Genomic DNA, 72,089 nt, shown 5'->3' on the forward strand with positions numbered 1-72,089 from the left:
TTTTTTGTTTCGTCATTTGTTGTCAACAAACAACGGATAGGAGCGTCATATGGATGGGGTGAATTGGTAATTGCAATTAATGAAAAGATTCTGAACAAAACTTCCAATTCTTAAAATGTTGAAATTTGTCGCTTTGGAAAAAGAAATTTGTTTAATATATCGCCCATTTAATTTTAGACAACGAGTTCCCACTTATCTATGCAGTTTTAATAGTTGAATCTAGAAGTTAAATTTATTAGCTGTATAAATGATTATTTTTTATCATACAGCTTCATAACTTGATTATCATAAAATGATGATGTGAGAACAAAGGAACTTGTGGTTGATTTGATACTACACACGTAATGGTTCACATTTGAATCAGAACAAAACGTGGTTGATAAGAAAATTATTTTGAGCTTTTTAGTGGAATGTCTTCACTTGTCATAAGACGAGTTAATACAATCCCATTGAATTCCACCACTTAATTATATCTTGACAGATACGTATTTCGACCTCAACAGTAAGGCCGTCTTACTTAAGTCGAGTCAAGTACGAGACACTGAGTCAAGTACGAGAATTCAATGGGATTGTATTAACTCGTCTTATGACAAGTGAAAACGTGGTTATTTTCGTAAAGAAGAATAGTTTTGTAGAGTAAATATTTAAATCGATGTGTCGTTTTAATTAAATAAACAACCCCAACAGTTTATTTTTACTGCGCGTAATGATTTGCGGTTTTAGCGGGTTTGTTGACTGCAGAAAATCGTCGGTTCATATTCTTAAATTTCCCTCGGTAATAATTTCAACTGCACCATCTTTTTGCGTGAGGGAAGTCGAAAAACTTTCCAACCCAAAATTTTATATTACAATAGCCTCACACCTCGGGAATGTGGTTCGCGATTTTTTTTCGCGTGTTTTACATATTATACGATGTTGGGCACGAACTATTCGAAATTGAGCGCGAATAATTACAATCCCGGCTCCATTCAAAATACACGGGAATGGGGACCAAAATCTGGCAGAAAGTTTTCCCAAGGTGTAAAGTTACTTTTACCTCAAAGAAAGTCCGGCTAATTCAGATTTTTCCAGAATAAAAAGTACAAACACTCATTTAAATATATTATCTTGTATGTTTTCAAACGGCTGTGGGTTTATTTTGGTTCATTTGTATGGATTTGACAATCGGATTACCTAGAGAAATATTTCGCGGGGGTTTACTATAAATTAAAAATAAAAAGGATGAATGATTAATTCTAGTTTGGATTGATTTTTGTCACGGTTTTTAGTACTGGTCATTACTAGAAATACTACAATAAGAGATCGGCGAAGACGCCATCTTGTTTCCAATCGAACCGTCAAAAGCGGTTCCAATTCGACTTGTTTACTTTTTGCATCCATAAGAAGCAAGCAAAAAGTTCAAGTGATGCCGGTATTATTTTCACTATTTCATGCATTTTCATACGTTGCCATTTCGACAGATTTTCACTCCGCCGGTCTCTGGTTATAGGGTGGCTAGTCATTACCTTCCTTTTCGCTTTTTTCATAAAATGATTCAGATAATCACAAGTTTGACAAAACCAATTAAACTTATTAAACCAAAATTTCGGGGTACAGTGGTATCGTACTACAGATGTCAAGTTGTTCTCGGGTTGGTACCCCTATAAATACTTGTTTAGAATAATCCAGCAACAATCCACGTTGTAGTTTTATCTATATTTAAAGCACCCAGCCCCGTAATGCTTGAATATATACGAGCCTATTCCAAAATAACTAATGAATAATGCAATTGTGTTATAATAAAAAATAAAAACAAAATTAGTTTTTTTTAACATTTTACGCCATAATCGAGAAATGCTCGCGATATAAGTAAGTTTGACAGAACCACCTGAACCAATTTTTCGGGGTACACTGACAATGTACTGGAGACGTCAAGTTGCTCACGGGTTGGAAGAAACACACTGTCAATAATTTGTCGATATCTAGAAACCGTAGAGCTTGTGGCTGCCCGAAAACGGAATATAAACGACTGGAACTGTTGAAAATCCAATAAATTGAGATTGTTATAAATATCCTAAATTTCTGAGTTAGAATTGTTTCATTGATAATTGGATTTCATTTCTAGATGGTCAGATAATATATTCAACGGGGAGAAATCAGATTTCGATAAAAACATCGAAAATACAAAGTGTCCTCTTTATAAACTGAACAGTCCTAACTCGAGCAACGTCCAACAATATACCCTTTGTCATCAACAGAGTTTGTTACTGACAAACACACTTCGCAACAAGCCTTTATCAGAACCCGAGCGCAATGTGACAAGAATAATTCCCATTGCATGCTCTGATATTTCCGAAAATACGATGCAATTTTCGTAATCAGAGTTAGATTCTCGAGTATTTGCATGAAAGCAGAAACTACGATAGCATAAAACCGAAATTTGCTGCAGAGCTAGCTAGCAACAAAATTGTCTTCTTTTTTGTTTCTGACAAAAATCTTCAGATCGTTGTCATTATTATCTCCGACAAAAACAAAGCTTTGTCGTTGATTCTCTTTTGTCGCTTGTTTCGCTAGCACATCCAAGAAAAATTGATTCCCTGGCCGTGATATTTTCATTTGACCCCAATGCCGACTTCACGGCCCGAAACCGACCCATCCGTAAACCTGTGTTCGTGGTTATGAAAATCTCTGTTGAGGAGCTCGGCCACCGACCTTCTAAGAGCCATGGAATTGTCACCCCTGCGGAAGTTGCAAGCTATGGAGCTATTTATAATGGCTGATCATGAGTGCCAGCTCCTCGCTCCATGCCAGTGGACTCGCTTTACTGAAGGGTTGGGGGGACAGGTGGGGTACACCAACGCCGGCCGTCGAGCGCAGAATACGGTCCCCTTCAGTGAGGATGGGGATTCTATATTCTCCGAAGGTGGCTGCGGCGAACGCCTGCGCACGGTGGCGAAAAGGCAAGATGCCTGGCTTAGCACAGGCAGAATCGGCTGGCGTTAAGGGTAACAATCCTGAGGCGGCTCGAACGTAGGAATTAAAAGACGGTGTCAGAGTTTCGACGAGGTTACGGTGGGCGATAAATGTCAGTTCAAGGCCGTAAAGTAGGCAGCGTACCCGATCATAAACCGGAGCCTTATGTTGTTGGTTCGATGAGGCTTAGACAAGGTCCGAACTAGGTTGACTAGGGTCAATGGAGACTCCTATGCTCGGCCCGGACAGCTGATACCTCCACCTGCAGACGTGTAGTCGTACGCTTTTGCAGGTTGTCTTTAGTAAAGCCTACCGATTTGGCGCAACGCACTGTGTTGCTTTTTAACGATTTCGTGCCCTTTTTTAATAGCATCGTTTCTGATGATTTTTTCGCTTTAGTTTGTTTGGAGAAGACGTTAGATATGAAAGGGCTTTTTTTTTAGAAAATCTGTAAATCTATAATCCACCTAAAAGTGAGATAAAAATTTTGCTTACCCTTCGAAACCAGATATGAGCCTAGTGTCTTCAGGAAGCGGATTGTAGCGGATGGTATTTCAAGCCACTTTGCCAAAGGCACCCCATACCTATGACTTATATAGTACGAGATATGTGACATTTTCTGTGGAAGGTCCCTGAAATAGTATATTCCTATGTTTCAGGCATTTTTACCATCTACAAAGTTGTTTGCCTATTTGGCGATTTAGTGTTTTTGGGCTGTTTTCAATTTTGAAAAAAATCTAACAATAGATATAAACTTCGGAAATAATCGCAACAACCCCTAATCGGATGCTTTCGGTATGCTCTATAAGTCTTGTGAACATTACGATTCGTTCCGTTTACGTTTTTACCACGTTAAAGTGATTTTCAAACTTTTCAGTACATAAAAACACTGTTTCCCCTAAAAGTCGTTGTTCTAAAAACTCTTGAATTTATTACAAATCATTGCTAATCCATCATATAATTTTTTTTTCCTTGGCATTTGAGTCATCATATGCGATTCACCGTTAGATTCTTAAAAATCAGAAGCTGGGGATCATCCAGAAACCACATGGTCATATTTTTTAAGATTTTCGATCATCCTCTCCCCATGTGGTCATTTGGTAGATCCACCCTCCCCCCCATTAATCACGTGGTTTTTTTTCAAGTACAAAAAATTAAAAAAACGTTCTATAACTAAAACATATAGAAAACCCGCTTAATTTTGTAAATGGAAACAAACTATGCAGACTATCAACTGATTCAAAATCAAACCAAACGCACAATGGAAATTATAAATTTTCTTGAATTCGAACATCTTGATGATGTAATCATGTTGTATTGTGTATCAGGATTTTTAGAACTCGCACACCCCTTCGATGCATCAGGATACAAAACATATCGTCTTGCGAATATTTTATAAGAATTTCTAGAAAAAAATTGTCCTTGTTTAGAAATTTTCCAAAATATCCTTATAGATTCCTAAGAGTATTTGGACATTCCGTAGCTCTAAAGTACTGGAAATTCTTAAAATATAGTATCTATGTGAAGCATCTGAGTTGGACGCTGACAGCAAAAAGTTTGTAAAGTAATCTTAGAGATGCAAAAAAAAACTCCTGCTGATGTTTCTTTTGAGTAGCATTCCTGGAATTTTTCAGTATTGTTTTCAGAATCATCAAATTAGTTTACCTTCCAATGTTTATAGGTTTTCCGAAGGGCATACAAGCTTTATTCAGAATGTCAAAACTCTTTTCATTATGCCAAGATTCTGTGATTTTAATCAGAACCGTAACACAATGTCTTTTATATTCCTTTCCTGAAATATACATTTTTTGCTTAAAATGCTAGTTTTCATTTTAAATCTTCAGTCTTTAATATCTTTGGGTTCCTTTTGGTACTCTTGAATTTTTTGGTTTTTAACCCTTTCATGACTACTTTTTTTACATGGATTTAACGTACATATTTGGGTTTTCCACTCATCTTGCCAAAACTAATGAAGAAAGAGCTGAAAAGTAATATTTGTTCATGTATTCTGAAGTACATATTCTCTAATGTTTCAAAAATCATGTCAAGAAACAAAATGTCCTGAGGTTGGTCAAAGGTCAAAAATATCTATGTGATCATGTCTTATGATGAAATTATTGAAATTATTGAGTTTTGAATAAACGCAAACTATTTCAGGGTCTCCAAAATGTCCTGGAATTCAGAACTTGTGATATACCCGATCAATCAAGTCCTGAACGATGTATCCTTGTATCGCCAAGCATCCAATTAGGTCCAATGAGCGGATGCGATTCACACAAATATTCATTTTGCGAAAAATTTAGCAATTGTTTATTGCTAATATTGATTTATTCATAGAGATTTTGTATTTTTCCGTAGAACATTTTGATTTCTTTGTGGAAAGTTCTTAATTTATAATTGCAATTTTTGCTTTTACAAGTGTTAATTTATTGACGTAGGACTTACGTCTCTCTTTACTATACCGGGTGTCATTTCAAAATATTCAAATCGACCGCGTTACGCTGTGTTGAAAGATTTTAAACGTTAATAGCGTTCGTCTCAGTTTCGAATTTCGAATTTCTGCGGTAAGCCCCTCAATCGACAGATTTCAAGTATGCCTTCCATGTCCATGCTTGATAAGACCCGAAAAACTTGTTTCAATAGGCATGAAACTGTTTTCAATGAAAAAGATTGAGATCAAGGGAACCTATAAATATGGGTACCGCATAATTCTTGCATCATTCCATTACCACGTTCTGATTGGTGCAGACACCAGAAAATGAGCAGCCGCTGGGTCTACCGAGAAGCCATAAAATAGCGCAACGCGCTATTTCATTCTGACCGGGACAAGCGAAGCAACCGCATCATCGGCACTCACACCTTTTAGCAGGGAATGAAGTCATCGAAGCCACCATCATCAGCCGAAACCTAGCCAGTACAGCAGCAGTCCACCCTACAGACCCGACAAAGTAGCAATGCTGAGCAGATACCGGCAGCAGCAGCAGAGTCGAGCCGAGACCGGCCGGCATCGGTGATGAGCCGAGACAGGCTGAAGAAAAGCCACATGATGCAGCATGTATGTCCAAAAAACAAACGGTTCTTCAGAGAGCCAATGATAGAGATCAATATCAAAGCTTTCAATTCCCTTCGGGATAGAAATTGCAGGGTTGTTACGGAGATCCCGAAATATTTTCGCGCCAAATCCGCGCCGACTAAAATCAAATCCACGCCATTTCCGGGCGACATGAAAATCCATTCTGCGCCAAATCCGCGCGACCCAAAACTAAATTCTAAGCAATTACACGTTAAATATCAATGATAAATATTACGCTGAACATTACAACAATTTAGTGAACGTCTTTTTTCGAGTTCGTTTTTATAATATTACTGATTTTAAGTATATGTTTTAACTTCAACGTTACACATGTTTGTACAAAATTGAAAATAGGATTAAGATAGAGAGATTAGAGATAAAATTTTATGCGTGATTTTCATAAATAGCGTTAAAACTAACAGTGGATAATTTTTCTGACTTAACCGCGAAGTGGACGAAGGACTTCACTTGACCATGCCTTTAAAGATTCACATAATCTTATTTGGATAAAAAACCACCGATAACAGCTCAAACATTAATAAACTATCAATCGATTTTTCATCAAATGTTGGATTTTTTGGCATTGATGAAAAAATATGTAGAAAAACATTGTTTGATACTGACCGCACACAAAGCGAACGTGACTGAATGATCGTCCCATGTTACCAATTCTAAATCTTATCACCCGAAATCTCATGTCCGGGTGTTTCCTTCCATCTACTACTAACAATGTTGTCTCAGAAAAGAACACGTACTTCTCACCTGAACTGCAATTCTAAGCTCGCTTGCCCGGCTTATTGGCCTGTATCAAGCGAAAAGTCCTGTTAAGAAATAGACGCCAGCAGCGAGCAACAAGCGTAAAAAAGAAGAAGCCCTTCTCGAACGCGTTGATGATGATGACGCTTTGGCTGACAAAGAAGCGGGATACAAGACACTAGCTAATTGGCCCACCAATTGGGAAGCAGAGAAGATTTAAAATTAAGTATAGTATAAAAGAAAAATGCATTCGCTCGCAGAGCATTCAGTCTTTTTTATACCATCACTAGAAATTCGCGGTTATTTGAAAAGATCGTTTTCTTACTTTTTGCACTTAGCCGAAGCAAGCAGCCTTTTACAAGGCTCTAAGAGTTAAAAATAATGTTCTCCTTCAGTCGCTATCGCACGGATTAGAAGACCCTTCAGTGGAAGGGCTGAGATACAGTCTACATCCCCTGCTGAGCCAACTTGTGGTTTATTTCAGGCAGTCCTTCAGTGGGAAGGTTGCCACTGTCGAGGCTAATATTTCGTGACCGGGCAGATACTTCCTGATTTTTTTTGATGATTTTGGTTCGAGGTAGATTTGATTTCTGTGTCGGTTTGATGAAAAAATTTCTTCTTTCGAACAATTTTCCAGTATTATAGACCTTTTTTGAGTTCGAATCATTCGATTTATCCAATGAAACAACTTGTGAGTGATGTATGATTTAATATCCCAGTAGGTCCATTGAGTTGATATGACATCAAACATTGTTTATACATGCTACTACAGATCTTTTAGGGTATACAAAATGTCCTGGAAGTCGTAATGTTTTAACTACTTGATCATTCTAGTCCATTAACCCAGTGCTTCAAAAAAAGTTTGCGAATAAACTTCATTGTCATTGTGCATCTTGATGTTGACTCAAGATCATTTTAGGGACCTGGGATCTTGGATCTCATGTTAATGGAAATTAGGATCATATGCTTATTGCACCGGATTGGGTATATACTGATGATGAGGACTTTGCAAAAGTCTTGATTGAACTGGTAGATATCGTGGGCTGAACTTGGAGTAGCCTGAGCACCTGAATATTGAACACTGGCTTAATATTCAGGATGGTGTGGGGAATAAAGTGAGCCTGAAAAAAGCATTTCCGGTTTTTGGTTTCATTGATAAATAAAATAGTGTTTAAATAAAATAAAATGATAAATAACGAATTTGAAATTCTATCGTAGTAGGCATTTGAAATGCCAGCATACTAAGAAGCGAATGAGAAGAAATTTGAAATTGAATCTCAGTAGGCTGACATACAATTCTAGATTGTTAGAAGGGGAAAAAGAAAATAAATGAAGATCAGTTCGTTTCTTGAGGCGTGAATACGTCATTTGTTTGCAAGTGTCCAACGCTTATTTTCAACAACAAAATAAGTTGGTGAACGGATTTGCTTGGCTACGACAATGACGTGGTCGTTGCTCCCAAGAATGGTAAGATAAGTTAGTAGGAGATTGAAAAGTAAAGAATTTGGGCAAAAAATAATGGTAAGCCTAGGACGCAGGAAAATTTGGCAAAAAAAATATGATAAGCCATGAGGTCTGAAAGGCAAAAAAAATAAAGGTAAACCTCAGCTGGAAAATAAAATGGCAAAAAATAATGGTGAGCCATAATATGTGGAGCGAAAAAAATATGGTAAGCCTCAAACCGGCAACAAAAATGGCAAAAAATTATGGTAAGCCATGTCTGGCAAAGGAAAATGGTAAGCCAGAGAAAAGAAAAATGTATGGCAAAAAATAATGGTAAGCCATGTAGACAAGTTCATAGATGAATCGGCAAAAGAAGGGTATGTCAATTTAGTTGGTAGGCAAAGAAATAAAGACGAGCGATCGCGGGTGAAACAAACAAAAATCAGGCGATTTGCAAAATTAGCGTCTTCTACAAAGTTGTCTAGAATATAAGAATCATCGAGTGGGTGTTCAACATAATTTGCAATTCATTATATTGGCAGAATTTGAAAGGTGAAAACCAACTGGATGTATGAAGTGTTAAGGGCTATTGATCTCAAGATCGTGATCTCTACTTGGAATTGGATGGGATTTGAATTGGATTTTGATTGGATTCGATTTGGATTTGGATTGGATTTGGATTGTATTCGGATTTGATTTGGATTGGAATTGGATTGGATTTGGATGGGACTTGTATTGGATTTGGATTGAATTTGAATTGGATTTGGATTGGATTTGGATTGGATTTGGATTGGATTTGGATTGGATTTGGATTGGATTTGGATTGGATTTGGATTGGATTTGGATTGGATTTGGATTTGGATTGGGATTGGATTCAGATTGTATTTGAATTGGATTCGGATTGGATTTGAATTGAACTTGAATTTGGATTAGAATTGAATTGGATTTGGATTTGATTTGGACTGAATTTGGAAAGGATTTGGATTGGATTTGGATTGGATTTGGATTGGATTTGGATTGGATTTGGATTGGATCTGGATTGCATTTGGATGGATTTGGATTGTATTTGGATTGGATTGGATTTGGATTGGATTTGGATAGGATTTGGATTGCATTTGAATTGGATTTGGATTGGATTTGAATTGGATTTGGATTGGATTTGAATTGAATTGGACTTGGATTTGATTTGGATTGAATTTGGATTGGATTTGGATTGGATTAGGATTGGATTTGTATAGGATTTGGATTGGATTTGGATTGAATTGGACTTGGATTGGATTTGGATTGGATTTGGATTGAATTTAGATTGGATTGGATTTGGATTGAATTTGGTTTGGATTTGGATTGGATTTGGATTGGATTTGGATTTGGATTGGATTTGGATTGGATTTGGTTTGGATTAGGATTGGATTTGGATTGGTTTGGATTGGTTTGGATTGGTTGGATTGGATTTGGATTGGTTTGGATTGGTTTGGATTGGTTTGGATTGGTTTGAACTGGATTTGGATTGGTTTGGATTAGATTTGGATTAGTTTGGATTGGACTTGGATTGGTTTGGATTGGATTGGTTTGAATTGGTTTGGATTGGTTTGGATTGGTTTGGATTGGTTTGGATTGGTTTGGATTGGTTTGGATTGGTTTGGTTGGTTTGGTTTGGATTGGTTTGGATTGGTTTGCGTTGGTTTTGATTGGTTTGGTTGGTTTGGATTGGTTTGGATTGGTTTGGATTGGTTTGGATTGGTTTGGATTGGTTTGGATTGGTTTGGATTGGTTTGGTTGGTTTGGATTGGTTTGGATTGGTTTGGATTGGTTTGGATTGGTTTGGATTGGTTTGGATTGGTTTGGTTGGTTTGGATTGGTTTGGATTGGTTTGGATTGGTTTGGATTGGTTTGGATTGGTTTGGATTGGTTTGGATTGGTTTGGATTGGTTTGGATTGGTTGGTTTGGATTGGTTGGATTGGTTTGGATTGGTTTGGATTGGTTTGGATTGGTTTGGATTGGTTTGGATTGGTTTGGATTGGTTTGGATTGGTTTGGTTGGTTTGGATTGGTTTGGATTGGTTTGGATTGGTTTGGATTGGTTTGGTTGGTTTGGATTGGTTTGGATTGGTTTGGATTGGTTTGGATTGGTTTGGGATTGGTTTGGATTGGTTTGGTTGGTTTGGATTGGTTTGGATTGGTTTGGATTGGTTTGGATTGGTTTGGTTGGTTTGGATTGGTTTGGATTGGTTTGGTTGGTTTGGATTGGTTTGGATTGGTTGGTTGGATTGGTTTGGATTGGTTTGGATTGGTTTGGATTGGTTTGGATTGGTTTGGTTGGTTTGGATTGGTTTGGTTGGTTTGGATTGGTTTGGATTGGTTTGGATTGGTTTGGTTGGTTTGGTTGGTTTGGATTGGTTTGGATTGGTTTGGATTGGTTTGGATTGGTTTGGATTGGTTTGGTTGGTTTGGATTGGTTTGGATTGGTTTGGATTGGTTTGGATTGGTTTGGATTGGTTTGGATTGGTTTGGATTGGTTTGGATTGGTTTGGATTGGTTTGGATTGGATTTGGATTGGTTTGGATTGGTTTGGATTGGTTTGGATTGGTTTGGATTGGTTTGGATTGGTTTGGTTGGATTGGTTTGGATTGGTTTGGATTGGTTTGGATTGGTTTGGTTGGTTTGGATTGGTTTGGATTGGTTTGGATTGGTTTGGATTGGTTTGGATTGGTTTGGTTGGTTTGGATTGGTTTGGATTGGTTTGGTTGGTTTGGATTGGTTTGGATTGGTTTGGATTGGTTTGGATTGGTTTGGATTGGTTTGGATTGGTTTGGATTGGTTTGGATTGGTTTGGATTGGTTTGGATTGGTTTGGATTGGTTTGGATTGGTTTGGATTGGTTTGGATTGGTTTGGATTGGTTTGGATTGGTTTGGTTGGTTTGGATTGGTTTGGATTGGTTTGGATTGGTTTGGATTGGTTTGGTTGGTTTGGATTGGTTTGGATTGGTTTGGTTGGTTTGGATTGGTTTGGATTGGTTTGGATTGGTTTGGATTGGTTTGGATTGGTTTGGATTGGTTTGGATTGGTTTGGATTGGTTTGGATTGGTTTGGATTGGTTTGGATTGGTTTGGATTGGTTTGGATTGGTTTGGATTGGTTTGGATTGGTTTGGATTGGTTTGGTTGGTTTGGATTGGTTTGGATTGGTTTGGATTGGTTTGGATTGGTTTGGATTGGTTTGGATTGGTTTGGTTGGTTGGATTGGTTGGATTGGTTGGATTCGATTTGGATTGGATTTGGATTGGATTTGGATTGGATTTGGATTGGATTTGGATTGGATTTGGATTGGATTTGGATTGGATTTGGCTTGGAATTGGATTGGATTTGGATTTGGATTGGATTTGGATGGATTTGGATTGTATTTGGATTGGATTGGATTTGGATTAGATTTGGATTGTATTCAGATTGTATTTGAATTGGATTTGGATTGGATTTGAATTGGATTTGGATTTGAATTGGATTGGATTTGGATTTGATTGGTTTAGTCAATGGTTTAGTAAACCAATTGTTTCAAACAGAATTAACTGAGCAGTTTTAGGACAGCGTCAATGCTTTATAGCTACAGGCAATCAATGTACAGCTGTTATGGATATTTGAACATCATCTTGTTTGAGTATTCAGTATTCCCAAGGTTTCGGATATATGAGGTTTCAGGGTATAGTCAAACTTGAGCTCCAATATTTTTCTGTAAAGCCAACATGTATAATGTATGATGATGAACAATTTTGCTGAAGAAAATGGTTTCCTAGCTTTCTTTTATAATTTTACAGATAATCTAAAACGCTGGGCATATATGACCCATCCGTCCTGAAAGGGTTGTGATTTGTTTTGGAATTCGATTTCAATCGTTATTATAACACTATTTTTAACATAGATTGCTTTAAAAATTTGAGTGTTTGTTCTGGAACACTGCAACATTTTTTCATATCGCAGGAATATCCAGTCCTTAGTTCCAAGACCCTTTTATGATTTTAAAAAGCATTATTATTATTTAGAATTTCATGTTGATTTTTTAAATACAAGCTTCTCTATGTCATAGCCTTTTTCACACGCACTACCGGAATTTTATGCATTTAGAAAATTTAGGTGCATTATTAAATTTTCCGATCAACTATAGTATTTGGTCATCGGAAATATCATAAAAAACTAGGCTTCTTAAGCCTAAATTATTACCTACATTTATTGCTTGGGTTAGTTTTGAAATCTACAGTTCCTCTGAATTTTCAAGAATAATTATTCTGAAGGTGCAAGGGAAACCCTTCGCAACATTCACAAGAAATTTATCGGAGTCTCCACGGAAAAATCTTTAGAAGTTCGGAAATTCTGTGGAAGAGTTCCGAAATATGTTCGGTAGAAATTTCGAAGAACTAATGGTAGAAGGATCAAAATGACGAAAATTCCAATAAACATCAAATTCCGAGAAAAATCCAGTATAAATTAGAAAGAATTTCCAGCTGATTTTTCTACAATATTCTAGGGAAATTTTTATAAATCTTCAAAGTATATTCTTCTAAATCTCCAATGGAAATTTTTCCATTTTCCAAAAGAAATTCTTAGAATTTTTCAGTAGTTCCATCGGAAACACCAATAAATAATTTCCCGAGGAAATTCTGATGAATTTCCAAGTTAACACAACGAAAGAATTTGCGCTTGTACTTTTTAAGCATTTCCAGTAGGAACTCCTTAAAAAAATAAATGAAAATTTGAAGGAATTGCTGACGAATTTGGTATTTTTTTCTGTGAAAATTCCTGAGTTTTCTGAAATTTCTTAAATTTTGGCATGGTAAATATTTCAAGCAATGTTTAGCTCAACCTACGAAGAAATCAAAATGACTTCCCGAAGAAGAATGAATTCCCGATTAAATCTGGGAAGAATTTGTGATAAAGATTCAAAAAACACAAACCTTGTGAATTCTAAAGATTTTTTCTTCGAAATTTCAAAGAATTTTTTGAAGACTCTTCCGTGGAAATTCTGAATAATGCCCCGAAGAAAAAAAAATCCTTGGAAAATTCGAAAAATTAGTGGTAGAATACCCAATGAACGGAAAACAGGAATTCCGGAAAATTTTCAATTAAAAATTCCTATGCATTTCTGGTTGAAATTCCAAAAACGAAAATCAACGGAGATTCCAAAGTGTTTCATGTGGCATTGCCGTTTAATATCTCTTGGAAATTCAGAAGATTTTTTTTTGGAAATTTAGAACTCTTTTTCTTATTCTATGGCTTCTTACTCCAACTGGATTTTGGCCTGCTTTTTAACTTAATATATTTTATTAGCATTTCCCCAGTTATAAAGTGAAAGCTTTTCTATGCCAGCATTTGCATGAGTATGTATCTTGTGTGGCCAGTACAATGGATACACTATACCTAGGGTGTTGAGAATGTTTCCCACCCGAAAACATTCTAGACAGGAACGAGAATCGAACTTGCCATCTCCGGATTGGTAATCCTACGTCTTTGCTCGCAGGGGAAACTGGAGGCTGAAAATTTAGAAGTGTTCTGTTTTTCGAAAAATATCTCTTGGAAATGAAGAAGAGTTTCTCGTGAAGATTCAGAAGAACTTGGCGAAGAAATTCATTAGAAACTATATACATAAAAATGAATTTCTGTCTGAACTGAACCTTATAGACTCGGAAACTACTGAACCGATCGGTGTGAGCCGGAGATATCCCTCCAAAATTTGCAAAGGGGAGCTCCCAAACACATCAAACATTAATTTCTTCATAACTCGAGAACTAATCAAGCAAATGGAACCAAATCTGGTGGAGGTTTTGGAAGGAAAGATATGCTTCTGTGGTGGTTCGGAGCCCCTCCCTTCTTCTGGAAAGGGGGGCTCCCATGCAAAAAAAAACTCGGGAACTAATCAGAGAATGAATCAATTTTAGGCGAAACGAAGTTCTGCGGGTCTGCTAGTGTCAAATAAAAATAAGAAAACTGGAGGCGGAAAAATTCTCTTGGAAATGAAGAAGAATTTCTCGTGAAGATTCAGAAGAATCAGGATTATATGAAGTTATGTCAAAGTTTTTGCAGGAAATTTCATAACGGGATTCCTCCTGAATATCCACAAGAAATTTATTAGAAGTTTTTTTTTTCTAAAGATTTTTTTATTGGATTATTGTTTAAAAAAAAATTTGTTTCAAAATTATAGCAGCAGTGCGCTGATGCAAAAGTGTCGGCGGCGTGATACCAAAAACCATCTGCGGCGGTGGCGTGGCGCGGCGGATTTTTTTTTAAATATTTTTCCATTTATACATTTCAAAATTTGTTGCGAAAATTAAGACTGTATCGCAACCTGTTTTTCTGTTTATTTTTTATGGATATAGGATCTAAGGCCCGATGCCCACGTAGCGTCTTTTTAACCCAACGTGCACGCAGCGGTCAAATAACGCAGGTATGCATCGGTGCGTCGACGCTGCGTTACCGCTTTTTCTCGATGCACACCTGCGTCTTTTTAACGCTGAGTTGCGTGGGCATCTACCCTACACCAAAACCTCTTCGTGTAAAAAAAACCACGTGGTTCGAGAGCTAGCCCCCATTCCCCCATGTGGCTTATCGTGGTCATTTTCCAACCCCCCTCCCCCTATATATGACCACGTGGTTTCTGGATGGCCCCCTGGACATTTGCCATGAATTTACACGTTAGGATTTCTTCCTATAAAACATGAAAATGGTGCTTAGTTGTATTTTTTACAATTCAGAGATAGCTTTTTGCTTATCCGTAAAGCTCATGTTACGGAAATCTGCGATCTGCGATAAATCTGTTAACAAACCATAATAAATCAATGAAGCCATGAGACTGTTACTTGATATTAGTTTAGTTCACATTTCTACTCTTTTTGTGCATAAAAAACAGTGCCCTCTAATGGGCAGGAAACCCAGCCATAATTGCTTTCGATTCATTACCTATGGAATTACCTTCATAATTACTTATGCTAGAATCCACGAGAGTAAAAATAACCCAAACAACTTGAAACACGCAGAATAAACAAAGCGTCTTCCGACAGCATCGTTGTCACAACGTTCTGTTTGTAAAGCTTCGTCTATGAAAGCGGAGAAACTCGTTTGACCGGTTTCAGTGCATTCCCAATGAAGACAAACGTTGTCCAAGCGTCACTGCAACGAGCTGCGGAGTCTTGAAACTTGTTACTAGCCTCGTAATTAAGGCGCTAATCGATGACACAAACCGACAAGGGATATTTCTCAGTCGCATTGAAACGAATATCGTCGGAAGCCGGTTTAGCTCTGCGCATCTCTTTAGCTGTTGGAATTTAAATTATTCAATGAAAACTTAATCAGACAGTCAAATTTGTTAGTCCAATAGCACATACACGCTAGGTCGCTAGAAAAAATAACGATTTTAATATTTCTTGAAATAAAATAAAATATTAGTACCAACACAAATAGGCATAACTTTTCTCAAGACATTTTCAATATCTCATACAAAAATTACGAAAATATAATTTTGTTTCAAAAATTAATGGTTTCTCATTTCTGATTGCTTAATTTGAAATGAATCCATCGAGAAGAGTTGATTCATACGAGTGGCTGTTTTCGCGTGGAATGACTAACAATCACTAATCAAAAAGTCAAACCAAAAAAGAATCATAAAGCGAAACTCTGTGCCGTTAAGGGATTCCCCGCTACGCAATAATGCTGTGACATGAGCAGCTATCGGAACTTGAGAACACCACGCTCTCATGATACCACAGACTGGGGGCAGAAGCATATCAGTTCGGTTCGCGAATTAGTCAAGACATCTGTGCCGAAGTGAGTGTGCTCAGCGTATTCCGCGCTGCAAGGTTTACTAAATTTTCGCGGAAAAACACAGTCGATCTCAGTTAATTTGAGCTAAAGTGGGTTTTCCGTTGGTCAACCGGTATCGTAAAGGGGGGCTGGTTCGTACATTGTTGATAACTGGTTGAAATGCCAGAATGTGTTAATTTAATTGAGACACGCATGCAAACAGAAGACACAGAAAATAAAACGATAGAAGGAATTTCTGTGCGGCAATGCAAATTCGATACGATGATACAATGTGCAACATGCAAATCCTGCCTTTTGTTTATGAACGTGTGGTTAATGTTAATGGAAATGATCGATGAGTGTTGAACCGAAGCACCGACGCGTAATTGAAAACCTAAAGCAGCATGCAGTGTAGCTATATGAAAATATCAGTTTGTGTCATTTCTATATTCCTTACATCCGTGGATGAAGTGGATGCAAAACGAGTTACTGTCTACACGATGCATCTGTGAAGATCATTACAATGCACTATGGTCCAGGATGCAGATTTACTAAGAAATATGCAATATTGGCATAAAATGTTTTTTTTTTTTTTTTTTTTTTTGTGTCTTTATTAAGGAGACTTTCAGCCCGAGGCTGGCTCGTCTCCGTGCATAAAATGTTCTAAAAAGCTGTGTAGCGAACTCTGCAGTCAACTCTGTTAAAAACATCTTTTCTGTAGCTCGCAAGTTGGCTGTTTCAGAGCAATTTTACCTACTTGGGTTAGGGCATCATTCAAAAAACAGTATTTTTATTTTACTATAATTTAATTTTTATTTCCAATTTCTCCAGCCAAGTCATTTTTGGGTGACTTCTAGAGTCCTAAAATTGTAACATTTGATGTAAGAATATAGTCAACTAGTTTATTTGTGGACGCAGTAGCGCCCACGGCAAGTTTTTTTTTCAATATAAACGGTTCATGAGTTATTCAACGTCTGTTGTCTGTGATTTTTTTTTCATCAAATGGTGTGTCTGGTTCTCTAAGATTGTCACTGGTTTTGTTTTCTGCATCTGATAGTAAAAAAGAATTGAAGTGCCAAGTATTTTATTTTTTTGTGAGAATTTAACCCGCGTGCTGCGTCTGGTTGGCTAGTCACCGGACAGACAAACAGGGCTATTATATATAGTATATATTCTGTCGATCAAAAGTTATGAACATTTTTCAAATACGTCTACATTAAAAAGTTGATACATCCGAGATACATCGAAGAAATGTTTTTTTTATTTCGAATAATACCAATTTGATTGGTGTCATTCTTTTTTTTTTAACAAATTGATATATCTTCATAACAATGAAAAATGTTCCTAATGGAACAATGTTCCTAAAGCGAAATATGCGTTTTTAAAGCCCTAAACGTCTCGAGAAAAGGACATTCGTAAACAAAATCAGTTTTTTTTTAATTTTTTGAGCAATATGAAAATACGAGAAAAAAAAATAGAACTATTCTTCTTCTTCTTATTGGCATTACATCCCCACACTGTGACAGATCTGCCTCGCAGCTTAGTGTTCATTAAGCACTTCCACAGTTATTAATTGCGAAGTTTCTAAGCCAAGTTACTATTTTTGCATTCGTATATCATGAGGCTAGCACGATGATACTTTTATGCCCAGGGAAGTCGAGACAATTTCCAATCCGAAAAGCAATGGGTAATGTTTTAAACATAACCGAGAGTAGACGTAGGACTTGAATAATCGTAACGTATTTACATTTATCTTTTGAATTTATGGGGTTTTATTGGGATAGGTATTGATATTGGAAACGACAACATTCATACTATGTAGAATTATACGCGATTTTTATCAAAACTTCTGGAAATAAAACTTATTATTGAATACATAATTAGAATCGCATTGCTTCTAACTATTGAACCCTTATTTACTCAAGCAAATGTAGGGAATTTATAGATTTTAGAAATTATTTTTGCAATTTCTGATCATAATACCTGGTTTACAGTTCGTCTTTGAGTGATAAAGGATTTAATTTCAATAGCCTCGTTGGATAAACGTACAACTCGTCTTTTTGCAACTACTTGCACAAACTAGTACAGGTTTACCTCGATTATATGGACCCTCGATTATATGGACTTCGATTATATGGACTTTTTACCTCGATTATATGGACATTTTTTCCGCTCAATTTTTTTTTGTGTTTTGGGGTTTTAAAAAGATGTTGAATATTGTAAGTTATATTTTACATTGATTCTATATTTATTATGGTACATTGAGGCAAATAAAGGCCCGTAAGGCATGTTGTGATGTTATATATGGAGATGCACTCTGAGTCATATGTTCGATTGACTTGATTGATTTACCATTTTCGCGTTGGAAAATTTCATTGTTTATAATGATAAATATACAATTCTTTAATCTGCAACAGCCACGTCCTTACAAATAGGTGGTGAAAAATAATGCGTATTTTTGGTGATCTCTGTCATACGAAAACGTGAAGTGAATTGTCACTCTGTCAGACTGACAGTATGCGGAGTAAGTGATAAGATGAAATTGTCATATTTAGCTGTTAGATCTTTGCTTCCAACCTTTTTCTGCTTTTGGTGCATGGAATTAAGTATAGAAGGACGGATGATGCATTAACATTTAGCAAACCGGACCCACTGAGACTGATTTTTTAGGTATATCCACGAAACTGAAAGAGTTTATTTCAATATGTGATACATAAAGTTCCAAATGGTTTTCAAACCTGGCATTATTTCTTCTGGACGAACTTGATAATTATTTGAATGTAAAAAACTGAAAACTCTTCGAGCAGTCTTTATGTTTAAATAAATGTTGTCGAATATCCTGGTATTCACATTTGTTCAGCACAAGGCCTAAGGATTATACTGACGCTCAACGGTAGGAAAAGAAATTGAATATCTTTAGAATGTTCTTGTTAGCAGTTCTTAAAACAATTGCTGCTAAACCGTTCGCTCATGCAAACTCGTTCATGCTGTGTATTTTGAGCGATGTGTTTTTCGTTAGTGTTGTACAAAATACAACAGCGCGCGGTGGTGAAATTTTGAATGCAGTCTCAAGTTTTGTCCGGGATTTTTATGAGGGCCCGCCACTGTGCGTCGTTTTGAATTTTAAAACCCGCTGCAAAATACAGCCCTGCTTTAATATACGAACATATTCCAAAGTAGCCATAACAATTTATCATTCAATATTCCCCATAATATTCCAGGTGTAGGTGCACTGTGCAATTGACCTTTCCCGTCAACAATTTTTATCCGCTCAATCGATTCTTCAATTTTTTGAGGACAACTTTCCCAAAGAACCCATACTTTTTGACGCCATACTTTTTGACGAATAGTGCTGGTTTCCAAGCTTGACCTAACATTCGCCCGATTTTGAATTAAAATCAGGCCAATTCCAATTCTTCAAACGTGCGGCACTTTTTCGATTTTTTTTTATTCTAAAATATGAATTCTGTGAAAAAGTTGAACTTAAATAAGTCAAAGAATTGACTGAGACAATAAAACGAGATACATTTTTTGGCTGGAAATGACGGGAGACGGGAAAAATTTGTTCTTGTAAAAATGACACTGATACGTGGATAGAGCCCCTTATTTACATTGATTTAAATTCTTTTTAAGAATATCAATCAAACGCAACTTGTTGCAAGGAGATCTTTTAAAGATAAGTGTCAGAAAAGTGAGACTGTTTCTACGCGATTTTTGCATAAACAAATGCATTTTGGCCATATCTTCTGAGCCCATAGTCCAATCCGGCCAATTTTCATAAGGAGACAATAGGACAAAACTTTACATCGGTTTCAATTTGCTGCGATCAAATCAAAAGAGGACAAGTGTCAGTCCTTCTATATAAAGCCAGTTTTTGAATCTAACATATACATTTCTCGACCACTGTGTTTGCTTTGTTGCTGAAACAGGAAGGCACTGTAGCTAGAATTCGTGAATAAGTATATTAGTGTGCTCACATTGAGCTGGGCGAAGTCTTCATTACTAATGTAATCTTAGAAACAAGCGGCTGGAAAAAAGGTTACGTTCTTATAGAAAATCATAATCTTCTGAGTTATCATAAAATGAGCCCAAACATGCGGATTAGACTGTAAGGCAATATGTGGATATTTTCTTTCAACTTTTAAGACTTATTTCATCATGTAACACAAATTTCGAGAAAAAAAAATTTGCTTCGATTATATGGAAAATTCGATTATATGGACTTTTTTGCATCGAAAAAGTCCATATAATCGAGGTATACCTGTATTAATGTTTTGGTTTCAAACTATGAGTTCAGTTTAATAATATAATTTCTCAGAAAATGAGAACCAAAGTATAAAATAATGTTTATTAAAAATATTCTTCTGGAAATTATTTTTTGCGGACTATTTTAAAACATTTACATGTAATACGGCAAAATTTCCTAATTTAAAATGGATATCAACACCATTGCTGAATGTGTATCATTTAATTGCCAATGCCTACTGCGAATGAATGAAAATAATTATTTTTAATCAATTTCTATATTCAATAGTGTATTTGATTTTTTACTATATAGTTGTGATGATAGTTGTGGATTATTAAACCAATCACTTTCCCTGGATGAGCAGACTAAATTAATCTCTCTGGGCTAATTTTATTATTCTTCATCCACCACCGCTGCCATCGCAGCCTCCAGCCGTGAACTCCGAGCGAGGCGATTGCATCGATCGCAACCAGGCTTGTAAAATGTCATCTGCATGTCATTTGACTAATTTGCTCATAACTTTCTTTAGAAGCAAAATTTCTTCCATAATTTTGAATGTACTCATAACGCTTGAGTAGGGTTATATTTTTGTCCAAGGGTACATTGCTCTAAGTATAACATCAAAGGCTGGAGAGTGAAAACTCTCCAAAATGTCACGTGTCATTTGACATAATGTCATTTGAATGACATTTTGCCTCCCACGCCCCAGATTACATATTTACAGCAAAGTCTCGTTTGACAAAGTTGTAGGCCCATTTAACCGCTATAAGTTCGTCATACAACATGAATTGATAGCTACCTTCTGAAACAAGTTCTGGGAAAATTATACAAACGAATGCAAATGACATTTTACAACACTGATCGCAACCGACACCACTGCATCCGACCATCATCAAGCATAGAACGGCAAAAACATGCGAAGCATGCACACTCGCAGACCCACCGGGAGCTCTCCCGATGGCGACTGCATGCTGTGAAGGTAAAAAAATCCGAGAAACAATGCGGGAGCGAAAAGCACGTCAGTTCGTGCTGCTGTCACAAACTGTAATGACTCGCACACGGAAGGCATTGCTTCTTTTATGCACAAAGTAAAACTTGCGGTGGATCCGAAGGCACGTGGCAATGCATTCTGATGTCCGTGTTAGGAATGCACGAGATTGATTATATATGAAATTTTTATTGATCTTGACAAGATTTGAAATTTTCAATAGTTCTTAAGTTTCAATGAAGTTGGAAAATTGCTGGAGAGTGTCCGAGTCGATTGATATATGAATCTTAAAAATTCATCGAAATATAAAGGCGCTAGTAACGTTCGAAATCTTCCCTTTCAGCGTAACGCTCTCGATTTCCAAAAATCTAAATGACACCCAGTATAGTAAAGAAAGATGTAAGTCCTACGTCAAAATTGCCTAGACCGGCACCGGGAATCGAACCCAGCCATCCTCAGCATGGTCGTGCTTTGTAGCCGCGCGTCTTACCGCACGGCTAAGGAGGGCCCACAGAACTATTATGGAATACAATTATTATGGAGCACAATTATTAGCTTCGAGATGTTTTTTCTTCCTGCTAAATTGAACTTTAGAAGCAACTTACATATGTCAGAAATTTTCTTCCAATTAATATGTATCGACGAAACGACTGAATTAATAAAGTTTCAAAATGATTGAGTAACGATCAAATACGATGCACTTTGTTGGATTTCTTGTTTATTTGTACATAAACACAACCCTTGTACACAACTCTAAAAACGTTCATCGGCAACTTTGCTTCACATCTCAGCTGTTTTTAGTTCAATAGCCATAATTTCTCACATTACAGTTTGTGGGACCGTAGGACTCAGCTAGCGGAAACAGACTAAGACTCCATGCAATAGCCGCTGAGATCCAGCCGGAACATTTACACATTTTTTTCAGCATGTCGCACGGCGTACCGCACTGCTTATATGAAAGTCGTTCGAATTAAATTTTGAAACTAATCAACGAGATCATCCTTAGCTTTGGTGGTAATAGGCATGGCCACAAAGTAAGACCATGTAAGACCACGCTGATGGTGGCTGTTCCGTTGGATTGAGTTGGCTCGGGTTTGGGTTGAAAAGTTTCTTGACTTCTTTGGGCATAAAAGTATCATCGTGACGGCCTGATATACAAATGCAGGATACACAAAAGTGCTTAATGATCATAATGGAGGTGGCAATGTGACGGATGTATTGCCGAAGAAGAATAAAGAAGAACAACATTGTATACCAAATGAAAGTCAAGATTTTGTAAGTACATCGGAAATTACAAGAAAAATAAATAATTTTGATAATCCTATAAAAATCATAGAGTTGAAATGGAAGTATTTGATGGGAATTGGTATAAATAAAGCTGGCTCAGGGCGCATCCACGCAGCCATTTTCCATGGAAGACGTCGGAAACCTGAATTGATTTTCCGATAGGTTCTGTGATATATTTAAAAAAAAATGGGAAGTTGATAATTTAAGACTTTAGTGATCTATCGGCAGACACAATTAAAAAAAATGAATCCGAAAATTATCTTTTTTTAGACCGGAGTGTACTAATCCCATACTCTGGCGGTCCGAGAAAAATGGTAAATATCTGAATTTTTTAAGGATTACTATCTGCCGGTTTACGCATAACGGTCCCATATACGTAGAGATCCATGTGAACATGAGAAAAATATGCGTATGACTGCAGTATGAATGTATGCTAACATATGTTTATTCTGTAGCTTTTGCGCTACAAAAATATGTTGTGGCCAGCATTGGGAAACTTCGTTGACCACTAACCACAAGGTGGCGTTACACAGGGCGTGCCACCTCCGACGCTAAACTGCTAATTGGCGGACATCAGGCTGTTGTTGGTGCTAGAAGAATTTCGGTATTTTTTCATTTTTCCCGATACATTTTCTGTCACCGTACGTAGGATTTTTTGATTATGTAAAAAAACCACATTAATCCACCTAGCAGTGATAGTGCCTTTCTCGTGCGAATAAAAAATAGTATTTTGGCTATAACTTACGAGCCCATAGTCCGATCTGACCAATTTTCAATAGGAAACAATGGGACAGGATTCTGCGTCGAATGCTATTTGTTGCGAGCAAATCGGTTGAGGATAAGTGCCCGACAAACTTTTTGACACTTTTTTACGCGATTATTTCGTAAAAATAATATTTTGACCATAACTTCCGATCCCATAGTTCGATCTGGCCAATTTTCAATAGGAAACAATGGGATAGAAGTCTGCGTCGGATGCAACGTCAGGATGCGAGCAAATCGGTTCAGGATAAGTGCCCGAAAAATAAGTGATACTCTTGCTACATTTTGGTACGTGGGTGCGCACAGACACAAACACATACACACAGATACACCTCAATTCATCGAACTGAGTCGATCGATATATAACACTATGGGTCTATAAAAAGTTTGTTTTTGGAGCGATCATATAGCCTTTGCGTATACTTAGTATACGAGAAAGGCAAAAATGAAAAATTGACAACGTTTCGAACAAAAAATATCCGATTTTCAGGTGATAGAATGGACAAAACAACTTGCATCAAAGTGACATTCATAAGATAAAAAAACACGGCTGCATACTATGACAGAAGAAAATTGTAGAATTTAAAACAAACGAGCCGGTATTTGAGTTCTGATGCCCGCCAACTTTGAAGAAATAGTTGCGAGATAACTTTGCAGAGTTGGAAGAATTGGGAATTTGAAATTTGCGAATTCAAGATTTTATTAATTTAGGATTTAAGGAAATCACGATTTTAGGAATATGAATTTAGAAATTTGGGAATTAAGGAATTTAGAAATTGAAAATTGATTAATTGAGGAATTTTCTACAATTAGGTTTTCAGAAATTTGGGAATTTTAGAAATCAGATATTCATAAATTTAGGATATTCAAAAATTTAGGAATTGATCGACTAAGACATCATGAATTTAGGGACTCAGTAATTGGAAATTTGAAAAGCTGAGAATTTAGGAAAATATTAATTTAAGAATTTATGAATTCTAGATTTCATTAGTTTAGGTAATTAGGAATTTCAGAATTAACGATTATAGAAATTTGGGATTTTTTTTTTAAGAAAATTGGAATCTTGGGAATAAAGGAATTAAGGAAATTTGGAATTTAGTGACTTTAAAATTTAGGCATTTGAAAAATTTAGAAATTGTGGCATTTAAGAATTTCAGAATTTAAGAATTTTGAAATTTAGGAGTTTAGGATTTCAGGAGTTTTAAACTTAAAGATTTTGAAATATTAATTTTTTAATAAAATATTAAAAAATTAATTTCAGGAAATTATTATTTAAGAAATTCAGGAAATTATTATTTAAAACTAAAAAGTGAAAAATATAAGAATTAAGGAATTTATGAATCAAGAAATAGGAAAATTTGGGAATTTAGTATAATAAAAAAAATTCAGCAATATAGGGACTTGGATATCCACGAATTTCGGAATTTAAAAATTTGGGAATTCAGGAGTATGTGAATTAGGGAATTTTGTTAGTTTAGGAACTTAGGAGTTTAGGATTTGAGGGATTTAGGAGAATTTAGGAACAAATGGATTTAGGTATTTGAAGATATAAGAATTCAGAAATTTGAAGTTTAAGAATTTGGAAATTTGATAATTTAGGAATTTTGGAAATCAGGAGCTTAGGAATCTAGGAATTAAAGAATTTGTTTATTTATGATTTTATAGATTTAATAAATTAAGAATTTAGGAATTTAGGAAATTAGGAATTTTGGTATTTACGATTTTAGAGATTAAGGGATTTGAGAATATATAATTTTAGGAGTACAGGAGTTCGGACATATGACAAATTTTGGGAATTGAGGAATTAAGGAAATTAGGATTTATGAAATGAAAGAATTTAGGAATCTAGGGACTCAGTAAATTAGGAATTCAGGAAGAAAGATATTTGGGAACTTAGGAATTTAAAAATTTAGGAATTTCGGAAGTTAATATTTAGGAATTTAGAAACTTGTGTATTCTGGAATTTGGGAATTTAAGAATTTATTAATTTATGAATTTTGAAAATTAGGGAGTAAGAAATTAAAGTTCTTAGAAATTTAAGAATTTAGAAATTTAAGAAATTCAGGGATTCAGGTACTTACGAATTTAGGAATTAAGAAAATTGGGAATTTGAGAATTCAAGAATTGGGACCTTAGAAAATTAGGAACAAATGCATTTAGAAATTTGGGAACGTGAGGAATTAAGGACTTTGGAAACTTAGTCATTTGTGAATTTGAAAAATTAGGAGTTTATGGAATTAGAAACTTATGAATTTGGGAATTCAGGAATTAAGGAACGAGGGATTTATAGTATTTAGAAATTTAAATATTAGAAATTTGGGAATTTAACATTTTAGGAATTATGTAGATTAGAAACTTAGAAATTTAGGAATTTGAGAGTTGAAAAATTGCAATTTAGCGATTTTGGAATTTCGGAATTTAGGAATTAAGGAAATTAGGAAATATGAATTGATCGACTCAGAAGTTCATGAACCTAAGGACTCAAAAATTGAATAAATTGAAAAATTTTTATTTTGAGATTTTAAGAATTTGAGAGTTTAAGAAATTATAAATTGAGGTATTTCAGAATTCATTAGTTTGAGAAATCAGGTATTTCAAAATTTTACAGATTTTGGATTTTGGAAATATCAGGAATACAGAAATTAAGAAACATAAGAACATACACCCAATCGGCTGTTGTTAGATTTTCTAACAATTCTGTATAAGAATCTACCAGCACCTGTATAAAAATTGGGCATATGCGAAATTGTTAGATTCTTATACAAAAAATGTAAGAAAAGCTTACAATATTGTTAGATTCTTATACAATATTTGTATAAGAATCTAGCAATTTCGCATATGCCCAGTTCTTATACAGGTTTTGGTAGATTCTTGTACAGAATTGTTAGAAAATCTAACAACCGCCGGTTGGGTGTAGGATTTCAGAAATTTAGAAACTTAGAAATATAGGCATTTGGGAATCTAGAAATTGGGGCATTTAGGAATTTAAGAATTTCGAAATTAAAGAATTTAGGAATTTCGGAGTTTAGTATTTCAGTGGTTTGAAAATAAGCGATTTGGAAATTTAAGATTTTAGGAGTACAGGAATTTATTAGTTTATGAATGAAAGAATTTAGAAATTTGGGGACTTAGAAAATTAGGAATTGGAAAATTTAGTAATTTGGGAATTTGGGAATTCAAGAAGTAAAAAATGTAAGATTAAGCAATTTAGGAATCTATGAATCAAGAAAATTTGAAAATTTAGGAGTTTGGGAACTTTGGGAACTGGGTTTGGGAGTAGAATTCAGAAATTTCGGAGCTAAGGAATAAAGGATTTTAAGAATTTTGGATTTTAGTAATTAAGAAGTATAGGAAATTAGGAATTTAAGAATTTATTAGTTTGGGAGTTTGTTAATTAAGGAAATTAAGGAATTATGAATTTAGGATTTAAGTAATTTAGGAATATAGGATCAAAGATTTTAGGTATTTAGAAATTTGGGAATTAAACAGTTAGGGATTTCAGGCGTTTATGAAATTAGGAACTTAGGAATTAAAAAATGTTGGTGTTTACGATGTCAGAGTCTAATGAATGTAAGAATATAGGAACTCAGGAAGTAAGGAATATGAGAATTTAGGAATTTAAAAGTTTGAAATTTCAGAAATTTGAAAATTCGCCAATTTAGGAATTTGAAGATTGAGGAATTTAGGGAATAAGGAACTACGGAATAAAATCATTTAGGAATCTAGGAACTTAGTTATTTAGGAATTTGTGAATAAGGATATTTGAGAATTTAGGAGTTTAAGAATTATGGAAATTTGGAGCTTGGGATTTAGCAATTTAGAAACTTGTGTATTTAGAAATTTGGGAATTAGGTAATTCAAGAATTTATTAATTTGGGATTTTAGGAAATTAGTAAATTCGGAAATTAGATAATGAGGAAATTAAGGAATTAAGGAATTAAGAATATAAGAATTTGGAAATTTATAAATTAAGGAATTCAGGAATTTAGGAATTAAGAAATTTAGGAATTAAGGAATTAAGGAGTTAAGGAATTCAGGAATTAAAGAATGTAGGAATTAAGGAACTTAGGAATTTAAAAAGCCCAAGTCCTGGTGTTAGGTGGGACGCTAAACAGCCCTGACACGACGGCCCTCCGACGAGACAGGAGGTTTGCGCAGGCCCAATAAGCCGCCTTTAAAAACAACTATTACGAACGACATAGAAAATAATACGACTCGATACAATTGGCAACGACCTAGGCGACGAATAAAGGATCACGATTGGAAGCTTGGAACATGGAACTGCAAGTCGCTAGGCTTCGCAGGTTGCGATAGGATAATCTACGATGAATTACATCCCCGCAACTTCGATGTCGTAGCGCTGCAGGAAATCTGCTGGACAGGACAGAAAGTGTGGAAAAGCGGGCATCGAGCGGCTACCTTCTACCAAAGCTGTGGCACCACCAACGAGCTGGGAACCGGCTTCATAGTGCTGGGGAAGATGCGCCAACGCGTGATTGGGTGGCAGCCAATCAACGCAAGGATGTGCAAGCTGAGGATAAAAGGCCGTTTCTTCAACTATAGCATCATCAACGTGCACTGCCCACACGAAGGGAGATCCGACGACGAGAAAGAAGCGTTCTATGCGCAGCTGGAGCAGACATACGATGGATGCCCACTGCGGGACGTCAAAATCGTCATCGGTGACATGAACGCTCAGGTAGGAAGGAGGAAATGTATAGACCGGTCATCGGACCGGATAGTCTGCATACCGTATCGAACGACAACGGCCATCGATGTATAAACTTTGCAGCCTACCGCGGAATGATAGTCCGAAGCACTTTTTTCCTCGCAAGAATATCCACAAGGCCACATGGAAATCACCTAATCAAGTAACGGAAAACCAAATCGACCACGTTCTAATCGACGGTAAATTCTTCTCCGACATCACGAACGTACGCACTTACCGCAGTGCGAATATTGAATCCGACCACTACCTCGTCGCAGTATGTCTGCGCTCAAAACTCTCGACAGTGATCAACACGCGTCGGAGTCGTCCGCCGCGGCTTAACATTGGGCGGCTACAAGACGGTAGACTAGCCCAAGACTACGCGCAGCAGCTGGAAGTAGCACTCCCAACGGAGGAGCAGCTAGGCGCAGCATCTCTTGAAGATGGCTGGAGAGATATTCGATCCGCCATTGGAAGCACCGCAACCGCTGCACTAGGCACGGTGGCTCCGGATCAGAGAAACGACTGGTATGACGGCGAATGTGAGCAGTTAGTTGAGGAGAAGAATGCAGCATGGGCGAGATTGCTGCAACACCGCACGAGGGCGAACGAGGCACGATACAAACGGGCGCGGAACAGACAAAACTCGATTTCCCGGAGGAAAAAGCGCCAGACGGAAGATCGAGACCGTGAAGAGACGGAGGAACTGTACCGCGCTAATAACGCACGAAAGTTCTATGAGAAGTTGAACCGTTCACGTAAGGGCCACGTGCCACAGCCCGATATGTGTAAGGACATAAACGGGAACATTCTTACGAACGAGCGTGAGGTGATCCAAAGGTGGCGGCAGCACTACGAAGAGCAACTGAATGGCGATATGGCAGACAACGGTGGCGGTATGGTAATGAACCTAGGAGCACGCATTGCTGAACGCCGCCTACAAGGTACTCTCCCAAATTTTATGCCGTCGACTAACACCAATTGCAAGAGAGTTCGTGGGGCAGTACCAGGCGGGATTTATGGGTGAACGCTCTACCACAGACCAGGTGTTCGCCATACGTCAGGTATTGCAGAAATGCCGCGAATACAACGTGCCCACACATCATCTATTTATCGACTTCAAAGCCGCATATGATACAATCGATCGAGACCAGCTATGGCAGCTAATGCACGAAAACGGATTTCCGGATAAACTGATACGGTTGATCAAGGCGACGATGGATCGGGTGATGTGCGTAATTCGAGTTTCAGGGGCATTCTCGAGTCCCTTCGAAACCCGTAGAGGGTTACGGCAAGGTGATGGTCTTTCGTGTCTGCTATTCAACATCGCTTTGGAGGGAGTAATACGAAGGGCAGGGATTGACACGAGTGGTACGATTTTCACGAAGTCCGCCCAGTTATTTGGTTTCGCCGACGACATTGATATCATGGCACGTAACTTTGAGAGGATGGAGGAAGCCTACACTGAAAGAAAGCCTACACTGGAAGACTGAAAAGCGAAGCTAAACGGATTGGACTAGTCATCAACACGTCGAAGACGAAGTACATGATAGGAAGAGGCTCAAGAGAGGTCAATGTGAGCCACCCACCACGAGTTTGTATCGGTGGTGACGAAATCGAGGTGGTCGAAGAATTCGTGTACTTGGGCTCACTGGTGACCGCCGATAACGATACCAGCAGAGAAATTCGGAGACGCATAGTGGCTGGAAATCGTACGTACTTTGGACTCCGCAAGACGCTCCGATCGAATAGAGTTCGCCGTACCAAACTGACTATCTACAAAACGCTTATAAGACCGGTAGTTCTCTACGGACACGAGACCTGGACGATGCTCGTGGAGGACCAACGCGCACTGGGAGTTTTCGAAAGGAAAGTGTTGCGTACCATCTATGGTGGGTTGCAGATGGCGGACGGTACGTGGAGGAGGCGAATGAACCACGAGTTGCATCAGCTGTTGGGAGAACCATCCATCGTTCACACCGCGAAAATCGGAAGACTGCGGTGGGCCGGGCACGAGCCAGAATGTCGGACAGTAATCCGGTGAAAATGGTTCTCGACAACGATCCGACGGGAACAAGAAGGCGAGGTGCACAGCGGGCAAGGTGGATCGATCAGGTGGAGGACGACTTGCGGACCCTCCGCAGACTGCGTGGTTGGCGAAGTGCAGCCATGAACCGAGCTGAATGGAGAAGTCTTTTATGTGCAGCACAGGCCACTCCGGCCTTAGTCTGATGATAAATAAAAAGGAATTGAAAAAATTGATTTTCAAATTTAGAAATATGGGGATTTAGGAATTTAGGAATTTAGGAATTAAGGAATTTAGGAATTTAGGAATTTAGAAATTTAGGAATTTAGGAATTTAGGAATTTAGGAATTTAAGAAATTGTGAATTTAGGGATTCAATAATTAAGGAATTTAGGAATTTAGGAATTTAGGAATTTTGGAATTTAGGAATTTAAGAATATGGGAATTTATTAATTTAAGAAAGTAGAAATTTAGGAATTTAGGAATTTATGAATCTTATGAAATCTAGCAATTAAGGAATCCAGGAATTTAGGAAATAAGAAATTAAGGAGTTGAGGAATTTAGAAATGAAAAAATTGAGGAAATTTTGAATTAAAAATTGTAAATGTGGGAATCAGGAATTTAGAAATTGAGTATTTTGAAATTTAGAAATCGGAGGATTCAGGAATTTGAGAATATGTATAGGAATTTGTGAATTAAAGTAATTGGGAATTTAGGTATTTAGGAATTTAGGAATTCAGGAATTTAGGAATTCAGGAATTTAGGAATTAAGGAATTTATGAATTTATGAATTTAGGAATTAAGGAATTTAGGAAATTGGGAATTTAGGAATTTATAAATTAAGGAATTTAAGAATCTAGGAATCCAGGAATTTAGGAGCTTATGAATTTAGGAATTAAGGAATTTAGGAACTTAGGAATTTAGGAACTTAGGAATTTAGGAACTTAGGAATTAGGAAATCAGGAATTCAAGAATTCAGGAATTCGAGAATTTAGAAATTTAGGAGATTAGGAATTTAGGAATTTAGAAATTTAGGAATTTAAGAAATAGGGAATTTAGGATATTAGTATTTAAGGAATTTAGTAATTTAAGAACTTAGGAATTTAGGTTTTCGGAAATTTAGGAATTTAAAAATTGATGAATTTAGGAATTTAGGAATTAGGAGTTTAGGAATTTAGGACTTTAGGAATTTAAGAATTTAGGAATTAAGGGATTTAAGAGATTAAAAATTTTGGGATTCAGAAATTTTTGTAAATTAAAAATTAAGGAATTTGATAATCTAAGAATTTAGGAAATTATGAATTTATAAATTGAGGGATTCAGGTATTAAGGAATTTGGGAATATGCGAATATGAGAATTTTACAATAAAGGATTTAAGGAATTTAGTAATTTGAGAATATGGGAAATTAGGAACTTAAGAATTTATGAATTTAAGAATTTAGGAATATGGGAATTTATGAAATTAGAAAGTTGGGATCTCAGGAATTCAGGAATTTAGGAATTTTAAGAATTTAGGAGTTTAGGAATTTAGGAATTTAGGAATATGGAAATTTGGGAATTTAGGAATTTAGGAATTAAGGAATTTAGGAATTTAGGAATTTAGAAATTTAGGAATTTAGGAATATGGAAATTTGGGAATTTAGGAATTTAGGAATTTAGGAGTTGAGGAATTCATGAATTTAGGAATGAAGGAATTAAAGAAAATTTCGAATTGAAAAAAAACCGTTAATTTGGGAATCCGGAATTAAGAAATTGAGGATTTTGAAATTTAGAAATCTGAGGATTCAGGAATTTAAGAAAATGTATAGGAATTTATGAATCTAAGAAATTGGGAATATAGGTTCTTAGGAATTCAGGAATTCAGGAATTAAGGAATTAAGGAATTTAGGAATTAAGGAATTTAGGAATTTCGGAAATTGGTAATTTGGGAAATAAGGAATTTTGGAATTTAGGAATTTAGGAATTGGAGAATTAAGGAATTAAGGGATAATTTTGTAATTTTGTAATTTTGTTTTTGTAATTTTGTAATTTTGTAATTTAGTTTTTGTAATTTTGTAATTTTGTAATTTTGTAATTTTGTAATTTTGTAATTTTGTAATTTTGTAATTTTGTAATTTTGTAATTTTGTAATTTTGTAATTTTGTAATTTTGTAATTTTGTAATTTTGTAATTTTGTAATTTTGTAATTTTGTAATTTTGTAATTTTGTAATTTTGTAATTTTGTAATTTTTTTGTAATTTTGTAATTTTGTAATTTTGTAATTTTGTAATTTTGTAATTTTGTAATTTTGTAATTTTGTAATTTTGTAATTTTGTAATTTTGTAATTTTGTAAGTTTGTAGTTTTGTAATTTTGTAATTTTGTAATTTTGTAATTTTGTAATTTTGGAATTTTGGAATTTTGTAATTTTGTAATTTTGTAATTTTGTAATTTTGTAATTTTGTAATTTTGTAATTTTGTAATTTTGTAATTTTGTAATTTTGTAATTTTGTAATTTTGTAATTTTGTAATTTTGTAATTTTGTAATTTTGTAATTTTGTAATTTTGTAATTTTGTAATTTTGTAATTTTGTAATTTTGTAATTTTGTAATTTTGTAATTTTGTAATTTTGTAATTTTGTAATTTTGTAATTTTGTAATTTTGTAATTTTGTAATTTTGTAATTTTGTAATTTTGTTATTCTGTAGTTTTGTAATTCTGTAATTTTGTAATTTTGTAATTTTGGAATTTTGTAATTTTGTAATTTTGTAACTTTGGAATTTTGGAATTTTGGAATTTTGGAACTTTAGGAATTTTGGAATTGTGGAATTTAGGAATTTTGTAATTTTGTAATTTTGTAATTTTGTAATTTTGTAATTTTGTAATTTTGTAATTTTGTAATTCTGTAATTTTGAAATTCATTTTGGAATTTTGGAATTTTGTAATTTTGTAATTTTGTAATTTTGTAATTTTGTAATTTTGTAATTTTGTAATTTTGTAGTTTTGTAATTTTGTAATTTTGTAATTTTGTAATTTTGTAATTTTATAATTTTGTAATTTTGTAATTTTGTAATTTTGTAATTTTGTAATTTTGTAATTTTGTAATTTTGTAATTTTGTAATTTTGTAATTTTGTAATTTTGTAATTTTGTAATTTTGTAATTTTGTAATTTTGTAATTTTGTAATTTTGTAATTTTGTAATTTTGTAATTTTGTAATTTTGTTATTTTGTAATTTTGTAATTTTGTAATTTTGTAATTCTGTAATTTTGTAATTTTGTAATTTTGTAATTTTGTAATTTTGTAATTTTGTAATTTGTTATTTTGTAATTTTGTAATTTTGTAATTTTGTAATTTTGTAATTTTGTAATTTTGTAATTTTGTAATTTTGTAATTTTGTAATTTTGTAATTTTGTAATTTTGTAATTTTGTAATTTTGTAATTTTGTAATTTTGTAATTTTGTAATTTTGTAATTTTGTAATTTTGTAATTTTGTAATTTTGGAATTTTGGAATTTTGGAATTTTGGAATTTTGTAATTTTGTAATTTTGTAATTTTGTAATTTTGTTATTCTGTAGTTTTGGAATTTTGTAATTTTGTAATTTTGTAATTTTGTAATTTTGTAATTTTGTAATTTTGTAATTTTGTAATTTTGTAATTTTGTAATTTGGAATTTTGAAATTTTGGAATTTTGGAATTTTGGAATTTTGGAATTGTGGAATTTAGGAATTTTGTAATTTTGTAATTTTGTAATTTTGTAATTTTGTAATTTTGTAATTTTGTAATTTTGTAATTTTGTAATTTTGTAATTTTGTAATTTTGTAATTTTGTAATTTTGTAATTTTGTAATTTTGTAATTTTGTAATTTTGTAATTTTGTTATTTTGTAATTTTGTAATTTTGTAATTTTGTAATTTTGTAATTTTGTAATTTTGTAATTTTGAAATTTTGTAATTTTGTAATTTTGTAATTTTGTAATTTTGTAATTTTGTAATTTTGTAATTTTGTAATTTTGTAATTTTGTAATTTTGTAATTTTGTAATTTTGTAATTTTGTAATTTTGTAATTTTGTAATTTTGTAATTTTGTAATTTTGTAATTTTGTAATTTTGTAATTTTGTAATTTTGTAATTTTGTAATTTTGTAATTTTGTAATTTTGTAATTTTGTAATTTTGGAATTTTGGAATTTTGGAATTTTGGAATTTTGGAACCGATTGAAAATTGGTCTTATCGGTTGCATTCCAGTGCTTTTCACAAAACATTGCTTTTGCCATGTGTTGATTTTTTTTTTGTTTCTTGAAGTTACTACAACGCATTCAGATAACCGTAAATAGATAGGAAATGATAAAAAATAGTGCAATCTATCCCTCTGGGTACTTTTTCGAATTCTCTAATGTGATTTTCTCATTTTTAAAATACGCGAGAAAGGCACCACCAACACTAGGTGGATTAATCTGAGTTTTCCCTTCATTTTGTAGATTGCAGTTTTGACATTACACAGTTTTTCCTTGATCCACGGGAAATTTAAACATCTGTATTTGAAAATCTTTTACAGAAATTCCTGATTGCTTACACCTCAATTTGATGACTGACATTTTTATTACTCATTGATCCATTAGGATTACAATGTTATGAAATATACAACAATCCAATTAGTAGAATACTTCAAGTCTTACGTGGCTTTGGAGGTGCATCATTCTTGACAGTAATGACAGGGTTGTTGCAATATTACTAATACGGTTCTTTTTTTCGGCGATTGTTGAATCATTATTAATCGGGGTTGTTCTGTTCATTTTCTGAGCTATAATGTGCACAAATGTATGGACGCTTTTATTAATTTTTACTCACAGTCGTCGATATATTTGCATCATACAAACTTAAACCAAATGATGATTCCAATATATTCCAAATGGATTTTTATTCGTTGAAGGGATTAAATATCAATATTCACGTATATTTTCATTAACATCAAGCATCACAGCCACACGCAGTCAAGCAAATGGACCTACCCTATCCATGTACAAGCCAGAACGAATGGAATAAAATTCCCCGTTCGAAGATCCCCCACTTTACGGTATTCACAACTGCCACAACGTGCCCTCTCCCACTGGAAGGCTTGCCAGATGTTGTATCCAGCACGTTCATCGACCGTTCGAGCAGACGCGTTGTTCTTCATTATAAAAGCCAATATGTTGAACCTTTTCCAGACTTAGTACACAACCACTCCTCAACGAAGGCCAACCGAACAAGTCGGTAACAGAAATACTCGCACGCCTGGAACCGTTCACTACCTCCTCAAGCAACCATGAGATTCATTATTTTTGTAAGCCTATTTATTCATCAGACTGTGGCACGTGAGTATGATCCTAAATGCGTGACGATAATTTTGGCACTTAACACAACCATTGATCCCCAGAGCGCGACTTCAAACCATGTTCCTACAATGAGTTCTGTGTTGACCTTCGGGAATGTCCCGCGTATAAGCAGTACGCAAACACAGGGTTCCGATACTGGCCGGCGGACGTGAAGCGGATGGCCAAGGAGAAGCTTTGCAACCAGGAAATGGTCGACGGGCAGATGGTTATCAGCGTTTGCTGCCCGTCGGTGATGAACAATCCAAAATGCGGCGTCCAAGCGGGCGATCGAATATCCAAGGGTCAAGTGGCAAAACCGTACGAGTACCCCTGGATGGCCCTGCTGCGGGACCTGAATGGGAAGTTCGTCTGCGGGGGCACGCTGATTAGCGAGAGATATGTTCTGACGGCTGCCCACTGCGTTAGATTCGACAGGATGTAAGTGCTTCAAGGTCGTTGATATTGTGACTTATTTCCTAACTTTATCGTTCACGTTTCCACAGACGATCGGTTCGGCTCGGAGAGAATGACATTAATCAGGAAGTGGATTGCATAATTCTGGATGGTGAAAGGGATTGTGCTCCTCCGCCGCAGGATATTAAGATTGAAAAAACGATAATTCATCCAGAGCATAGTGAACGAAGAAAAATCAACGATATAGCGTTACTTCGACTGGAACATGGGGCGAAATTTGTGGACAGTAAGTAGTTTTATTCTTTTATCAAATTATTTCTTTATATTTGCTGAAACAGACTATTTTTGTATCAAAATCGATTGAATCATTGCATTATCCATAGCAACTCTTGATAAATCATCTGCAGCACAGTTTAAACCCTCCAACACCCAAATTTTTGTTTTTGCTCAAAATCAATTTTCTTTTCTGAAATCGATCTGAACACGTTTTGGGCAATTAAAATATTTATTTTGAGATTTTATCAATTTCACATTTTGAATATTAAGAATTTTGCTTTTCTTGTTTCGAATCTATTAATCTTTTTTGATTTTTCACATTATTAAGAGTATGAAAAATTTCATTCAATGTTGCAATATTGTCATTTAAAATATGTTTAGTTTGTATTTATTATTTTCCGTGTAAGAAGTCAAAGAAATATTTAGGAGTGTATTATTCACCATTATAGCCTCCGATTGAATAAGCTTATTTGTGGAAAAGTATTTGCTTAACTACAAATAATTCACTCTTCAAAGGTATACAAAAAAAACACGGAGGAACAAAAATTTACTCAATTTTCAATAATTTTATATACCTACATGTGTAGAATTTGGAAAATTAATTTTAAGCAACATTAAGACATGCATTGAAGTGATCGACATAAAAAATATTTAATTCTGAACAGTTGGAAATTACAAAAAACATCAAAGTGCTCCGTCTAAGGCGGTCTTGGGCGTTAGAGGGCTGAGAGAAGGAACGAACTTCCTGCTCGAAATGGCAAGGTGCCTTAGCAAATTATGAGAAAGACATTATTTTATTACTTAGAATAAACTTGTCATACGACGAGTTTGTATTATCCCATTTAATTCTACCACTTGATTGTAACTGTGACAGATACGTATTTCAATCTCAACAGTAAAGGCCATCCTCAATGACTCGAGTCAAGTTAAGTAAGAGACACTGAAAACCGCCTTACTGTTGAGGTTGAAATGCGTATCCATTAAAGTTACAATCAAGTGGAGAAATTAACGTACGAACTCGTTTTATGACAATTGAAGACATTCCACTAGAAGCTAAAAAACACAAAATTCATCTTGGGTTTTGTGCTTTAAAATATACTGGGAAAAAAATATACCGTAGGAAACGATGAGACGATACAGATGGAGCTGTGCGCCTCCGCGTCGGGCCGCGGCCGCCAACGATTTTTAAGCGCCGCCGCCACCATTTTTGATCGGTGCGCTGCTGCAATTTTTTGACCACGTCACCAGTGAGTTTTAGGCGCGCCGTTGAAATAATGGTTTTTGGGGTTAATCCACCTTTCTTCAAGTTGTTAGACGTTCCAACCCAAATACATTTGAAAAATTTCGACAGTGCCGCTGAAAAGAATATGTTGAAAATACATAGCATATGTATTTATTTTACTCGAAATTCAAATTAACAAGTAATGCTAATCCAATCCAGAACTCTTTTAAGCGTTTTGGAAAATGCAGACGGTTCAAAGACTTTTAGTGAGCAAACACAGACATTTGCATTTCTCTAACAATGCAAATTGATAAAAGTATAGGCTTTAGAGGTGCTGAAGTTACGGATAATACTCACGACAACCCAAACGTTCAATAAAATCGAAACCATGTTTATCTATGCTACAAAGTAGGAATAAGACTTTGCATATTTTGAATCATGGCCTGGTCATGAGATACAGGAAAAGCTAATAAAAAAGTGTTTTATTATTTTTTAAACACAATCTTACTTATTGGAGTTACTGTTTGTGGCTGTATTTAATATACACAAAAACAAATTGCGTAGAATGTATTTTTTTCACCCAGCTGAAATGATAGAAATAAACAGAACTTTTATTTATTTTGATGAGTGAAATGTTCTCACATGTATCATAAAATCAAAAGATTTGATGCCATTATGTTTAAGTCTTTTCTAAATATGGGCCAGGAGTAGTGATCCTCATGCTTTTGTGATTTTTGTCCTTTTGACCACACCAACGTTGATTTCTGATAGCAATCTGTAGACCATAACTATTCTATGCTGTCTTTTCTAAATATTCGGAAAAATCGGAGAAACGATCCGTTGGGCTCATTAATTTACTTGATAGAAAGAAGCTTAAAAAACAAATAGATTTTGAATCATTGTTTTGGACGACGCATTAGCATTAGCATTATTATTCCTGAGTAACACACATGTTGTATTGAGGTTTCTGCTGCCTATATACAACTGAATTCGGTTACATTTGAATTGCAGCAACCAAATCGATCCGAATTGTGCTGCTAGGGTTGTTACGGTGTAATTCGTAGATTGAACACTAGTAATTTCTTTATTTCTTTATTTCTTTATTTGGTAACTATATTCATCTGACTGTTGTCTACATGAATTAAAAATTTTAATCTATAAGCACGTGGATCTTTTCAATCTGGACATGAAACAATTAGAAGACACATCAAAATCGTGGAGTTCCTCGACAGCCGTGAATGTACGAATCATTGAAGTCATCGGCTCATGATATCCAAAACCAGTTCGGTGAAACCTCGGTTGCAGTAGACAACCACTTCGTAGAATTCTTGGTGTAACTCGGATGTGCAATAATGATAACAGTCAATTTCGCCGTTCAAGAGCTTAGAAATGAAGACTGCTTGTTGCATTCTTCGGCGTCGATCCAGCGTATATTTAGTTGAAGCAAGCCACAGCGATCAGAATATGGCGGAAGGTTGTATGGATCACGCCAGGGTAAATTTCGCAATGCTATCCTGATGAACTTACGTTGCACACTCTCCATTCTTAAACTCCATGTTACCTGATAAGGCATCCAAACTAATACGGCATTTTCCAAAATTGGACGTACGAGAGAGCAATACAGAGCTTTCAAGCTTGAAGTCTTTTGAGATTTTTGAGATGAACCCCAATTGACGATTGGCCTTAGAGATCACATTAGACCGATGCAAGTTAAATGTAAGCTTGTGATCGAGCAGCACTCCCAAATCGCTGAATCTATCCGTTCTCTTCAAGGTAAAATCATTAATCGCATAATCATACAATACTGGCCTAGTGATTCGAAAGTAAGACATCACTATACACTTTGGAACGCTCACTGTCAGCTTATTTCTGGAACACCAATCGACGAATATGTCCAGCAAAGTTTGCAGACGAATACAATCCTCGATGGTTTGAACAACGAAGTACAATTTCAAATCATCAGCATAGGCAAGCTTACAGGCTGGACCAAGCAGTAGTAACACGTAGTTGAAAAACAGGAGAAAAAGAAGTGGTCCTAGGTTACTTCCTTGGGGCACACCCGAAGAGTTGGTGAAGCGTAAGGATGTGCAGGCATCAATCTTAACTCGTAGTATTCTTCATGACAGATATGAGTATAACCAATTTTAAAACCTATTAGAGACTCCAAGCTTCTTAAGCTTTGCAATCAAAATATCATGATTGATTGAGTCAAATGCAGCAGCGAGATCCGTGTAAATAACGTCCACTTGATATCCGGCTTCTAGCTGTTCAAAACAGGTCGTAGTGAAGTCTAGCAGATTTGTAGTTACAGAACGGCCAGGCATGAAACCATGTTGATCAGCATCGATGTAACACTTGACATGTTCAAGAATAAAAGCACTCGTGATCATCTCAAACAGCTTTGATGCAGCAGAAAGACTAGTTATACCTCGATAGTTTTTCACGTTCCGCTTATCACCTTTTTTATGTACCGGAACCATGAACGATTGTTTCCAAATTGCCGGAAAATTGGAGTCATTAAATGATTGGTTGAAAATTTTGGAAAGTGGCTCCGATAGTGCACCGATACAGCGGCAATAAACGGCAGAAGGAATACCGTCAGGGCCAGGCGAGAAGTTGCATTTTAGTTTTTTGGCAGCATTAGTAATCATAACTGGTGTTATGTGAAACGTGTCCAGGTCCAGCAGATTGCGTGGTACATCGAAAATGGCACAGTCCAGCTCACACGAAGCTACGAGCTCCGATGTAAAAACCGATGAGAAATGAGTTGCAAACAGTTCACACTTTTCCGCACAGGTTGATGATTCACCATTATCTAAGAAGACACTCGTAGGAATTGTAGAGATTTTTCTTTTAGAGTTCACATAGTTCCAAAAGCTGCGAGGATTTCGACGTAGATTTGTCTGGACTTGTAATACATATGACTTGTAGAGCGACGAATTCAGGTTTCGATATACATTACATGCAAGATGAAAGCTATGCTTGTTTTCAGGAGAACGGTGATGACGAAGCCTTCGTTGAAGGGCATTGCGCTTTTGTTTTAACTTTTTCAACAGTGCTGTGCTCCATGGAGGTGAACGGGCTGGTCGCCGGATCGGTACATGTGATTCCATCCAATTTTCCAAAACGGCACAAAATGTTTCAGCCATGTCATCAGAATTTAGCCCATCGAAAAGTGAGTTCCAGTCAATTTCGGAAAGAAAAACTGTCAGTGCATCAAAATCGATCTTCAGAAAATCTAGCGTCAATGTAATAGCATCATCTTGCTGCGGAATGCTATAATCAACAAGGGATGGCAGAGCGATCTCCAATGGCGGATGATGATTGTCAATCGGTAAGAGAGGCGTGGAACAACGAGTGACAACTGGAGCCAAATCAGAAGAGCAAAATGTCAAATCGAGTATGCGTCCTAGATGATTACGTTCTGTGTTCGTTTGACGAAGGTTTGAAAAATCCATGCCATCAATAAGCAACGCGCTAGCTGCCGTACAACTAACAGGGTTATCCAAACGAACTTCGTTGCTACATTGAATCCAGGATAATCCTGGTTGGTTGTAGTCACCACACACAAGCACGCAGTCCTTCTCGGTGCTCATGTTACATAACTCATGAACTGTATCGATATGCTTGCTCATTACGTGTACATGTACATCCTTGCTCTTATCGGGAGGAATGTAAATTGTACAGAGCAACAGTCGTTTGGAACCGAATACCACAGAGGCACAAACCTGCTCTAAAGCGTCGCCACTAGCGATGTCGATCCTCGAGCTGACGAAACGACGATGTACGGCGATAAGAACTCCTCCAAAGCTTGATTTAAAAAAAAAATTCCCCAAAAAGTTGCGTCGAGTTGATAGATGCGTTGAGTCCCGTCTCAATCAAGATAATGATGTCGTAGGTGCAGTCAAGAGTGTTACAAAAAATAGCGTCAATCTTGGTTCTCAGCCCTCGCACGTTTTGGAAGTACACCAACAAGTGACGATCTTCACAGGTTGTGTTCTGCAATGTAGGAACATCAGGTGACGAAATGTCAGAAGAAAATAGAGGATACTCGCCTTTGGTGGAAACCCTAGGGTTTCCACCATCCAAAAAATGACGCAGAGATGAGTTGTTAGAGATGGAGTCAACCCTAGAGTCTCCACCGTCCACAGTAGAAAGCATTAGGGGTTGATCGGAACAGCTTCGATTGGTTGAGAAATGTTGGTCAACAAGCCTCGGTTTTGACGTAGGACTTACGTCTTTCTTTACTATACTGGGTGTCATTTAGATTTTTGGAAATCGAGAGCGTTACGCTGGAAGGGAAGATTTTGAACGTCACTACCGCCTTTATCTTTCGATGGATTTTTATGATTTATATGTCAATCCACTCGGACACTCTCCAGCAATTTGCCTATTTCATTGAAACTTTAGGTTATTAACGATAAGCTATTGAAAACTTCAATTCTTGTCAAATCCAGTAAAAAATCCATATGTAACCAATCCCGTACATTCCTAACACGGACGTCAGAATGCGGTATGTCACGGGCCTTCGGGTCTATCGGAGGATTTTCTTTGTGTATAAAAGAAGCAGTGTCTGTCGTGTGCGAGTCATTACAATTTGTGACAGCAGCGCGTACTGACGTGCTTTTTGCTCCCGCATTTTTCGTTTCGTTCGTTCGTTCGCTGTGTTTACCTACACAGCGACAGCATGCAGTCACCAGCGGTAGTACTGCCGGTGGGCCTGCGAATATGCATGAAAGAAGTGGGCGCATTTTTTTCTCATTCTGTGCTTGATGATGGTCGGATGCAGTGGTGTCGGTTGCGATGGATGCAATGGCCCATCATATCGTTCGGAGTTCACCGCTAGATGCCGATGATGGCTGAGGCAGCGAGGGCAGCGGTGGTGGATGGAGAAGAATAAAATTAGAGAGATTTGCTCTGCTCATCCAGGTGATTGGTTTCATAATCCACATAATCCCGGGATGGGTACGAGTCATGCCATATGACTGACCATATGTTAAGTTGTGCTTGGTACTAAGCGACACGTACATTAAAACATAGTTATACTATAACAGTTCTGACTCCCCAGCAAAAAAAAACAACTACACTGATGAAAATAAAAATTTGATATAAATAATTACTTCTATTTATTTGGAGAAGGCATTAGCAATTAAAGATGCACATTCAGCAATAGAGTTAATATCCATTTTAGATTAGAAAATTTCGCTGTATTACATGTAAATGTTTTAAAAAAGTTCGCAAAAAATAATTTCCAAAAGAATATTTAAATAAACTTTATCTTATTCTTTGTTTTGCATTTTCTGAGAAATTGTATTATTAAACTTGACGTAGACTCGGAGTTTGGAATCCAAACATTAAATAATTTTTCGTTGACGTATTAGCAGTACCTCCTCTATTTTAGTAGGGTTACTGCTCCTTGACTTGTTTCTTGACTTATTGACTTGACTTATTTATTATTGTTGTGGTTTTTTTTTTAGCAGTAAGCACGCATGTTAGCGAAAAGAAGCGACGAATTTGTTGCTGTATTTCTTTGTTTTGAAAACGGGACAGTTCCCCTAAAATAGGACATTTTGCCGAAGTCTGAAAATTTTATAAATAGATTTTTAACCTTAAATACTATCATTAATAAAAAATCTACAAATGCCCTACATTTGCTTGAGTAAATAAGGGTCTAATAGTTATAAACAAAGCAATTCTTATTATGCATTTAATTATTAGTTTTATTTCCAGAGGATTTGAATAAACAAATTGCTAATAATTCTACACAGCATGGAAGTTGTCGTTTCCAATATCAATACCTATAATCAAACTCCATAGATCCAAAAGTTAGAAGTTTAATGTAAATACGTTACGTTTATACAAGTCCTACGTCTACTCGCGGTTATGTTGAAAACATTACCCATTGCTCGTTTTTTGATTGGTCGATGAATTCACGGAATAGTATTCCACTAGGCCATGTCGAAGCATCTAGGGCGAGATCCTTTATCGATGGGTCCAAGCCAACTTTGAAGGAAATAAATGACAGTTTGGCGATATCCACACCCATAGGCACCAAGCGCACAACGTCGGCGGGAACAGTAAGCTTCAAACAGCGGGATGCAATTTTTTTAATGTCTTCAGCAGTCACTAGTGGATGTAATCCAGACAGGTAGAGCCAAAACTTCGGAGGGGAGACCGCCGGTGTCAGACACGAAACAGACAAATCACTCAGGTCAATAGTATTTGTTCCACGATCAGACGGTATGGTAATCGGTAGGTTATCATTACCACGACTTCGCTTGACACCTAGACGCGGTCAGCTACTAGCTTCCTTAGGACGAGGAGCAGCATGACCAGCGGATGCGTATTGAGGAATGGATCCATTTTGTCGGTTAAAGCTTCCACCAACTTGAACAATTGCTGCACTTGATTTTGCAAGTCTGACGATGGGATGTTATCGTTGGGGGCATGAGTATCGGCGAAATACGATTTTACGCTTTTGCCATTCAATTTCTCCCTACAGCTAGTGCACACAAATATCGCTTTGCCTTGTGAAAACAAATCTTTGCTCGCTCTGCTAAGGTTGAAACCACAACACTGTGGGCCGATATGGAAATAGATATCGCAGAAGCCACAACACAACGGCTCGATTTCATTCACCTCCAACTGACATGCACCGCATTGTTTCGATTCCATCGTTGGTTGCTGGCACAAAGCAAAAGAAGTACGATATACTCAAACTGGATGAGCGATCCGGCCTCAAATAAGAATGCGATTTCGATGATTTTCAATCTCCAGCGAAAGAATATCACTTATATAGTAAACAAGCAATAACAGATTGAAATAAGCACGAACAATTCACTATAAATTATGACAATTTTTACGAACTGATTACAGACACATAAACAATGAAGTCGATGTAGCAAGTACGTTTTGAAGTAAGTAAGCAAGCAAGTAAGTTGAAGACTGATACTCATGTTTTACTTTTGAGATCCTTATCTAGAATGCTATCAGAAATCAAGAAGGGGGATGATCCTTGATTTCAGTCTTAGACAAAAATAACAAAAGCATGAGGATTACTACTCCCGGACACGCCCATCTTCACCGTAACTAGGGAGAGGAAGGAAGTGTTGATGTGGTACTTACTTAACGAGAGGCCACCGACTTAGCGACACCAACATAAGTACCACGGAGTTGGATAATGAGGAAGGTATTCGTTGGGACAGGATTTGCCTGTGGCTGGCAATGTAACCGTGGTAGATCTTATCCCATAACACACCACGTAAAGGTGTCTACCCAGCGTTACGGGTCAATCATTGTTTTGGACGACACGGGACACAAAGTCGGTCAAAAACATAATCCTTAGTTGATAATCAAACGCAATTCAAACGCCAAACCCCTCCCCCCTTCAATAACATTTTCTAGATATACTACTGATTAACCGGAAATGCTTTTTTAAGACATCTAATTTTATTACTGATGACAGAATTTTTGAAAATTGCCTTTCTTAGAATTTTGGAGGAATGCTCTACCCCAGGGCTGCCCAACGTACGGCCCGCGGGCCGGATGCGGCCCTTGGCTCCATTTTTTTGTGGCCCACGGCGTGTAAGAAAAAGTACCTCATAAACGGCCCGAAAGCTTTTCCATCTGGCTCAAGAAGCTCTTGTTCATTATTTATCAATAAATACTAGGTTATTACTATTTAAATGAATTAAATGTGGGGATGCACGGAGTCGAATAATGTAGCACGGGTCAATTTTGCTGTTGATGAGATTTTGGCAACATTCTCTTTTGCCGGTCAAATTCATAGCTTATAATTTTTGTTGTTGCTATTTTTGCTTCTCTGAGGCTTATCATTTTCTTTAGCCTCATATATGATGGCTTACCTTTCTTTTTTGCCATATTTTTCGCTTATCCATCTAGTCAGTTGGTGATTTTTCTTACCTATAAGGGAGCAACGACTGCGCCATTGTCGTAGGCTTACAAATCCTCGCTCTTCAATCAGCGGAAAATTTGTCTTCAACTCCGAAAATTGGAAAGCGTGCTTACGCTCCAAGAAAGGAACACTGAATGATCATCATTCATTTATCCATCAATGTAACCAAAAATACGAATGCTTTTTTCCGCACTTTATTCCCCACACGGATGAAACCTTTCCAGGGCGGAGAACTTGTTAGAGAATACATATCGGCTGTTGTTAACATGGTGTGCTCTAAAGAAAACCCTCCTTCAGTAGTATTAGTTTACGTCGTAAAGCACGGTGAAGAATTAGAGTTCTCACAGAAGACTTGGAAACTACATTGCGTGAAACGCCCCCTTCTTCTGAATCGGGAAGGGAAATAACACGGGCGTTGTGTCACTTAAAAATTAAAGCAATTTGTTGATCAGCCACAAAAGTCAATTTGTGATATTTCTCAGTAAAATTGTAAGTTTTTACCAAGAAAAGATCTATGTGCGAAAACGGTCAATATTCGTTATGTAGCGACGCTCGTTAATAAAAAAAGTAATGGGTTATGTTTTAAACTTAACCGCGAATAGACGTAGGACTTGAATAATCGTAACGTATTTACATTTAACTTTTGAAATAATGAGGTTTGATTGGTATAGGTTTTGTCAAAACTTCTAGAAATAAAACCAACATTTAAATTCATAATTAGAATCGCTTTATTTCTAACTATTAAACCCTTATAAACTCAAGCAAATGTGAGGAATTTATAGCTTCTAGAAATTATTTTTGCAATTTCCGATGGTAGTACCTGGTTTACAGTATTTGAGTGATAAAATGGCCTCCTTTTCCATACCAACGAAATAGGTGTTTTAATGACCATTATGCAACTCAAATGAGTTGCATAATAGTAGTTTGTGCAACAAGTTGCAAAAAGAAGATTTTTTCAGCACGAGTTGTACGTTTATCAAACGAGGCTTGCCGAGTTGGATAAATACTACGAGTGCTGAAAAATCGAGTTTTGCAACGAGTTGCACACGCTATTTTTTGCAATGACGAAAAATGGGCTTTCATGTGATAAATCAGTACCAAAATGGTACAATTGTATTTACCACATGATCAATCTTGCCAAATTGTCATGCTGCTGCAGAAAACAAACATATTCCATGTTATCGTGCCACATTGTATGCTCGACAGACCATAAACCGATAGATAAACCTGCTTTTAGAGAATTTGATGTCATGTCCATTCAATTATTACATTAATTATGTGACACAGAGAATACACTGTTTGAACACTCAACCAAGTAAATTGAGCTACATCTGGTCATATAACTATTGTTCTAATGCTGGTTCTTCATTATAGCACCCAAATGAGTGCTATAATGGATATTATGCAACCCATTTGAGTTGCACAATGTTCATTAAAGCACCGATTTCATTGATATGGAAAAGTAGGCCGTTTTATCACTCAAACGTCAACTGTAAACCAGGTATTATAAGCAGGAATTGCAAAAAATCCATTAAGGTAGACCGGGGCAAGTTGAAACGGTTTTTTCAAAGTTGAAATTCGAAGTGCTGTAAAAAAATCACCCTTTGGTATATTTTGAATCCGTTTGCGGTGTTTACTAGTTCGGGCCAAATATTATACATAAAAAATAAGCAACTTTAACAAACTTTTTGATATTTTTTTTTTTATATTTAAATTATTTTTTTACATGCATCGTTTCAACTTGCCCCGCGAATCGGGGCAAGTTGAAACACTGAGTTATATTCAGACGTAAGCTAATTTTGCCGTATTAATAACAAAATGTATGTACTCAGTGACACTCAAGAAGCACGTGGTTGTAAAGGTGACTATAAAACTGCCAGGATTTGCATAAGAGTCCCATGTAAGTTTTTGACGATTTTAATTTTCTTTCAGAAATTAGCTGAAAATTGTCTCCTGTTTAAGAAAATCTGCTGAAATAGTAGACTATGTTCTAGAAATTTGAAAACAAATCCCACTTTTGTTGTCTCGTCTTGATATTTACTCGCATAAAAATCAGATTCCAGATTTTGATAGGTACTCTTTTACACAAAAAAATAAACTTATGGTCCATTTAATTGTCCCACAGCAATAAATACGGATAAAGAATATTATGTCAATTTTTTGGAAAGATACCATTTTTTTTTCAATTTATAATTTTTTTTGTATTTCTCCATGTAAAACAAGTTTGATAAATTCAACTGCAAAATTACTCAAGTCGGCGAAAATGCGAATAAGGGCAGTGTACAACAAAGCCACAAGCGTAGTTTCAGAGACCAAATTCTGGAGAACGCTCTACGCTGAAAATTTATCAAATTGATTTCCTCCTACTGGTGACCACTCGGATTACTATTCAGGATGCTTTATTATTATGGTTCACTTGTATATTGCGCAGTTGATTAATTCGATTGTGGCTTCTTCACAAATGCACATTAACTAACCAGCCATCATATCTCTCATAAACCGGTTGGAGAAATAGGCAGCTGGGGAAGTTAAAGGAGGAGTTAACGAAATGTTTACATACTCTATGTTTTATTTTTCTGAGAGTCAGTACTCGTAGATTAAGAATCTGAAAACTGCAACTGAAACATGACCCCTTTTCATTCTAGTGGAGATTGTAAAAGGGTTGCATTCATGACGGAATGGGCGGAAATTTATTAAATTTATGTTCAGAAGTTTGCATATTTTTATAAATTTGTGTTTTTCGAATGTATTTGAATGTTTTGAGACCTGTTTCGTTGGCACGTGAAATAGTTGTTTTGGATTTTACAAAGGGCGAAAAATAAACAATGGCAGGGATTGCCTTTGAAAGCTGCAATCTTTCGGAAATGGCAGTCAGAAGGTGCGTTTAGGCACGTAGTTTGTTGAAAAAAATTATCAGAGCATTCGGTCTTTTCCTATCTGAATTACAGCTTCCGTTTCAACTTACCCCGCATTTCAACTTGCCCCGGTGTACCTTATAGCACTCATTTGGGTGCTATAATGAAAAACCAACATCAGAGTAGTAGTACATGACTTCTTCTTCTTCTTTTTATTGGGATATCATCCCAATACTGGGACAGAGCCGCCTCGCAGCTTAGTGTTCATTATGTACTTCCATAGTTATTAACCGCGAGGTTTCTAAGGCCAGCATGGTTTTGCTTTGTAGCCGTGCGTCTTACCGCACGGCTAAGGAGGTACATGACTACATTTTACTAAATTAGCTTAGGGCTTAGGTAAGTGTTCAAATAGTTCCAATAGCGTCGCGTAATAAATTAAATAGTTTGAATTTGCCAAATTAAAGTTCATCTATCGTTTCAAGGCTTGTTAAGCTATGCAAGGCAAGCCTCGTTGGATAAACGTACAACTCGTGCTGAAAAAATCATCTTTATGCAACTAGTTGTACAAACTACTATTAATGTTTCAGTTCCAAACTCTGAGTCCAGTTTAATAATATAACTTCTCAGAAAATGAGAACCAAAGTATAAAATAATGTTTATTAAAAATATTCTCTGGAAATTATTTTTTGCGGACTATTTTAAAACATTTACATGTTATACGGCAAATTTTCCTAATTAAAAATGGATACCAACATCATTGCTGAATGTGTATCATTTAATTGTCAATGCCTTCTGCGAATGAATGAAAATAATTATTTTTAATCAAATTTCTGTATTCAGTTGATCAGTATTGTAGTAGATTTTTTTGTTTTGCTAAGGAATCAAAACTGTTATGGTATAACCCTGTTTTAATGTACTTGTCGTTTAGTACCAACCACAACTTAACATATGATCAGTCATATGCCATAACTCATTCCCATCCCGGAACGATGTGGATTATTAAACCAATCACTTTCCCTGGGTTATTTTTATCATTCTTCATCCACCACCGATGCCCTCGCAGCGTCAGCCATCATCGGTGTCTAGCCGTGAGCTCCGAGCGATGCGATGGGCGATTGCATCGATCGTAACCAGTGTTGGGAAATGTACAGTAAAACACTGTGATTATGCGAATGTTTACATTTTATCCGATCAAATTTCACGCACCGCACAAACCGAAACAGTTTTCAAAAAAAAATGTACGCCTCATTGTGACATTTTTTTACCGATGAGGCAAACTGTTTGTATGTTCCTGCCTGCTGCTGCGTGAGAGTCGAGCCGTCGGTGCAGTCAGCAGATTTCTTGTTTCGGTTCGTGCGCAGCGCAAACAGAACAGATTCGAGTTTAATTGCCTGTGGCGCAAAGCCTAGAAAGAATGCTAGCCGTTGGTACTAATTCATTAGTTCTAGTCTCTAAAATGAGCAAGGAGTAGAGAAATAATCATTTACCACCAAAAACGGTCCGGTCATACGTCGTTAACAATAATTGTGGGGAGAGAAAATAAAAAAAATCATATGGTGACTGTCGTCTGCTTGGTTGCTGCGGCTGCCGTGTTTTTGTTTTTCTTTTACTTCGGGGCAGATTTAATGATAAAAAGAAATGTCAATCGTTCCCGTCCCTGATCGTAACCGACACCACTGCATCCGACAATCATCATGCATAGAATGGCAAAAAATGCGTCCTCTTCTTTCACGCACACTCGCAGACCCACCGGGAGCTCTCCTACTGGCGACTGCATGCTGTGTAGGTGCGAGAAAAAATGCGCAAGCATAAAGCACGTCAGTACGCGCTGCTGTCACAAACTGTAATGACTCGCACACTGCTTCTTTTATGCACAAATAAAATCTTGCCGATGGCACGTGGCAGTGCATTCTGATGTCCGTGTTAGGAATGCACGAGATTGATTATATATGAAATTTTTATTGGCCTTGACAAAAATTGAAATTTTCAATAGCTTATCGTTAACAATCTTGTGTTTCAATGAAGTTGGAAAATTGCTGGAGAGTGTCGGAGTCGATTGATGTATAAATCTTAAAAATCCATCGAAAGATAAAGGCGCTAGTAACGTTCGAAATCTTCCCTTTCAGCGTAACGCTCTCGATTTCCAAAAATCTAAATGACACCCAGTATAGTAAAGAAAGACGTAAGTCCTACGTCAAAATCAACTTTACCTACGCAAGGAAACTTAACCACCACTAATTTCAAATTATGTTGGTAGAAATGGAAGCAGAATACGGAGATTTTCTGAGTTAATGCGACGTTCGTAGGCTAACCCGTGGTTCCTTGCTTGAGAGATTTTATTCTCTTCGAAAGGAAATCACATTATTTTTACAAGATAAAGCAAAACCAACGCCCAAGCTGCTTGATCCTGAATGGATGAGCCTTCACAGTAGATGTCATCAAACACCTCAATGACTTAAACATAAGGCTTCAAATCAAGGATCAAGACGTCGAACTTTTATTATCCAAAATGCAAACTATTAAAACATAATTAAAACAATTTGGCGCAATTGCTTGTCGGAAACTGATACATTTCTCAGATTCTGGTAGAAAACAGTCGAAGCCTTTCAACAGATATTTTCAAGCTCTTTCGGTAATTTTTGAGAACACAGTTCCTCAACACCGTTTACTGATGTAAATAATGTACTTGGAATGTTTCAAATGGAGATAATTGACCTCCAATGCAGCAACGTGCTCGAATCCAAATTTCAGAAAGACACATCTTTCGTAAGACATTTTCTCTCTCCAGAAGTACACAACTGTTTATCAAGAATGAAAGCAGTAAAAAGTAATTGTTTGCTCGCAAAATTCGATCACTGATTGTGAAATCAATATGCGTCGAGTATTGGGAAGAAGCCAACAATTCCATGTCCTGTTACGTAAAAACAAAAACAAAATAAGCACATGAAAAGGTCGTTCAAACGCAATTAAATCGTGTTTAGTTTTTCTTTCAAACAATTTTAGCCATTTCTGTAAAACTTAATGCCATTTTGAAGAAAAAAAATGTATTTTACTTTGGTTATTTAAAAAGGGCCACCGTCTTCGACCAGAGGTCGCACAGACTGGACACTTAACACCTAGCATGAGACAACGGACAGGACATTTACACAAACACCTTGTAGAACCTTTTCGCTTTACGAAAAGCTTTCTCCTTACCGGGGCGGGAATCGAACCCACACTCCACAGCACATGCGGCTAGACGATTGACGTCGCTAACCGCATGGCCACGAAGCCCACAGGTTATTTTGAAAATGTATAAAAAATATGTACCGAATATTTTCTGGCCCGCCAGCAAGTGACCATTTTGAAAACCGGCCCGTGGCTTGAAAAGGTTGGGTAGGCCTGCTCTACCCACTCCAAGTATTCTGTAAAATTGCTTCATCAAGAATTCTGTGGACTTTCTTCTTCTTTATTTCTGAGAAAATCCTCCCTCAGGTAATTTGCAAAATTCCCCCTCAAAAAATTTTGGGAAGCTTATGTAACAAGAATACAGAGTTATTCATTCTCAAAGAATTCTGGCGAATTTCTTCCCATGAGTTCTGAGGATTCATCCCTTCAGAATGTATGGATATGTCTTCCTCCAAGGATTTAAGGAAACTACGGCTGTTTTCAAATTCTTAGAATAATCTTCCTCAGTAATTCTAAGAAATTCCTACTCCATGAATTCTGAGAAGCTGCTTTCCAAGCATTTTGCATTCTTCCATCTCCAGGAATTATCTGTGGACGTACCCTTGCAGGAATTATGGAAAATTCTTCCACCAAATAATCTTCAAAACTTCAGTCCAGCCTTCTTTTTTAACACAGGTTTTTCTTTAGCTCAAATTCTCAGGAAATCTCTAGATACTCTGGAGAAATTCTTTTCACAAATTCTGGGCAGTCGTTCTACAATTATTGTAGGATATTCTTTCTTAAGGATTTTTGTAGAATATCTCCTTCAGAAACTCTAGATAATCCCTCCTTCAAAAACTTCTTCTACAGAAACAATCGGGGGTACTTATTTAGACATGTTTCGGGAATTAACCCTCCAAAAGTTCATGGAAATTCCTTTCGCACGAATTTTGGGGAACCCCTCTTTCAGAAATCAGGAGGAATTCCTTCTTCCGGAATTTGGAGGAATCCCTCCTCTGAGGATTCTGGGGAATTGCTCACATAAGCTCAGCTATTCTAGATAACTTTCTTTGACAACTGACGATATCTAATCCCATGAATTATATATTTACTAGTTTATTATACAATTACTAGTAATTCTCTTCCCCTTATACCCTAGGGAATTATTTCGACAGAACTTGGGAAAAGTTCGTTCTACAAGAATTTCTGTGAAAATCTTACCCCAGGATTGTGGAGGAGTTGCTCCCAGATTTCTAACTCACTCGAAGAATTCCTTATATAGGAGTTTAAGGGTTTCCTTTATCCATAAGCTCTGAAAAAAAAATACATTTCCCAGAGTTTCTGAATGGGGAAACTCTTCCAAAATTTCTCTTGTTCTTCTTTGTTGGCATTACATCGGCATTACATCCTCATTTGAAAAGTTGCCGAATTGCAGCTTAGTGTTCATTAAACACTTCCACAGTTATTAATTACGAGGTTTCTAAGCCGATTCACCATTTTTTTTCATTCTTGTATCATAAAACTAACTTGATGATGCTCATATGCATAGCAAGTATCATAAAAAACCTACACCGTACTGTGAATTGAATCAAACCACTTTCAGCATGGCGTTACTTTGAGCCACCAGGCTAAAGAAGACACAATTCAGGATTTTTGCTAGTATTTTTACTACGAATTAGGGAGTGAGCGCTTGTAATGAACCCGGTGCGTAGAATGGACCTTCTGAATAAAAACCAAAATTTAACGCTGGAATCAACTATCTCCGGCGAACTTCTACCGAAAAATGTTGCTTCCCATATCAGGATAGTCGTTCCGTGCAATTGTTTTGGACTGGGATACGCTAACACGGTCCATTACTAGCACCCAAGGGGGGTTCACAATAGGCGCAAGGAACATGTGGTAATAAAACATGTAAATCAAATGGGGGATCATTATACGTACCAAAACAAGCTCAATGTTGCATATTAAGGACCTGGTGTGGCCATAATAGGCATTCCAGCTGCATCATTTTAACATGATGGTTGTAGAAGAAAAATTGAATGTTCTTGCGTAAATTTTCAGAAGATTTTTTTGGATGTTTCGAATGATTTTTCCAAATTTATGTAGGATCGATTGATGATATTTCCACTGCAAATAAACCATTGAAAAGGGCCAATTTTGCCCACTTTTTCCTAAAATACCCCAAAACATTGAATTAATCGACAAAAATGTAATGAATTGCATTGAGTTTTGTACGTGACATATCTCGAAATTAGCGTATTTTGAACGATTTAGTTAAAAAAAAGTTGCTGGGAAATAATTTCTCTCATTTAAAATTATATTTACTAATGCAAATCTATTTAAGATACGTGCAGACAGCATATTCTAATAGTTTCGTGATTAAAGATTTACGAAAGAATACATTTTGCCCGTTTTTCCCCAAAATACTCCAAAAAGTCGAATTAATCAGAGAGAGGTCTCAAATATTAATCAAGTGTTGATAGAATATTTGGTGAAATGGATCGCATTGAATTCTGTACGTGACATAACTCAAAATTACCCTATTTTACCTGATTCTCCACTAAACTCATGATTTAGTTAGAGAAAAGTTGCTGGAAAGCATATTCTCTCCTTTAAAATGATCTTAAACGATCGGAATCCCTTCCAATTCCAACTAACACTCCGAGTGTTAGCCATAGAAATTCCTTCCGAAGTTCCTCAAAGGAATTCCTCCGCAAGTTCCTCCAAAAATTTCTCCGGAAGTTTCTCCTGAAATTCCCCCTGAACTTTATCCAGAAATTCCTTAGTGAGTTTTGCCAGAATTTCCATCAAGAATTCTTGCGGAAGTTCTTCCAGATGTTCCTCAAAGAAATTCCTCTAGTAGTTCCTCTAAAAATTTCCTCCGGAAGTTCCTCAAAGGAATTCTATTTGAAGTATATTTGGGGAAAATCGAGCAAATTGTACCTTTTCGTAAACCTTCAATCACGAAACGAATGGAATATGCTGTTAAATATGCGAGAAATTACTTTCCAGCAGCATATTTAACTAAATCATAAGTGTAGGAGATAATCGGGAAAATAGGCTAATTTTGAGATATGTGACATACAAAACTCAATGCAATCTATTTTACCAATAATCTATCAACACTTGAGTAATACTTGAGCCCTCTCCAGGAGCGCCAAGTAAGACTTTCGTTGATTCATTCGATTTTTTGGAGTATTTTGAGGAAAAACGGGCAAATTGACCTCTTCGTAAATCTTCAATTACGAAACGAATAGAATATGCTGTCTACATATCTTGAATAGATTTGTACTGGCAAAGATCATTTTAAACGCGATAAATTACCTTCCAGCAACTTTTCTAACATAGTCCATGAGTTTAGGGGAGAATTGGACCAAATAGGCTAATTTTGAGATATGCCATGTGCGAAATTCAATGCAAGCCATTTCACCAATATTCTATCATCACTTGACTTATATTCCCTCCGGAAAGGGCAAATAAGATTTTCCGTTGATTGATTCGCTTTTATGGTGTATTTTGGGGAAAATTGGGCAAAATGGGCCTCTTCCAATGTTTTAGCTGCAGTGAAAATATCTCAAACCGATTCCTCGGATTTTTTACATAAGAATGGGTCTTTTCCAGACCTCTGAAATAGCGGCATCTGAATAAGTACCATTACGGGCCCATTTATTCCAACTGTACGTCGGTGAAAATACAATTTTCTGCAGCAACTCCGCCGATGTCGATGCAGCAATTGCTCTCTGCGACATCTTAAACGGAATGGCTCGCGCGTGCGGGTAAGCAACTCGTGTGGTCGTCATCGTGAACATCAGCACCATTCAACCAGCATTTTGTCACAATTCGAAACTTACAGATCTAAAATTACATTAAATCGCAAAATTAAACACTACTTTACCAATCTATTTTTATTTTTATACACCAAAATACCGTATTTATAGCATTAAGAAAATAAAGAAAAACATGTATATTGTATATGTACTAGTCTACGTTGGTTAACGAAATAAATAAACAAATAAAATTTGCTAGCCACATTGGACTATCGGTTGGCTGTTTCGCTACGATGGCGTCTGAAGTACCATAGATTGGCAATCATCAGTGGAAGCAGCCTCAAGCCACAGTTTACTTGCAAATCCAATATATTGAGTGGTTGCTGGTAATCATTCGAAAGCCGCGTCATTGTAAATTATTCGGTTCCTTTCAGGACCCCCATTCTTTACAAGAGAAGCGAAACAAATCTTGAGCAAAGACATATTTTATTCAAAGTGCAAATCATAATCGTTTGGCGATGGTAGAAAGTTGCCATCGTTAGCAGAATCACAGGCGCGAGCGCGAAACACGGGTATGTTTCTGCCCAGAGAAAAAATAGCCTTCGGATATGAGCCAGCCTAGGGCTGAAAGTCTCCTTAATAAAGATTAAAAAAACCCTGATGAATCCACCTAGCGGGGTTGGTGCCTTTCTCGTGCAAAAAAAACGAGCAAAGGGTAATGTTTTCAACATAACCGCGAGTAGACGTAGGACTAAACATAACGTATTTACATTTAACTTCTAACTTTTGAATCTACACCCAAAAAACAAATCTGACAATTATTGTATAAAATCTGGGCATATACAATTCTGTAAGCTTTTTATACAAATATTGTTTTAAAATAATACAAATCTGTATTATTTTAATACAATAATTGTATTAAAATCTTCCGAAATTATATATGCCCATGTATGTATTCTTTTTGCTAACATGCGTGCTTACTGCTAAAAAAAATCACTACAATAAGAAACAAGTCAAGTAACAGTAACCCTACTAAAATAGAGGAGGTACTGCTAATACGTCAACGAAAAATTATTTAATGTTTGGATTCCAAACTCCGAGTCTACGTCAAGTTTAATAATACAATTTCTCAGAAAATGCAAAACAAAGAATAAGTTAAAGTTTATTTAAATATTCTTTTGGAAATTATTTTTTAATGATATGGAAATGCTTATATCATCTTCCAAACTTGGACGTACATGTTCATGATAGCATTAGAGGCGAAAGTATAGAATTGATAGTTCCGTTAGGATACGGCAGGTATGAAGAATGTTTTTATAGAAGTCGATTTGAAAGCGAGCGGAGGGCAATATTGGTGATGGCATCTATCGCACGACCTTCCTTCTGCCAAAATCCCGTATGAAGGGGGAGGGAAGAATATCAGTGTGGAAGCTTTGCGAACTTTTTTAAAACATTTACATGTAATACAGCGAAATTTTCTAATCTAAAATGGATATTAACACTATTGCTGATTGTGCATCTTTAATTGCTAATGCCTTCTGCAAATAAATGGAAGTAATTATTTTAATCAAATTTTTATTTTCATCATTGTAGTTGATTTTTTTTGCTGGGGAGTCAGAACTGTTATAGTATAACTATGTTTTAATGTACGTGTCGTTTAGTACCAAGCACAACTTAACATATGGTCAGTCATGACTCGTACCCATCCCGGGATTATGTGGGTTATGAAACCAATCACCTGGATAAGCAGACCAAATCTCTCTAATTTTATTCTTCTTCATCCACCACCGCTGCCCTCGCTGCCTCAGCCATCATCGGCCTCTAGCCGTGAACTCCGAGCGATACGATGGGCGATTACATCCATCGCAACCGACACCAGCAAGCACAGAATGACAAAAAAATGCGCCCACTTCTTTCATGCATATTCGCAGGCCCACCGGCAGTACTACCGCTGGTGACTGCATGCTGTCGCTGTGTAGGTAAACACAGCGAACGAACGAACGAAACGAAAAATGCGCGAGCAAAAAGCACGTCAGCACGCGCTGCTGTCCCAAATTGTAATGACTTGCACACGACAGACACTGCTTCTTTTATACACAAATAAAATCTCCGGATAGACCCGAAGGCCGTGACATACCGCATTCTGATGTCCGTATTAGGAATGCACGGGATTGGTTACATATGGATTTTTTACTGGATTCGACAAGAATTGAAATTTCCATTTCCAATTTCCATTCCACGATAAACTGTTAATAACCTTAAGTTTCAATGAAATAGGCAAATTGCTGGAGAGTGTCCGAGTCGATTGATATATAAATCATAAAAATCCATCGAAAGATAAAGGCGCTAGTGACGTTCAAAATCTTCCTTTCCAGCGTAACGCTCTCGATCTCCAAAAATCTAAATGACACCCAGTATAGTAAAGAAAGGCGTAAGTCCTACGTCAAAACACCAACAATATGAGTGAGTGCTTTTTAGCGTGTTTTGCGCATAGAAAATAGTATTTTGGCCATAACTTCTGATCCCATAGTCCAATCTGGCCAATAGCAAACAATGGGACAGGATTCTCAGTCGAATGGAATTTGTTGCGAGTAATTCGGCCAATGCTAAGTTCCAAAAAGTGTGTCTACAAAATTTTGTACACATACACACACATATACATACATACACACAAACAGACATCACCTCAATTCGTCGAGCTGAGTCGATTGGTATATAACACTATGGGTCTCCGAGCCTTCTATCGAAAGTTTGATTTTGGAGTGATCATATAGCCTTTACGTATACTTAGTATACGAGAAAGACAAAAAGAAAACATAGCGTTGGGCCAAATGGCCAGTAACTTACATCATTCTGATGTCCATGTTGGGAAGGTTTGAACGGGATTGGTTGGCTCTGTAATTTTCGCTTTCGGGAATGACAAGAATTTAAATTTCTAATAGTTTATCGTAAACAATCGAAAGTATCAATAAAATTCACAAATGCTAAAATTGACCGAAGTCCAAAATCCAATCCTTTAATTCACAGATGTTCGAACGATATGCCTCCCCAACCGGGACATCAAACAGCGTGCCGTTGTTCCATCGTTCCTCATAGTTTCCGGCTGGGGTCTGACCGACAAGCAAGAGTCCTTCGATGTTCTGCGATATGCGCGTGTACCACCCGTTCCGCTGCAGGAATGCGCTCCGAAAGTACAAAACCTCATCGCAGCGGTCCGGTTAGGTGACAGCCACATATGTGCCGGAGGAGTGGACGAGGTGGACAACTGTGCCGGCGACTCGGGAGGCCCACTGCAGTACATATCGAACACGACGTCCAAATATATCCAGTACGGGATTGTTTCGTTCGGGACCAAAACCTGCGGGAACGTTAGCGAGCCCGGCGTGTACACAAAAGTTGAACACTTTATCAGTTGGATTCTTAACGAAGTGGGTGAATAAATGCGTTTACTAGAAACAATCGGTCAGGAAGGTATAGTGCGAAAACTCGCTGGGCTACTAAAAAAATCTCTTTGAGAATAAAATCCGATTCGTTAATCATTTAATTTATCCTGCAATCACAAAGAATAGCGCCAATGATTTACAATGGTAAAATAAAATAATCAACCTGGTTTAAAATTTAAAAATAAGGTGGCTCGTCTCGAGAAAACAGATTAACATTTTATTCTTGTAATAATTAGAGGCATGAAAAATATAAGTGCTTCTGGGATTCTGACTCTAAAAATCAAGGGAGGTGATTTAATAAAAAAAAACTATCTCGAAGGTCGAATGAAACAAAATGCATAGGTACGTAAAAAAATCTCTCACAACAATTGTAAATAGAATCGCCGCATGAAAATAACATTATAAAATATACAACTTTTATTAAATTTGTTTGTATCTCATTCAAAAATATTTATAAATACATCAGTGAATAAACATGGGAACGAACTAAACAAATTTCCTTCTTTCTTTGTATTGTAAGTTTTGTTCAACATAACTGTGAATCAAAAAGTAAGTAGGTATGCGTCATATCACGAATAACTGTTTTATGTAGAGATAAACAAAACAGTTCATTGTAATTCGCCTCAATGAATAATTAATTCGAAAGTGCATCATCCTGCTTCAACCCATCTAAGCAAGGCAACAAACGAGGTTTACACTTAGTATGCAATCCGAATACTTGATTTCGAGTCATCAAGATTTGCACTTATCAGTCTCATCAGTTTCGCCAGAAAACCATGTTTGTACATTATCTGCCACTGCTCTTTTCTTTTCACTGAATGCTACTTTGGAATTAATGAACAGATGGTGAGTATGCAAGATGAACTCCCGGTATTTATCAAGGATCATCCGTTGGCTCTCACAAAAGGATGATCGGCGCTGCCTGGTATTCGCCGATGAAGCCTCGAGCAATCTCAGCCTAATAAACAGAATACGCGACAGAATTTCGCACGTAGAGTTCAGATGGGTGATTCCTCTGTAATTGGCACTCTATAGAATATATAGAATAATAAAAATAATATGCATCCCAAGTAACGTTTTAAGATTTATAACGCTCTTGAAGACCATAATTTACTCTATAAGAGTGTTATAAAACCAGTATAAAACCTGTAAGTAACGGCTAGCTCAGGGCTACTCTTTGGTTCAGAGCCGGCTTTCACGTACTTGGAGGACTCCAGATATGCAAAGTGGACATCGACACATCAAAGGACAATCGCATAGAGACGGACTTGCATGCATACCTAAGGCTCATAGTCTGATAAATAATAAGAAATTTGAGATTTTCATTTTACCTTTGTTTTTATTCAACGTGCATAGGAAGGGTAGGGGGGGGGGGCGAGGGGGAATAAAGGGAACGATGCGGCCGATCAGCTACTGTTGGGGCCCTTTAACATGCGACGGGGAACGAGATTGAGAGCATTGACATACCTGGATCTTCGGGCAATGTACCGATCGAAGAGGTACGTGCTCACGGTAGGGGGAAATCACATCGGTATTGCAGTCGTTGACGAGCGGGGGCGAACCCAGCCGGGCCTCGCCAAGATGCCACCTCCTTGTCGACCGATTCCCCGCACCTAGACCGTGTATAGCCACCCGAAATGACGTGGGGGACTCGGGTAACTATCTGCACACTCACTTCCGAAACATCGGGGGTTGGATAAGGCTCCGACGACGCTTTCAGGTAACTTGCTGCTGTCTTCCCTGGAGCAATGCCACTAGCTTCTAACACACGCGGAACAGGTGTCTTACACGTGGGTATATGGCTCTGGAACACTGGGGTCACTGGTTGGTGGCGCAAACACGGCTCACCGATTCTCTGGACCAACCAGAAGGCTTCTGTTGGGTCGGGAGGGAATATAACTTCTTCCGAACTATCTGTACGAATCCTTTAGATTCCGATTTCCCAAATACTTAGGACCACTACTCCGTTTCCACGACACACGTTGTCTCCTTTAATCAAATCGCGGCGTTAAAAACCAAACCGTCTGACTTGCTTCGTGGTTCTTCTCCAACTCCTCGTTCATCGGTTATCGTCCAACCTTTCTGCCCATTAGCTCTCATCTCTCTTTCGTTCTCTCTCGCATTCCCCTGACCGTCGACTCCCGATGATTCCGGAAATGGGTAAACGTTCCCATTCCAATCCGTTGGGGATGCTAGCCGTGCTCCCGTACACTCAGCAACCGAATTAGTAACTAGTTAGAATAGGTTTAGTATTATTTTTTGTAATGACCCCTAAAAAAACTACACAAGCGCGTTTTACGTTTTTTTTAGTTGTGTCTAATTAAACTTCATGCTTAGTTTTACAAATTCAATCAGTTAGTAGGTTAGTACATATGTGTTAAACAAAATTTAACAATTTTTCATATATAAAAGCAAAATCGAATATAATTCAAATGTTTTTTTTTATTTTTTATTTTAATGAAATTGGAGCCTTCCTAAAGACTAATTACGACTTGAATTTCAGGGTTAGTAAACAAAATCTAGCTTTCTAATTAAGGTTAATATTTTATTGGGAAAAAACACACATATCAGCCTTTAGGTGATTGTTCAAGGTCAATGACCGGTAACAAACCAAAATGTTACTAGGGATAATATAGAATATCATCATATACTCCATAGCCTCTAGTGGCCGTGTGGTAAAATGCTCGGCTACAAAGCCATACTGAATGTTGCTATGTTCGATTCAAGAAAATTTTCGGGTTGGAAGTTTTCTCGACTTCCCTGGGCATACAAAACCATACTGAATGTGGCTATGTTCGATTCAAGAAAATTTTCGGGTTGGAAGTTTTCTCGACTTCCCTGGGCATTAAAGTAGGGGAAGTAATTCGGTTGTGGGCAACCCCACGTATCTTTTGACAGAACGCAGTTACTGTCATTCTGACATCTGTAATTTATGTGCTATCAAAATTCAAAACACGATGTTTTATGCAGAATACCAAACTAGATAGACATCTCTGCTTTGAACTATAAACAAATCAATTTTTTTCTACATGAGAATCAACAAGAAAGTTTTGTTTGGCCTTTTCTAAAGTGTCACATTCGCTTTTCTTAATGATTAACCGGGGTGCCCACAACCGAACCACAAAACTGAAATGTCCAAAAATGCCGAATTTGCGAAATTGTCAATCAAATGTTTCAAATCGACGAAATCAAACTAATTTCTTCCCTAGTAGTATCAGATATTAGAACGTCGGCTCAGGAGGTACGTTCCCCTCAATTTGAGGGATTTGTGCCATCGCCTTAACTGGCCTTTCTCATCATTTACCTGACGGAAAAGGAAGTGAAAAGGTGAAAGGAAGAGGAAGTGAAGTTGGAAAGGAGAATGGAACAGTTCTGGAGAAGGAGGATACAATAAATAATACATACAAACAATGCATTTTGTAAAACACAATGAAGTGCGAAGTATAAAATATACTGGATAAGTCACACAATGCAAATGCACATGATATACCATTAATAGGAAAGCCAATTATGTAGACTCACACGCATTAAGCTAGGGACTTGAGAGAGGTGTCACAAAAATTGAGGATGTAAAAATGGACGAACGTCAAAGACGAAACACAGAGTGCACTGTGAAAAACGCATAATGCGAATCCACCAAGGAATTGCTCGACAGGCAAATGATTGCGGATTTTGAGCGTTTGTAATAAGTTTACCTGACGAATCTGGGATCCTATTGAAATTTCTTGTCATCAATTTTGCACGGGAATTCAAAACTTTTTTTCGTGAAGGGCATTCCCAGAAGTTGGATTTATGATTGCCCCCATAATTGGCACATTTAAATTTATTGGAATCTTCTGTCACAGGACAGGCGTCCTTGGTGTGAGAGGTTCCACCACAAATCATGCATTTAGCATCTATGTGGCAATGTTTAGTTCCGTGACCCCACTTTTGGCACTAACGGCATTGAGTGGAATTTTGAAGATTCCCTTCAGGCCTGCGGAAATGTTCCCATGTAGCACGGACGTGGGATTTAATACAGGCCTTTCCAACATTTCATATTATTTAGTTCACTTTTGTTAAAGTGAACTAAATGAAATTCTTAAGAAATATCCCTTTGGAAAGTACCAGAGCAAGATTTCTTTTTCATCTTAATTACTTGAACTGGTGGAAACCCAAGTAATTGAGAAATTTAAATTTTTATCTTATCCAGTGATTTATCGTTACTGGGGAGACCTTTCAAGACGACTTTGAACAATCGTTCAGTTTTTTCGTCCTACGTGAAGAATTTATGCCGCTTCTCAGTTAAATACTGAAGAAGACGTTTGCGATCGTCAAAGGATCCCGGAAAAAACTCGGCAGTCACCCTTCCTGGAAATCTGAATTGAAACCTTGATCCCCTGAAGGTTCCTCGTTTGTCGGGTGAAGATCACTGCGTCCAGATTTTAGGACTATTGTGATATACCCTTTTACTGTGAAATACGCAAGTTATCTCAGTAACATGTTTGTCACTGAGATACCTTGGTATCGACTGAACTCAAGACCATCTATTATTGATGAATAGAGATCCTGAGTTACAGTATGTGACTCCCCCATTCTGGCGAGACTAGCTTTATGAAGCCAACCACGTCCTTGGGGGATAAGATCCATATGTCAGCAGGCCCTAAAAAGGGCTTGCTGAGAACTTTGAACCTACGTTGGGTGAGTGCACTGCAATAGCACAGGATGTGTTCTGATGTTTCTCTCTCCTCGTCACAGAAGCGGCAATTTGAGGTTTGATTGCTCCGATCTTTGTAGATGGTATCTGCAGGGGCAGTGTCCAGTTATTAGACCGGTGTAGATGTTGAGATCCCTTTGTTGAGACCTAATAGTTGTTGGGTTTTCTTGTTAATCGTTACGAGCCTTTTGGATTGGCTCGTATGGGGAAGTGCATTCCAGTTTGATGTGATTTGACTGACCATATATTTGTTCAGTTCCATTTTTACAGAGCAGTCTGAGATCCCGCAGAAGGGCTCAGGGCCAATGAACCTTTCATTAGATCCATTCCTGGCTAGCTCATCAGCAATCTCGTTTCCCTCTAGACCCGTATGTCCTGGGATCCAATATAGGTAGACTCGATTGCGTATGGATAAGTTTTTCAAAGCCAGAATGCATTCCCACACTAGCTTTGAGTTACAAGTGTAGTTATTAAGCGACTTAAGTGCCACTTGGCTGTCAGAGAAAATACATATTTTTGCAAATCTATACTTTCTCCTCAGGCATAATAACACGCATTCTAATATTGCATATATTTCCGCCTGAAATACTGTGGGCCACTGTCCTAAGTGGACAGAAATTTTTTTTGTAGGGCCATAGATTCCGGATCCTGTCAGATTATTCATTTTCGAACTATCTGTGAAGAAATTTATAGAGCCTGTTGAACGTTGGTCCACTTCCTTCCCACTCCTGGCGGGAAGGAATGAACACATCGTAAGGTAAGTCATAATTGACTACCGTTTCCATCCAGTCACTACAAATTCCTATTGCGGGATTTATGACAAATTCATTTAATATGCTGAGGTGACCCGTAAGGTCTCCCGACAGCAGTGTTTTTGTTCTCTTTAACCTTAGAGCACTTTTTCCGCTTCCAGCTTTATGAATTGATCTAACCGGGGCAGGTGAAGCATTGCGTCTAGGGCCAAAGTGGGTGTACTACGAACTGCACCAGTGATGGCTATGCAAGCGGTGCGTTGGATTTTGTTGAGCTTAGCCCTTGCAGCAGCCTCATTAGTTTTAGGCCACCAGACAAGGGAAGCGTAAGTTGTCCTGGGACGGACAATGGTTTTATATATCCACATGATCATACTTGGTTTTAGGCCCCATCTTTTACCAAGGGTTTTTTGAACAAACCCAAAGTGTATTGAGACCTTTCTGCACAACTGATTGGAGATGAGAGTTCCAATTAAGCTTTGCGTCGAGTATGACACCTAGATATTTTACTTCACTTGAATAAACTAATTGTGTTTGATTCAAGAAAAGGGGTTTCAGTTGTACCTTTCTCCGTTTGGTGAAAGGGATAATGAAAGTTTTTGTAGGATTTATGCCTAGTTGATACTTTTGACACCAGGAAAAAGTGTGATTTAGGGCAGATTGCATTCTTTCCACGATAACACTTTCGAATTTGCCTCGTACAATAATGACAACGTCATCAGCATATCCAACCACTTCGAAGCCTCTTCTCTCTAAGCTGTCTAGAAGCTCATCCACCACCAGTGACCACAACAAAGGAGAAAGCACTCCGCCTTGCGGAGACCCCTTGTTGCTTTAACAGTGATGTATGAACCGCTAAGCTCAGAGGAGATTTTCCGATTAGCTAGCATAGCATGTACCCAGGTAACAATGCATGGGTCGAATTTTCTCCTCAACATTGCTGACCCTATAGACGAATAAGAAGCGTTATCGAATGCGCCCTCAATATCAAGAAATGCTACAAGAGCAATTTCTTTTGCATTAAGTGTTTTTTCGATTTTTGAACTACCGTATGTAGTGCCGAGATCGTAGATTTTCCACTTAGATAAGCGAATTGGTTTTTTGACAAAGGCATTGCTTTCATAAATTTGTGATTTATGTACTCGCATAGTACCTTTTCCATAATTTTGAGCATTACAGAGGATAAACTTATCGGCCTGAATGCTTTGGGGTTGGTTTTATCTCTCTTGCCTGCCTTCGGAATGAAGACAGCCCGGATTTGACGCCAATCGTTAGGTATGTGCCCCAAAATCAGACTCGCCTTAAAATCTCAACCAAGGGTGGAACCAGTGTTTTCTCCTCTTTTGGATCAACGCTGGAAATATTCCATCCATGCCAGGAGACTTAAATGGCTCGAAAGATCTCACAGCCCTCTCAACCCCTGGCCCGTGTGAAAGCTTCCTTTGCAACCTTTATTGCGTTTTCTTTAGATCCAGAAACCCATGCTTGGATCTCTTGTGGATCTGAGACAGCAATTCCAGTGCATTGGTAGCCGATGCTCGACTCAGGGATTGAATCAGGGACGTGGATCTTTAACAATTCGCTCAGTGTATCGCTAGGCTCTACAGTGAGCGAACCATCCGTCTTTCGGAGGCTACCCACACCATTGGAGTGGTCTTTGAAAGAGTTTTTGGAGTCTGGCCACTACGGGTGTATTCTCTATGCTTTCACACATTAGAATCCACGATTTCCGTTTGGCTGACCTTATTTCTTTGTTGTAGTTCGTCAGGGCCTTTCTGTATAGGCTCCAATCGCCGGTTCGCTTAGCACGATTGAACTCCCTACGCGCAGTTTTCCTAAGCTTCTCAAGAGTTTTATTCCACCATGGAACGTCTCTACTCGAACTAGTTGATTTAGTTGGACAGCTCTCTTGGTAGGCGTTAAGGATTTTGTTTTTAATGGATTTGGACGCATCTTCCAATTGTGTTATGGACTTGATGTGACTTTCTATGATGTACTCTTCGGATCGTAGGATAGCTGAGTAGGATTCCCAATCAGTTTTCTTAGGATCTTTAAACGTTTTTTCCATCGTTAGACCCCTTCCCATTCGAAGATGATGTGTTTATGGTCTGACATTGATATTTCTTCAGAAACATGCCAGTTTTTATTTTATCAGAGATAGACCGACTACATAGAGTCAAGTCCAAAACTTCCTGACGAATGGAGTTTTCAAACGTGGGCTTGTCACCAACATTACAAATGTCAATGTTCTTGGAAGAGAGAAACTGTAACAGGTACTCACCTCTGGTGTTTATATTGGTACTTCCCCATACGGTGTGATGTGCATTTGCGTCGCACCCTATGACGAAGGGGATGTTGTGTCGGTGGCTGTAGGTTACGAGCGCAGCTATTTCTGGAGGAGGGATTTCGTCCACGTCACCTGGGAAGTATGCCGAGACCACCAAGATCTCTCTACTCCCTCTGGCGGAAGGTACCTCCATCCTGACCGCTACGATGTCCCTTTTTGAATTCTGAAATTGGAAAGTATTTACAGTTGTTATGTAATAAAATAGCCGCTCTAGGAGAAAGCTGGCTGTCATCATATACCAACTTACATGAGTGTTGTGGAATACCTTGTATTCTGGATTTATTGACCCATGGCTCTTGAATGAGGGCCACGGTTAAATTCTCTTTGGTGAACCTCCGACAGAGCACACCCGTGGCGCTCTCAGCATGGTGGAGGTTCACTTGCAGAACTTTAGTCGCCATTTCCGGGTTCCTGCTTTTTCCGGACGACGACTGTCCGGCTTTGGATGTTGCGGATCATCAGGATGTCGTTTGGTATTACAGTCTGGGTTTTCTCTCTTCCCTGTAGCAACCTGGCCCGCCAGTTTCGCCTCTGTGGTCAAACTGTCGCTTTTTGCACCCCCTTTGCCCTGTTTAGATACCTTTGGTTTGGTACCACTAGAGCAGGGGGTCGCATGTAAGCTTCGAGCTTTTCCTTTAGAGGCGGACAGACTGAAGGTTACTCAGAATCTCATTCCGAAAGCCAGAAAACTCTTCAACAGGTACCACAATTGGCGGAATCCTTTGCTTCTTCGCATGGATTGAATCACTTGGGCTAGGGGTAGATTCGATTTGCTCAATTTCGTCATTAATCAATTCAAACTGATTGCTCAGTTCGATAGGAGAAGAGTTATTTCCACTGTTAGAGTTAGAAGGAATATCTGAAGTCTCCAGCTTCCTTCTGTTTTAAGCGCATTAACAGGACGATCTGGAAACCTTGTTTCTTAGAAGGAAGTGGAGAAATCGAAGACTCCCCCTTCCTCTTGTTTTTATTAATTCTCATTGCTGAGTGTGGAGACGTGACCTTCTAAGAGGTTTTTTCCCAGAACGGTGTCTTTGCAGGATTACCACCGCTTGTCGGAATTCTAGTTCCGCAAACGGGTTCAACGTAAAACGAAGACTCGGGTCCAAGCAAAGATCGTAACGGGATCAGTAGATACAAATAGCGCTGAGAAGCATTGTGGAAATTAAAATAGCTTCGGGTAGTATTAAAAACTTCCTTCAGCAGAGAAAAAATAGAACCGTACAGCACGAAAGCACAATGCGGTCTGAGCTATCCCTTTATTATGCTTCTTCTTCATTGGCATTACATCCCCCACTGGGACATTGTAACCACACAGCATAGTGTTCATTTGGCACTTCCACAGTTATTAACTGCGAGGTTGATACTTTTATTCCCAGGGAAGTCGAGATAATTTCCAAACCGAAAATTGCCTAGACCGGCACCGAGAATCGAACCCAGCCACCCTAAGCATGGTCTTGCTTTGTAGTCGCGCATCTTATTGCACGGCTATGGAGGGTTCCTTTATTATGTAAGGGACCGAACAACATTGCTGACTCAGTTTTGAATCAGTCAACTAAACCGCAATGTAGTAATGTTAAATACATTGATCGTGATTAGTCAGCAATGTTATTGTGCTTTTTAAGATAATTTATTCTAAGTGCATCGTTGGAGCATTTACTCATCCAACCACATATTTCTTATTAACAGGTAGGGGATGTTTACCTGTTTCATCTGTTGATTATGAATATGTTATTATTGGCATTCTAACAACATTTCAAGTGAATGTAACTCATAGTTTAAATACATTCAATCAACACATCAAAGTGTCATGGGATGATATCTAACATATTATTTCGACATGTTACACTGCAAATTGAGTTATACGTGTAAATACCCCTCGTATGTCTCTTCCCTACATTGTGACACCGCGGTGTCACGGTGCACCGTGGCGCTACTGCGTATTCTCTTCAAATCAGCCAGAGTGGACTACATTGATAATAGAGTAGGTATATTTGGTACCGGCGCGTTTTGGCACTAAACCCATGTAGGTTTTTCTTGCCACGCGCTGCATGAGACTACCAGTTGAGCTAGATTTAGGGGAAATTACGGCTTTGGCAGGTTTTGTTCTATTATTGTCAGGGGGATTTTGTTGACCAAATTTTATGAAATTTGGCCACAATATTCTTTAATATGCAAAGAATGTTTAGGCCAAATTTGAGCACAATTAGTTAAAGAAAACCCCCTTACAATAATAGAACAAAACCTGCCAAAGCCGTCATTTCACCTAACGAAATCTGGGAGATATGGAGAAATAATCTATGCTGCAAAACTGTTCGGTAGTTCCCAAACTTTTTGGATATACCCAATATTTTCTACACGATTGGTATTCTTTAATTTCCCGGTTAACCTGATTTTCACAGCTTTTTAAACACCACCTGAATGTTCTTTGATTTTTTGTGATTTTTTTCATGCGGTTAACTCATAGTTTCATTAACGCTAAAGGTCGTAGTTAACTGAAACCCACCCGTGTAAAAAAACAACTGGGTGTATTCGACTCACCTAGTAGAATCCCATATGCAATGATTTTTTTTATAAATTAATATTAGAAAATAATAAATTGCTTTATATCCCATATTTGTATTTTCCAAAATATAATCAATGTTTAATTTTATTTGTATTGGATTTAAATTGGATTTGAAATGTATTAGACTTCATTGTATTTGCTAAAATGTCGCATAGCAAAGAAGGCCATTGACTTCGTAAAATTTGTTGTTCTCTTATCATCCATTCATTACTTAGATCCTAATCTAAAAGCTTGTATAGATTTGTGGGACAGAATAGGGACGAAAGTATGAATCAAATCAGTCTTTCGCCCACCATTGCACTATGGGGTGGCTCCATACAAGTAGGTGACCGAAAATATTTTCACGACATTACTGCAATATTTTACATTTGTTTCGAAGATTAATGGTAGAAATTTGTGAAATACATGCTTTGTAGGTCATTATTACTTCTAAGGTCTCCAAACTCCCTGGAACATAACCCTTTGATCTCCATTATATACATCTCTTTTATCTACGAACGTAATGTACATGTTGCAGCAGTCTATTGATGTGAATTTCATTATGGCACAGCCCTATAGTATTCAAACTCGAAAATGGTGTATTGATCTGTGTTGTACAGATGTTCTAAGTCGCCCAAGGACTTCATAGAATACAGGCCTTTGCATCTACAAGCGTAACTGATTGTTTTCGATAGATTTTTTAAATTGCTTTAGACTCTTAACCCTTAAAACAAGTGAAGGGAGTACAATATATTTATCCAAAAGCTACATGAGCTCCATGTGATAAAGGTTTCAAGGTTCACAAGTATAGGGGAACTGTACCGGTTTTGGCCATGTTCCTAATTTGGCCAATTTTGCGAATAACTCCAAAAATAAAGCAATTTGCAAGGGTTTTATTTCGCCGCCTCCAAGAATATGGCCATTCGCAGCACCTACTTCCAACACAGCCTCCCGTATCGGTACACCTGGAGATCACCACTGCAGACAGAATCACAAATCGACCACGTTCTGATTGATGGACGGCACTTCTCCGACATTATCGACGTCAGGACATATCGTGGCGCTAACATCGACTCTGACCACTATCTGGTGATGGTTAAACTGCGCCCAAAACTATCCGTCATCAACAATGTTCGGTACCGACGACCGCCGCGGTACGACCTAGAGCGACTGAAGCAACCTGATGTCGCCACTGCATACGCGCAGCATCTCGAGGCAGCGTTGCCGGAAGAGGGTGAGCTCGATGGGGCCCCTCTTGAGGACTGCTGGAGTACAGTTAAAGCAGCCATTAACGACGCAGCGGAGAACAACGTCGGGTATATAGGTCGAAGTCGACGGAACGATTGGTTCGACGAAGAGTGCAGACAGATTCTGGAGGAGAAGGACGCAGCGCGGGCGGTCGCGCTGCAGCAAGGTACCCGGCAGAACGTGGAACGTTATAGACGGAAGCGGAGACAGCAGACCCGCCTTTTTCAGGAGAAGAAACGCCGCCTGGAAGAAGCGGAGTGCGAGGAGATGGAACAGCTGTGCCGTTCTCAAGATACACGCAAATTCTATCAGAAGCTCAATGCATCCCGCAAAGGCTTCGTGCCGCGAGCCGAAATGTGCCGGGATAAGGATGGGAGCATCTTAACGGACGAACGTGTGGTGATCGAAAGGTGGAAGCAGCACTACGAGGAACATCTGAATGGCGCTGAGAGTACACGCAGTGAAAGTCAAGGCAGCGGAGGAGATGACTACGTCAGTTCAGCGGACGATGGAAGCCAACCAGCCCCCACCTTGAGGGAAGTTAAGGATGCCATTCAACAGCTAAAGACCAACAAAGCCGCTGGTAAGGATGGTATCGGAGCTGAGCTCATCAAGATGGGCCCGGAAAAGCTGGCCACTTGCCTGCACAAACTGATAGTCAGAATCTGGAAAACCGAACAACTACCGGAGGAGTGGAAGGAAGGGGTTATATGCCCCATCTACAAGAAAGGCGACAAACTGGAGTGTGACAACTTTCGAGCGATCACCATCCTTAATGCCGCCTACAAAGTGATATCCCAGATCATCTTCCGTCGTCTGTCACCATTCGTGAACGAGTTTGTGGGAAGTTATCAAGCCGGCTTCGTTGACGGCCGCTCGACAACGGACCAGATCTTTACTGTACGGCAAATCCTTCAAAAATGCCGTGAATACCAGGTCCCAACGCACCATCTGTTCGTTGATTTCAAGGCGGCATACGACAGTATAGACCGCGTAGAGCTATGGAAAATAATGGACGAGAACAGCTTCCCTGGGAAGCTTACCAGACTGATCAAAGCAACGGTGGATGGTGTGCAAAACTGTGTGAAGATTTCGGAACACTCCAGTTCGCTCGAATCGCGCCGGGGGCTAAGACAAGGTGATGGACTTTCGTGTCTGTTCGAGCCAGGTGTAACAGCCGGGGTACGATTTTCAACAGATCCAGTCAATTTATTTGCTTCGCGGATGACATGGACATTGTCGGCCGAACATTTGCAAAGGTGGCAGAACTGTACACCCGCCTGAAACGTGAAGCAACAAAAGTTGGACTGGTGGTGAATGCGTCAAAGACAAAGTACATGCTTGTGGGCGGAACCGAGCGCGACAGGGCCCGCCTGGGAAGCAGTGTTACGATAGACGGGGATACCTTCGAGGTGGTCGAGGAATTCGTCTACCTCGGATCCTTGCTAACGGCTCCAAAGCATAAGCTGTTTAATGCTCCAAAGCAACGTTAGTCGTGAAATACGAAGGCGCATCATCAGTGGAAGTCGGGCCTACTACGGGCTCCAGAAGAAACTGCGGTCGAAAAAGATTCGCCACCGCACCAAATGTGTCATATACAAGACGCTTATAAGACCGGTTGTCCTCTACGGACATGAAACATGGACAATGCTCGAGGAGGACTTGCAAGCACTCGGAGTATTCGAGAGACGGGTGCTTAGGACCATCTTTGGCGGTGTGCAAGAAGACGGTGTGTGGCGGCGAAGAATGAACCATGAGCTCGCCCAACTCTACGCGAACCCAGTATCCAGAAGGTAGCTAAAGCCGGAAGGGTACGATGGGCAGGACATGTTGCAAGAATGCCGGGCAGCAACCCTGCAAAGATGGTGTTCGCTTCCGATCCGGCAGGTACGAGACGGCGTGGAGCGCAGCGAGCGAGATGGGCAGACCAGGTGCAGAACGACTTGGCGAGCGTGGGGCGTATCCGAGGATGGAGAGATGCGGCCTCGAACCGTGCATTGTGGCGTCAAATTGTTGATTCAGTGTTATCTGTTTAGATGTTAACTAAATAAATGAAATGAATGCAAGGGTTTTATTAATTCCAACAAGAGATATATCCCTCATGCTTCAAAGC

The 72,089-nt window shown here is 37.7% G+C and overlaps 1 protein-coding gene across 6 annotated transcripts; it reads left to right on the forward strand.

Annotated features, from left to right (window-relative positions):
* Positions 1-15,697: 15,697 nt before the first annotated feature.
* On the forward strand, positions 15,698-58,874 carry LOC134212516 (serine protease grass-like). Of its 6 annotated transcripts, none has more exons than XM_062690470.1 (5): positions 15,698-16,114; positions 35,203-35,349; positions 35,412-35,787; positions 35,853-36,049; positions 57,973-58,874. In XM_062690470.1, the coding sequence occupies exons 2-5, from the start codon at positions 35,301-35,303 to the stop codon at positions 58,383-58,385; spliced, it is 1,035 nt and encodes a 344-aa protein (XP_062546454.1). In that variant the 5' UTR covers positions 15,698-16,114; positions 35,203-35,300; the 3' UTR covers positions 58,386-58,874. The 6 variants fall into 6 exon arrangements, with proteins under 6 accessions (XP_062546454.1, XP_062546455.1, XP_062546453.1 ...); XM_062690471.1 differs by having other exon boundaries at positions 15,698-16,028; positions 34,969-35,349; XM_062690469.1 differs by having other exon boundaries at positions 15,698-16,028.
* The last annotated feature ends 13,215 nt before the right edge of the window (positions 58,875-72,089 follow it).

The sequence above is a fragment of the Armigeres subalbatus genome, chromosome 2, assembly GCF_024139115.2.
Source record: "Armigeres subalbatus isolate Guangzhou_Male chromosome 2, GZ_Asu_2, whole genome shotgun sequence".
NCBI classification, from domain to species: domain Eukaryota; kingdom Metazoa; phylum Arthropoda; class Insecta; order Diptera; family Culicidae; genus Armigeres; species Armigeres subalbatus.

What these genes read in the sequence shown, in the direction of transcription:
- LOC134212516 (XM_062690470.1), top strand. Translation starts at nt 35,301, where the DNA reads ATGAGATTCATTATTTTTGTAAGCCTATTTATTCATCAGACTGTGGCA. An exon ending in TGCGTTAGATTCGACAGGAT is followed by an intron (nt 35,788 to 35,852) that starts GTAAGTGCTTCA and finishes ACGTTTCCACAG; the next exon opens with ACGATCGGTTCGGCTCGGAG. An exon ending in TGGGGCGAAATTTGTGGACA is followed by an intron (nt 36,050 to 57,972) that starts GTAAGTAGTTTT and finishes TTTAATTCACAG; the next exon opens with ATGTTCGAACGATATGCCTC.